Source organism: Ranitomeya imitator, chromosome 4 (assembly GCF_032444005.1).
Source record: "Ranitomeya imitator isolate aRanImi1 chromosome 4, aRanImi1.pri, whole genome shotgun sequence".
NCBI lineage: Eukaryota > Metazoa > Chordata > Amphibia > Anura > Dendrobatidae > Ranitomeya > Ranitomeya imitator.
Window position 1 is genome coordinate 214,688,288 of NC_091285.1, and position 72,089 is coordinate 214,760,376.

The following is a 72,089-nucleotide window of genomic DNA, read 5'->3' on the forward strand; positions in this document are numbered from 1 at the left end:
CAGGAGAAGATCTCTGTGACAAGATGGCCCCAACCCCCACTTCAGACATGTCCACCTCCACAATAAACTGCTCTGAAACCTCAGCAAAATGAGTTCCAGAGCTGATGAAAAACATTTTTTTAGAGAATTAAATGCCTGAGAGGCAGGGTCAGACCTATGACCTTTTTGGTCATGTCCTTGAGTGGTTTGACAATGGATGAGAAGTTCTGAAAAAACTTCCGATAATAATAATTAGCAAACCCTAGAAAGCATTGTATGGCTTTAAGATTTTCCAGAAGGTCCCAATCTCATACTGTGCGAGCCTTCTCACCCTGAGACCCAAAGCCGAAACTAGGTAACCCAGGAATTGTATCTCCTGAATGGTGAACACACATTTCTCAGGGTTAGCATACATTTTATCTCATAATATCTGTAATACCTGTATAACGTGTCCCTGATGTGTCCCAAAATCAGGTGAGAAAATTAAATTGTTATCAAGGTATACCACCACAAATTTGCCCACCAGATGACAAGATAGCATTGATAAAATGTTGGAAAACGTTGAGGGCATTAGTCTGACCAAATAGTATGATGAGGTTTTGCCGTTAACAGTTGCAACACAGCCAATAGACCAGAGGTCTCAAACTGCATTCCTCAAGGGCCGCGAACAAGTCATGTTTTCAAGATTTTCTTATATTGCACAGGTGATAATTTAATCACCTGCACAGAATGATTCCAGCACCTTGTGCAATGTGAAGGAAATCTTGAAAACATGCAGGGTCTGAGGCCCTCAAGGAATGCAGTTTGAGACCCCTGCAATAGACAACGAGGGACTCAAAACCCTTTCCATGCCACAAGAAACCTGTTAACTCATGAATGGCAGTACAGATTTAAAGAGGACCTGTGCTCAGCTAATCACATGAATATTTTAATCTCAAAGGTAACACAGGTCCTAGCAGAATGACGCACAGTCATTACAGTAAAGCCTCAAAGCAGTTGAAAGAAATGACCCATCCATTCTACTGGTGGCTTCTTCTTGGAATGCCTGCAAAGTTAGTGAGAAAAAGATGTTTCAGGAGAAACACTGCCGGTATTTTGTTGAAGTGTTTTTAACAGGAAAACCTGGTAAATCTGGTAAATGATAATGTACCAAAATGCCAATATTTTTCTCATACATAACAAAACGCACTAACAAAAACGGTTGTTTTTGGCCCATATAGTAACCAATACAATTTAATCTTACATTTTTTTCAGAGCAGATACGAAGATGAAATCAGTAATATAATTGGTTTCTATAAGAACATGTTACACACATGGCCAATATTGTTGGTACCCCTCGTTTAATGACAGAAAAACCCAGAATGGTCACAGAAATAACTTGAATCTGACAAAATTAATAATAAATTGAAAATACATGAAAATGAACAAATGAAAGTCAGACATTGCTTTTCAACCATGGTTCCACAGAATTAAAAAAAAGAAAAAACTCATGAAATAGGCCTGTACGGAAATGATGGTACCCCGGAAAATAATGTGACAAAAGGAACGTGTTAAATCACGATGTGTCCACTAACTAGCATCACATGTATCTACAATCTTGGAATCAGTGACTGGGCCTGTATATAGGGCTACAGATACTCACTGTGCTGTTTGGTGACATGGTGTGTCACACTCAACATGGACCAAAGGAAGCAAAGGAAAGAGCTGTCTTTTTGAAAAGAAATGTCTGACTTTCATTTGTTCATTTTAATAGATTTTTACTTTATTACTTTTTTCAGATTCAAGTTATTTTTGTGACCATTTTGGGTTTTTCTGTCATTAAACGAGGGGTATCAACAATTTTGACCACGTGTGTACATAGTGGACCAATTCCCTTGTATTTGATTTGCTAATACTTGAACTCTTAAATGCCCATGGATACAGGAAACTATTGCCATTTGGTGAGATTGGGGCATGTAGAGGGAGGTTCGGATAGTGTACTGCAGTACCAATGTATACCTTTGTTTATGATTTCTAAGAATATTATTAAGATCAGTTTTCATATTTTCTACAATGCTGTGTACACTTTGATACTCCTGGATCAATTTATGGTATAGTGTGGGCAGCTCATGTGTCCTTTATTTTCAATGAGGGCGTATGGTATTACTCAGGTTTTTGTTATTTTGTACTGAATAAATAAATAAATTAACAGGTTTATTGAAGGACCAGCCTCTACTTTCTGTATCTTTTCTTTTTGTTTCCAAAGACAGAGAAGAATGAAATGAACAATCGCAGATGTGAACAGACCTATATATATATAATGCCAAGGTATATATATATATATATATATATATATATATATATATATATATATATATATACCTTGGCATTATTTTTAGACCAATAGAAATGCATTGGAACCATAATGATTGCTAAACAAACACAAATATGCAATAAATGTGGCAATCATTTCTTTACTTAATATGTTATATTGTTTATTTCTTACAGTCATAATGAGATGATACTGTTTCTATTACTATCTCATGACAATTTTTATTAAATAATTTGCTCTACTTTATCAGCTGCTGTAATATCAATCAGTGCAAATTGAGTCATTTCTATTGTGTTTAATTTACACCCAAAACACAGTTTTTCTTCAGTACTATTCCTTACAATACAGGATAGAATCATTGTCGTTTATCTTTATTTTGTGGATGTTAAGCTGGTGCAACTTGATTGCGTTTCGGAGCAGTTTGGCTTTCCACCGGTCCAGCCATAGATATGGTTTCCTCTTCTGGGGTAGAAAGGTCAATATGACCACAGGTCAATAGCTCTACAGCACAACTGCGGAACTGAAAGAAAAGCATTGTTATACAGGTTTTATCACAGTTTGTTTCTGAAAATTAATGTTTTAGGACACTTTAATCAAATTTTGAAATGCTCTTTTATTAGTTGAGTCACTATAGATTGGAACAAAAATGAGGACCATGGGGAACGTGGAGCTTATAAGCAAAATAACTTTTGGATATTGAATACTATGATCTGTATTTAGCCAAAGAAATACAAGCTGGTTAGAAACTTTGTAATGTGAAAAATAACTTCTTTTTTTTTCGTCAATATGGCCATGTGAGAGCTTGGTTTTTGCGGGACGAGTTGTAGGCTTGAACAATACCATTGACTTTACCATATCTTGTACTGGAAAACAGGAAATGAAATTCCAAGTGCAGTGAAATTGCAAAAAAAGTGCAATTCCGCAACTGTTTTTTGAATTATTTATTACCATGTTCACCAAATTCTAAAACTGACCTGCCATTTTTCCTCATTACATCCTAAGCCTTATAGGAATCGTGCCCTAACCCTATTACTTCTCAAGTCTCACATGAACCAGGCTTCACCTTTATCACTTCCCTGGTCCTATAATGTAGGTGCTCGATCCTGTTTAGTCAGCCTTCTAACTTCTCTGCCTACATCTTGGGCTTAAGATGGTGAATCTTTCCACATAATCACCAGGTATTTTATTCTAGAAGCACTCATACCTTGATCATCACATATTTATTTATGGTACCTTGCGCTTTTTGTTCCTCTCAGTCCTGAGCTCTGATTGTTAATGGGGCACGTTATTTCCTAAATGTACTTGGATATAATTGTTGTGCACATTGTAGCCCACAATATATTGTGAGATATATTTGAATTTATAATAATTTTTCACTGCACATGATTATGTTTTCTTTTTATTGATTGCGCTGGCGCCTCTTGTATGTTGTGCTACCTCTTACCACTTTGTTAATAAAGGTATTTTATCTTTATACACTTTCTTGTCCTGTATTCTCTTGAACACATGTTCGGCTTTATTCTTTGGTTTCCACAATTTCTACAAATGGTGTGCCATTCATCCACTCAGCAGATGAATACCACTTACTCTATAGGCTACTGATTTGTATAGTGGGTTATAGATTTATTTCTGCATCCAGTACCTGTTTTACAGAGCCCCTGATGTGCCTAAACAGTGAAAATCTCCCACAAGTGACCTCATTTTGAAAACTAGACCTCACAAGAAATTTATTTAGATATGTGTTGAGCACCGTGAACCTCCAAGTGCCTCACAGAAAATGATAACATTGAGTCGTGAAAATAAAAAAAAACACATTTTTTTTCCATAAGAGTGAACTTTTAGCCCCAATTATTTTATTTTCTCCAGGGTAGCAGGAGAAAATAGATTGAAAAAGTTGTGCAATTTCTCTCGAGTAAGCTGATACCCCATATGTGGGGGAAAACCACTGTTTGGGCGCATGGCAGAGCTCGGAAGGGAAGGAGTGATGCTTTGGATTGCAGATTTTGATGAAGTAGTCTCCGGGCATCATATCGCGTTTACAGAGCCCCTGATGTGCCTAAACAGTGGAAATCAACCACAAGTGACCCCATTTTGAAAACTACACCCCTGAAGGAAGTTATCTAGAGGCATAGTTTTATAGTGATGATTATAATGCTTTGGTTTTACTGATGTATGAATTTATAATGTGGTGTTATGTGTAAGATCACATCAGATTATAAACGTGTGTTGTGTCAACAGGGTATAAATCAATTTTATCAATTTGTGGTTGTGTTGTATGCTTTGAAGCAATCTTTAACCCCTTTGCGACATGTGCCATACTAGTAATGTGCATGTCGATTCTCTCCCTTTGATGTGGGCTCCGGCTGTTTTGAACAGCTGACATGTGCCCAGAATAGCTGTGGGTGGAATCATAATCCACCTGCAGCTATTAACCCGTTAAATGCCGCTGTCAAACTCTGACAGCGGCATTTAACACATGATTTCAGCCGTAGGGCTGGAAATCCGCCTGGTGGGTTGGCATGGCAACCAGAGGTCTCCTGGAGACCTATATGGTTGTCATTGCTTGATTGCTATGAGCACCACCCAGTGGCCGGCGATCATAGCAAGTGAGTAAGGCTGCCATCACACTTTGAGTATTTGGTCAGTATTTTACATCAGTATCTGTAAGCCAAAACCAGGAGTGGGTGATAAATGCAGAAGTGGTGCATATGTTTCTATTATACTTTTCCTCTGATTGTTCCACTTCTGGTTTTGGCTTACAAATACTGATGTAAAATACTGACCAAATACTGCTAGTGTGACGGCAGCCTTATTCTGCTTCATACAAGTGATCTGATCATCGCCTGTATGTAGCAGCGCGATCAGTTTAAGACAGCTTCTAGTCTCCCATGGAGTCTATTGAAGCATGCCAAAAGTGAAAAAAAAGTTTTTAAAAATATTAAAAAATATATATAGATATATAAAAGTTTAAATCACCTACCTTTCACCCCATTGAAAATAAAACAATGAAAAAAATCAAACATACACATATTTGGTATCGCCGCGTTCAGAATTGCCCAATCTATCAATAAAAAAAGGATTAACCTGATCGCTAAACGGCATAGTGAGAAAAAAGGTAAAAACACCAGAATTACGTTTTTTTGGTCACCATGACATTGCATTAAAATGCAATAACGGGCGATCCAAAGATCGTATCAGCACCAAAATAGTATCAATAAAAACATCAGCTCGGCAAGGAAAAAATAAGCTGAGGCACTGCAAGTCTTGGAAAATGGCACAATTTTTATTTTTTTTAACAAACTTTGGATTATAGTTTCACCACTTAAATAAAAAAGAACCGGTGTCCAGCGCCGTTCTTCTGCTCTTCTCAGTGACGTCACCACAATTGCGATTAGCCGGCTCTCTCTACGTGCTATGCATGAACTGGAAGTCTATTTTACAATGAAAACCTACATAGCCTCGTTCTGAAGCTCCATAGTCATTTGTGGGTCACACAAAGCGCAGCATGATCCAGAGAGTCTGCAGAACAGTGATGTCACTGAGAAGAGAAGCAAAATGATGCTGGACACTGGAGAGAGCAGTGGTAGGAGAATAATATATTAATACACTCACACTACATTACATGCACATATTCACACATTTAATGTAAAAACATATGATAATGAGTGCTTCTTTAACCCCTTCCTGACATTTGATATACTGATCCGTGATATATGGTGGGATATATTCATGATACTGTTTCTGTGAAGTGCAGCCTGTGGCTGGCCTTCATAGGAGATTATGATTTTACTAAATAGTGCAATAGTATAATGCTGTAATCTTGCAGAATACAGTACAAGTGATCAGTCGATCCAAGTTTCTAGTCTCCAGGGCAAATTAAAAATAATGAAAAAACAAAAAAAGTTTAAAAAAATATAAAAATGTAAATCGCAGAAAAGAAAAATGAAAGCACCAGATATTTTTTCAGTTGTGGGAAATGCAGCTCCATCGAGGTAAAAATGATAATTTTAAAGGGCTCAGAAAATGGCCACCCAAACACTTCTATTTTTTTTTATATCTATTTTTTTCACCACTTGAACCAAAAAGAAAAAAAATCATACAAGTTTGGTATCTTTGTAATTGTACTTGCCTGGAAAATCATATTGCCAGGTCATTTTTACAATACAATGAAAGGCGTAAAATCAAAACTCAAAAAACAAGTGTAGAATTGTGTATTTATTCTCACAGTTTGACTTCACTGCAATTTCCTTTTTTCCAGTACGTTAAAGAGTAAAATAGTGTCACTCAAAACTACAACTGGTCCTGCAATAATGCAAACCCTTATAAGATTATGCCAATAGAAGAAGTTATAGTTCTTGGAAGGACAAGAAAAAACAAAAACGCAAAAATGGGAAGACGCCGTATTGGAAATGGCATCAAGTGCCTTTTTTTATTAGTCTGAGCATAGAATATATATGATGAAATGCAATTTGGGCAAAGAGACTGGGTTATCCACCATATTTTTTAACCCCTTAGTGACCGCCAATACGCCTTTTAACTGACCTGAGATATAAGAGACTTACAGTGGGGCAAAAAAGTATTTAGTCAGTCAGCAATAGTGCAAGTTCCACCACTTAAAAAGATGAGAGGCGTCTGTAATTTACATCATATGTAGACCTCAATTATGGGAGACAAACTGAGAAAAAAAAATCCAGAAAATCACATTGTCTGTTTTTTTAACAATTTATTTGCATATTATGGTGGCAAATAGGTATTTGGTCAGAAACAAACAATCAAGATTTCTGGCTCTCACAGACCTGTAACTTCTTCTTTAAGAGTCTCCTCTTTCCTCCACTCATTACCTGTAGTAATGGCACCTGTTTAAACTTGTTATCAGTATAAAAAGACACCTGTGCACACCCTCAAACAGTCTGACTCCAAACTCCACTATGGTGAAGACCAAAGAGCTGTCAAAGGACACCAGAAACAAAATTGTAGCCCTGCACGAGGCTGGGAAGACTGAATCTGCAATAGCCAACTGTTGTGAATTCTGTGGCTGAATTCACTCCTGTGGTCACAAGTGGTACTGCAGCCTCTGAGCTTCCTCCCTCAGGTGTTCTGGTGAGCTCGTTAACTGCTTCATTACTTAACTCCGCCTGATGCTGCTATCCTTGCTCCTTGTCAATGTTTCAGTGTTGGATCTGAGCTTCTCCTGATTGTTCCTGTGACCTGCTGCTCTGTATAGCTAAGTGCTTTTTGCTTTTTTGTTGCTTTTTTTCTGTCCAGCTTGTCTTTTGTTTTGCTGGAAGCTCTGAGACGCAAAGGGTGTACCGCCGTGCCGTTAGTTCGGCACGGTGGGTTTTTTTTGCCCCCTTTGCGTGGTTTTGCTTTAGGGTTTTTTGTAGACTGCAAAGTTCGCTTTACTGTCCTCACTCTGTCCTAGAATATCGGGCCCCACTTTGCTGAATCTATTTCATCCCTACGTTTTGTCTTTTCATCTTACTCACATTCATTATATGTGGGGGGCTGCCTTTTCCTTTGGGGAATTTCTCTGGGACAAGTCAGGCCTATTTTTCTATCTTCAGGCTAGCTAGTTTCTTAGGCTGTGCCGAGTTGCCTAGGTAGTTGTTAGGCGCAATCCACAGCCGCTTTTAGTTGTGTTTAGGATAGGATCAGGTGTGCAGTCTACAGAGTTTCCACGTCTCAGAGCTCATTCTTGTATTTTTGGGTATTTGTCAGATCACTGTGTGCGCTCTGATCGCTAAGCACACTGTGTTTCTGGATTGCCTTCATAACACCTGTCATTAGCAAACATAACAGCCAACCAGCTTGGAGTGAAGAAATCAACAGTGGGAGCAATAATTAGAAAATGGAAGACATACAAGACCACTGATAATCTCCCTCGATCTGGGGCTCTATGCAAAATCCCACCCCGTGGGGTCAGAATGATCACAAGAACGGTGAGCAAAAATCCCAGAACCACGCGGGGGGACCTAATGAATGAACTGCAGAGAGCTGGGACCAATGTAACAAGGCTTACCATAAGTAACACACTATGCCACCATGGACTCAGATCCTGCAGTGCCAGACGTGTCCCACTGCTTAAGCCAGTACATGTCCGGGCCCGTCTGAAGTTTGCTAGAGAGCATTTGGATGATCCAGAGGAGTTTTGGGAGAATGTCCTATGGTCTGATGAAACCAAACTGGAACTGTTTGGTAGAAACACAACTTGTCGTGTTTGGAGGAAAAAGAATAATGAGTTGCATCCATCAAACACCATACCTACTGTAAAGCATGGTGGTGGAAACATCATGCTTTGGGGCTGTTTCTCTGCAAAGGGGCCAGGATGACTGATCCAGGTACATGAAAGAATGAATGGGGCCATGTATCGTGAGATTTTGAGTGCAAACCTCCTTCCATCAGCAAGGGCATTGAAGATGAAATGTGGCTGGGTCTTTCAACATGACAATGATACAAAGCACACCGCCAGGGCAATGAAGGAGTGGCTTCGTAAGAAGCATTTCAAGGTCCTGGAGTGGCCTAGCCAGTCTCCAGATCTCAACCCTATAGAAAACCTTTGGAGGGAGTTGAAAGTCCGTGTTGCCAAGCGAAAAGCCAAAAACATCACTGCTCTATAGGAGATCTGCATGGAGGAATGGGCCAACATACCAATAACAGTGTGTGGCAACCTTGTGAAGACTTACAGAAAACGTTTGACCTCTGTCATTGCCAACAAAGGATATATTACAAAGTATTGAGATGAAATTTCGTTTCTGACCAAATACTTATTTTCCACCATAATATGCAAATAAAATGTTAAAAAAACAGACAATGTGATTTTCTGGATTTTTTTTTCTCAGTTTGTCTCCCATAGTTGAAGTCTACCTATGATGTAAATTACAGACGCCTCTCATCTTTTTAAGTGGTGGAACTTGCACTATTGCTGACAGACTAAATACTTTTTTGCCCCACTGTGTATCCTCATACAGGTGACAATCCAGTAGCTGTCAGCTGTCCACTATATCTGACAACTTGCTGCATTAGCCATGATCAGTGTTTGCACCGTCCAAATCTATTTAACCCCTTAGATGCTGCTGTCAATAGTGACTACATCATGATAAACGGTTAACAGACTGTGGGGCTTCCTCTTTATCCCAATTGGTGGTCTCAGATCATGACTGTGTGGTCCTGATGTTTGCCATGGCAATTCATGACCAAATAGTGGCCTTAGAGTCTGTCGGCTGTTGTAACCTGTTCAGACGTTAGTGACATTTAGGTGATAAAAATACACATTTTCATTTTTCTCATGCCACTTTGCATTAATTCCTGAAAATTGTATATCAACTTGGTATATATCAGAATATATACCGGTACGCGCTGGGTGATAGCAAAGAGTCCACTGATAGGATGTGAGACAATTGAATAGGACACGGAACTAAGTGTACAATGGAATATCCTAAAATAGCTGAAAAACACCAAAAATATATATAATCCTCTGCGATAGATGCAGAAAGTCTTTGAAGGTAAAACGGTGTTCCTACCTTGAATAGGAGTAGTCCCGGCTTAAGAGGCGGTAATAGTGCCGTAAATGTGCTGAATATATCCGGGCAATGGAACGTTACCAGAACAGGTGGCTGCCCCGGCCGGTAGCAGCCACCTAAAACTGACCTCCGATATAGAGCGCGGGGTCCTGCGAAGCCGGTGCCGCGTGAGATGTAGGCGGTGAATCCGGATGGTGCGCAGGACCTTCGTGACGCGAAGATCACGTGACCGCTGACGGTGGCCGTGAATAGGTACGGGGTGCAGTAAGGATCAAAGTCCAACGCGTTTCGGAGACGCCTGTCTCCTTCCTCAGGGATGATCCCTGCCCCATGTACATGATCCTTATATAGCTTATAGTACTCCATGCCTTGGTTTATTGAAAGCCGAACAGTTCTATGCCCACATTTAAACCCATAGGTATAATGGTATCTAAAGTAAAGATCCATTTTGTCTCCATTCTTGACATGGCTTTGATAAAATCCCCGCCTCTCCAATGTCGGCATACTATATCGATACCTAATACTTTCATCTGTCTCGTCTGTCCATCATGGCATTCAATAGAATGCTGGGAAAGTGGATGACCTAAAAATTTCCTTTTTATATTATAATATAGATCACTCCTGTGGACGAACATGTAATAAAATCCTTAATTGGAATAATCCTTCCAATTAAGGATTTTATTACATGTTTGTCCACAGGAGTGATCTATATTATAGAGTGCCCCTGCGGTAAATTATACGTAGGGAGAACAAAGCGATCCTTAAAAATCAGGATCAGTGAGCACATCCGTAATCCCGGATACAGTGGGGCAAAAAAGTATTTAGTCAGTCAGCAATAGTGCAAGTTCCACCACTTAAAAAGATGAGAGGCATCTGTAATTTACATCATAGGTAGACCTCAACTATGGGAGACAAACTGAGAAAAAAAATCCAGAAAATCACATTATCTGTTTTTTTAACATTTTATTTGCATATTATGGTGGAAAATAAGTATTTGGTCAGAAACAAAATTTCATCTCAATACTTTGTAATATATCCTTTGTTGGCAATGACAGAGGTAAAACGTTTTCTGTAAGTCTTCACAAGGTTGCCACACACTGTTGTTGGTATGTTGGCCCATTCCTCCATGCAGATCTCCTCTAGAGCAGTGATGTTTTTGGCTTTTCGCTTGGCAACACGGACTTTGAACTCCCTCCAAAGGTTTTCTATAGGGTTGAGATCTGGAGACTGGCTAGGCCACTCCAGGACCTTGAAATGCTTCTTACGAAGCCACTCCTTCGTTGCCCTGGCGGTGTGCTTTGGATCATTGTCATGTTGAAAGACCCAGCCACGTTTCATCTTCAATGCCCTTGCTGATGGAAGGAGGTTTGCACTCAAAATCTCACGATACATGGCCCCATTCATTCTATCATGTACCCGGATCAGTCGTCCTAGCCCCTTTGCAGAGAAACAGCCCCAAAGCATGATGTTTCCACCACCATGCTTTACAGTAGGTATGGTGTTTGATGCATGCAACTCAGTATTCTTTTTCCTCCAAACATGACAAGTTGTGTTTCTACCAAACAGTTACAGTTTGGATTCATCAGACCATAGGACATTCTCCCAAAACTCCTCTGGATCATCCAAATGCTCTCCAGCAAACTTCAGACGGGCCCGGACATGTACTGGCTTAAGCAGTGGGACACGTCTGGCACTGCAGTATCTGAGTCCATGGTGGCGTAGTGTGTTACTTATGGTAGGCCTTGTTACATTGGTCCCAGCTCTCTGCAGTTCATTCACTAGGTCCCCCCGCGTGGTTCTGGGATTTTTGCTCACCGTTCTTGTGATCATTCTGACCCCACGGGGTGGGATTTTGCGTGGAGCCCCAGATCGAGGGAGATTACCAGTGGTCTTGTATGTCTTCCATTTTCTAATTATTGCTCCCACTGTTGATTTCTTCACTCCAAGCTGGTTGGCTATTGCAGATTCAGTCTTCCCAGCCTGGTGCAGGGCTACAATTTTGTTTCTGGTGTCCTTTGACAGCTCTTTGGTCTTCACCATAGTGGAGTTTGGAGTCAGACTGTTTGAGGGTGTGCACAGGTGTCTTTTTATACTGATAACAAGTTTAAACAGGTGCCATTACTACAGGTAATGAGTGGAGGAAAGAGGAGACTCTTAAAGAAGAAGTTACAGGTCTGTGAGAGCCAGAAATCTTGATTGTTTGTTTCTGACCAAATACTTATTTTCCACCATAATATGCAAATAAAATGTTAAAAAAAACAGACAATGTGATTTTCTGGATTTTTTTTTCTCAGTTTGTCTCCCATAGTTGAGGTCTACCTATGATGTAAATTACAGACGCCTCTCATCTTTTTAAGTGGTGGAACTTGCACTATTGCTGACTGACTAAATACTTTTTTGCCCCACTGTATATTCAGCACATTTACGGCACTATTACCGCCTCTTAAGCCGGGACTACTCCTATTCAAGGTAGGAACACCGTTTTACCTTCAAAGACTTTCTGCATCTATCGCAGGGGATTATATATATTTTTGGTGTTTTTCAGCTATTTTAGGATATTCCATTGTACACTTAGTTCCGTGTCCTATTCAATTGTCTCACATCCTATCACTGGACTCTTTGCTATCACCCAGCGCGTACCGGTATATATTCTGATATATACCAAGTTGATATACAATGTTTTTCTTTTTACAAACAGTAGGTGGATGTTTGTTGGTGTCGCAGCAGGGTTATTGAGCTTGATACTTAGCGCCACCATATTTTAGATAAATTCCTGAAAATCACCCGAAGGGTTAACAAACGACCTCCTTACTGCAGTTTTCAATATATCAGGGGGTGCTGTTTTTAAAATGGTATCTCTTGTGGGAGTTTCCCTATATGTAGGACCCCCAAATTCACTTCAAACATGGATAGTTCCCTAAAAAAATACATTTTGTAAATTTCCTTGAAAAAAATTTAAATTGTTGCTACATTTTTAATCCTCCTAAAATGCTAACAAAATAAAATAACATTTTGCAAATGGTGCTGTTGTAAAGCCAACATGTGGGAAATGTTATTTATTAATGTTTTGCTGTGGCATGACTATCGGGATTAAAGGGATAATCATTCAAAGTTTGCAAATTGCTAATTTTTTAACATTTTTTTTCAAATTTCTGATATTTTTTATAAATAAACATAAAGCATATCAACCTAAATTTACCATTATCATAAAGTATAATGTGTCACGAAAAAACAATCTCAAAATCACTGGGATTTGTTGAAGCGTTCCAGAGTTATTACCACATAAAGTGACACTGGTCAGATTTAAAAAATTTGGCTCTGTCACTAAGGGGTTAATCATGAACATGCTGGGCATAAAAGATACATTGGCTCCTATAGACTAACTTGTTATATGTTGCAAAAAGAGATAATATGAATTCACCAGCATTCATCCATCATCATGCTGCAGACCTAACTCTATTACAATGTTCAGAAAGCATTTTCAGACACAGGAATTTCACAATATTCTGCTGCATGTGTCCATACTAGAGTTGAGCGATACCGTCCGATACTTGAAAGTATCGGTATCGGATAGTATCGGCCGATACCCGAAAAATATCGGATATCGCCGATACCGATATCCGATACCAATACAAGTCAATGGGACACCAAGTATCGGAAGGTATTCTGATGGTTCCCAGGGTCTGAAGGAGAGGAAACTCGACCAATCAGAAGCCGCGACGTCATTCGCAGGTCCTTAATTCCTAGAATTAGGAGTTTAGTGAATGAGAATGATGTCGCGGCTTCTGATTGGTCGCGTGGCGGTCACATGAGCGGCACGCGACCAATCAGAACTCGCGACCTCATTCGCAGGTCCTAAAGGCGCTCATTTTAAACAAAGAAGCCGGACGGTTACCAGCGTGATGTCCAGGGGCCGCCGGAGAGGTGAATATATCAATATTTTTTATTTTAATTCTTTATTTTACACATCCCTATGGATCCGATACCGATACCCGATACCACAAAAGTATCGGATCTCGGTATCGGAATTCCGATACCGCAAGTATCGGCCGATACCCGATACTTGCGGTATCGGAATGCTCAACACTAGTCCATACACATCAAAAAACACACTTCATTTCGACAGTTCTGACATCAGTTTAATTATTTTTTTTTTAAACCTAAAGATAATCCTAGTGAGAACTTGAAATCTTGCAGTATGTCAATGTCCTATGTCATCATAGGTTATTTTTTTACCTGTCTGTTTAGAAAGAGGTAGATGATTGGATTGTAGACTGGACTTGTCTTTGCAAAATATGCTGGTAGAGTTGCAGCGAGAGGAGCAATGTAGAGGCTAGGTTTAATGGTGACAATAAGGGCAAAAACTGTATATGGCAGCCAACAAACAAGGAACGCAATCACCATGAAAAGCACCATTACTACTACTCTTCGCTCCTCTTCTGGGTTTGTTTTTCCCCCTTGAACCTCTATTTTTCTGTTCAGCTAAGAGAAAAAGAAGCATTATAAATATTATGGTTACAAATGGCTTTTTGTGGCTCAGTGCTCAGTTCTAAACATGCAAATCACATTTCTTTTTATTCCTGTTGTGTACATGTAAACGTGTATATAATGTCAGAACCTGTCTGGTCTACTATAGATGACTTTCATAGGATATAATTTCCTTCTGTTCTTGACATGCAGTGATATCTTCTTGTATAAAAAAGGTTCTAGGCAGCTTCAGAGTTTGATATTCCAATGGTGCAGCTAGCCTTTCTACAGCTAGTGGCAAAATGTAAAGTGATGCCCTGCTACCCCATGTTGAAGATTTCCATTGGGGAAAATGTTCATGTTGAAATCCCAAGGCAAAAAAAAGTGAATTGGATTGACATAATTCCTATTCACATACGTATGTCGACAAATTTTGATATATATATATATATATATATATATATATATATATATATACAGCTCTGGGAAAAATTAAGGGACCACCACATCAAAACCCTGTCATGGGCAGCCCAATGTCCAGACCTGAACCCCATTGAAAACCTCTGGAATGTAATCAAGAGGATGATGGATAGTCACAAGCCATGCATCAAAACCAGTGTGAAAGACTGGTGGAAAGCATGCCAAGACACATGAAAGCTGTGATTAAAAATCATGGTTATTCCACAACATATTGATTTCTGAAATCTTCCTGAGTTAAAACATTAGTATTGTTGTTTCTAAATGATTATGAACTTGTTTTCTTTGCATTATTTAAGATCGGAAAGCACTGGGTTTTCTTTCATTTTGACGGTTTTTCTTTATCAGAAAAAAATACAAAATGTATTGCTTGGAAATTCAGAGACATGTTGTCAGTAGTTTATAGAATAAATGAACAATTTACATTTTACTCAAAAATATACCTAAAAAGAGAAGAATCAGACAAACTGAACACTTTGCAGTGGTCTCTTAATTTTTGCCAGAGCTGTATATACAGTATGTATAGTACAGACCAAAAGTTTGGACACACCTTCTCATTTAAAGATTTTTCTGTATTTTCATGACAATGAAAATTGTAAATTCACACTGAAGGCATCAAAACTATGAATTAACACATGTGGAATTATATACTTAACAAAAAATTGTGAAACAACTAAAAATGTGTCTTATATTCTAGGTTCTTCAAAGTAGCCACCTTTTGCTTTGATGACTGCTTTTATTATTATTATTTATTTATATAGAACCATTAATTTTATGGTGCTGTACATGAGAACGGGGTTACATACAGGGTTATAGATATCTTTTACAGTAAACAGGTTTACACTGACAGACTGGTACAGAGGAGAGAGGACCCTGTCCTTGCTTACTTACATTCTATGCTGCTTTGCACACTCTTGGCATTCTCTTGATGAGCTTCAGGAGGTATTCACCGGAAATGGTTTTCACTTCACAGGTGTGCCCTGTCAGGTTTAATAAGTGGGATTTCTTGCCTTATAAATGGGAATGGGACCATCAGTTCTGTTGAGCAGAAGTCTGGTGGATACACGGCTGATAGTGCTACTGAATAGACTGTTAGAAATTGTATTATGGCAAGAAAAAAGCAGCTAAGTAAAGAAAAACGAGTGGCCATCATCACTTTAAGAAATGAAGGTCAGTCAGTCTGAAAAATTGGGAAAACGTTGAAAGTGTCCCCAAGTGCAGTTGCAAAAACCATCAAGCGCTAGAAAGAAACTGTCTCACATGAGGACCGCCCCAGGAAAGGAAGACCAAGAGTCACCTCTGCTTCTGAGGATAAGTTAATCCGAGTCACCAGACTCAGAAATCTCAGGTTAACAGCAGCTCCGATTAGAGACCAGGTCAATGCCACACAGAGTTCTAGCAGCAGACACATCTCTACAACAACTGTTAAGAGGAGACTTTGTGCAGCAGGCCTTCATGGTAAAATAGCTGCTAGGAAACCACTGCTAAGGACAGGCAACAAGCAGAATAGACTTGTTTGGGCTAAAGAACACAATGAATGGACATTAGACCAGTGGAAATCTGTGCTTTTGTCTGATGAGTCCAAATTTGAGATCTTTGGTTCCAACCACCATGTCGATGCAGAAAAGGTGAACGGATGGACTCTACATGCCTGGTTCTCACCGTGAAGCATGGAGGAGGAGGTGTGATGGTGTGGGGGTGCTTTGCTGGTGACAATGTTGCGGATTTATTCAAAATTGAAGGCATATTGAACCAGCATGGCTACCACAGCATCTTGCAGTGGCATGGTATTCCATCCGGTTTGCGTTTAGTTGGACCATCATTTATTTTTCAACAGGACAATGACCCCAAACACACCTCCAGGCTGTGTAAGGGATATTTGGCCAAGTAGGAGAGTGATGAGGTGCTACGCCAGATGACCTGGCCTCCACAGTCATCAGACCTGAACCCATTTGAGATGGTTTGGGGTGAGCTGGACCGCAGAGTGAAGGCAAAAGGGCCAACAAGTGCTAAGCATCTCTGGGAACTCCTTCAAGATTGTTGGAAGACCATTTCCGGTGACTACCTCTTGAAGCTCATCAAGAGAATGCCAAGAGTGTGCAAAGCAGTCATCAAAGCAAAAGGTTGCTACTTTGAAGAACTTAGAATATAAGACATATTTTCAGTTGTTTCTAATACCACATAAGAATGATTCTTATGTGGTATTTCCTGATGAAGGAGTTCTTTGAAACTCAGAAATGCGTTGAATAAAGACCACTTTTTAACAATACCTTTGGACTACATGATTCAGCAGCGCAGTATTTGACCACTTTCTCCTACATTGTATTCTCAACGGCCGATCCCTTGTGGATCCGTGGATCAGCAGCAGCGAATCTCTCCAAAGCTTGTCTTAAGCTATGTCTGGTGAGTGCTTTTAACTTGCATTGACTGCTTAGTCTCGGATAAAACCCTATTGCGCTAGTTTCCTCCAACAGTTTTCATAGCAAGACAGAGACATATTCAAAGGACAAGCCGAGGGTTGGGAGCCAAACGGGAGCAAGGTACCGAGGGGCAAAACAGCAGATTAGACAGAGACATGCCAAGGGGTCAGAAAGCCAGGACAGACAGAGAAGAACAAAGCAGAAAACAGGGGCAGTAGTCAGGGTGCAAACCGGGTCATACACCGCAAGGCACACACGCTCAAAGGAACAACGATTACAGACAAATAACCTGGGTCAGCTATCTCAAGCCAGGTATAGTATAACTGACTCAGAACTCAGGAAATACCAGCATTAAATAGCCACCCCAGAACCAAAGAGAGGGGGACTAATTTAACCCAGACCTGACCAGGAAGGAGCCAGAACCAGCCCATCCAGAGTCATGACAGTACCCCCTCTCAATGGGGGGCCACCAGACTCTTGAATTTCAGGTCAAGAGGCTGAACCCAATCTCCAATGGCCTAAACCTTCTTGGGATCCATGCAAAACCCCTCTCTGGAGACAATGAACCCCAAAAAAGACAGTTCCTGGACAAAAAATGAGTATTTTTCCAACTTAGCGAAAAGCAGGTTCTCCCTGAGTCTCAGGAGAACTGCCCGAAGATGACCAACAAGGGCCTGCTTATCCGATGAATAAACCAAAATGTCATCTATGTAGATAGCCACCAACCACCCAATACATCAGAGAACACAAAATTGATGAAGTTTTAGAAGACTGCAAGAGCATTGGACAAACCAAACAGCATAACTAAATTTTTGAAAAAAACCTTCAGAAGTGAGGAACGCAGTCTTCCACTCATCCTCCTCCTGTACCTGAATCAGGTTATATGTCCCTCACAAATCCAACTTAGAAAACTGTTTGGCCCAGACAATTGATTACACAAATTGGGAATGAGTGGAAAGGGGTACATGTTTCTCACGGTAATCTTATGAAGTTCACAAAAGTGAAGGCATGGGTGGAGGTCACCATCTTTTTTTAACAAAAAAGAATCCTGCAGCAACAGGAGATACAGAAGGGCGAATATGTCCCTTGCACAGACTTTCAGATATGTACTCCTTCATGGCAAAGTGCTCAGGACCAGAAAGATTGAACAACCGGGCCTTAGGCGAATTAGCCCCAGGAATGAGATGGATGGCACAATCAAAACGGCGGTGCGGTGGCAACCCCTCAGCCTGACTTTCAGAGAACACATCCTCGAAATACTTCAGGTACTATGGAATAGCCTCCAGACTGACGGACGACACAGATACAGAAATTAGACAGTTATTTTTACATTTAGGCCCCCATTTAACAATCTCCCAGGCCTCCAAGTCAATGACCGGTTTATGACATTGCAATCAGACCTAGGCATTTCCTGAAATCTTGGAATCCGGTGGACAGGAGTGGCAGTCTCTTCTCCAATGGCCTGGAGCTCCACAATAAAAACAGAGATTTTTCTCCCTTCCGCAGCACCCCCCCAGGGCTAGCACATCCTTTAAATGCTCAGACAGTCCTCTTCGGAATAGCCATCTGCGCACCGAATCATTCCAAGACACTTCTGGTGCCCACCGCCTGTACTCAGAACAGTACCACTTGGCAGAGAGCTTCCCCTGAGTGAGACCCATAACCGTGTCCTCAGTTAATCTCACTCGATTGGGTTCATCACATATGAGACCCAAAGCCTCGAAGAACCGATCCACAGACAACCTCTCAGGGAAGGTAGGGGGCAGGGAGAAAGCCCAGGACTGCTGGCCCTCACATAACAAAGATATCACTATCCTCACCCTTTGACTCTCGTTCCTTGAAGACCTAGTACACACGGAAAACAATAGCCTTACTCTTATCCCCAGAAAAGGTGCCCGGTAATTTTATAGAGGGTCCAAGAGAAAAAAGGGAAACAGCCCCATCCATACTGCTAGACGAAGAGGAGGCACCCTGAACTGCACTAACCACATCTGCCACCTCCCTTTGCACCTGTTGGTGAGAAGCAATGAAAGCTCTTTGCTCCACTGACAGATTCTGCATCATTTTGGTCAGGTTAAATACCTGATCTGACAGAGCTTGGAGCTGATCCATATCAGAGGGAAAAAGGAAAGAAAAGTGCAGAATCTCCTTTAATGCTTTGGGTCAGTTATAATATAATGATGCTGTCTGGGGTAGTGAAGAGGCAGCTTAAGGGGGTGCTAGCGGGAGCACAGAGAGAGGGAGGAATGAGGTATGCAGTGCACACAGGACCTGAGCTAAGCAGGTCATGTGATCACTACATGGATGATGAGGGCGGAGCTACCACACGAGAATGGAGGGTCTACAAAAACTGCAGGAAACAATACTAAGACAGAGACATAGTCAAAGGACAAGCCGCGTGTCACGCCGTTCTGTCTGTATTTGGTTTTCGGCGTGACAATGCATATGTTTGCTTTAACTCTTTACTCTCTTCCCCCTAATTTGAGCTGGGATACTGTTGACTGTTACCTGAATGGAGCCTTCTCAGTTCCCTGCTCTGCTGCGCAGTCGTACATGGGTATTTAGGTATTTTCCCTGCTTCATACCTTCCTCATGTGCGGTCCCTGGTTGCTGCTGTGAAGCTGTCTGCGGGTTGTGAGGTCATTTGCAGCTGGTGCATGACTTTCCACGTGGGTCAGTGCATGCAGTTTCAGTCAGGTGCCCTGAGCCTCAGATCCTGCACTGTGTGTGCTGTAATGGTTTCTGTTTGTGCTTAGGGCGTGCGCGGCCACACCTTCCCTGCTTTTATCAGGGTGATGGTGTGTACTCCAAATGCTGTCCCCAGCCAATTGCTGCCTATGGGCAGGGCCTGAGCTACACTCACAAAGCTCCTGAACTTTGCTATGTGTGTTTGTGTTCCTGCACCTCTCCTGTCTATGCTTTGGTACCAAAGTCCTTGCCTTGATTCCTGTTTTGTCCTGTTCTGACGCCGGTCCTGGAGGCGGTATGTCCAGGCCTGAATCGTTGATCTGTACCTAAACCTGTCTGAACTGTGTCTGCTGTGATTATGTTCCTGGAATCCCTCTGCATCTGGAGCCTCACTCCCAGTGACTTTGAGTCTCTTGAAACTGGTGTTTCTGCTGAGCATCTACTACTCTGTGCTCTGACTACCACGTGGTGTTAACCCCGTCTGGCTCATGTCCAGTACGGCGGTGTTTGCACCATCACACTTGAGTTCCTTCCTAGGTCCGATGCCCGGAGCCTGACGACCGCAGTCTGGAACCTGATGACCGCTGTCTGGAGCTTGGAGCCTGATGACTGGTGGTGCCTGTAGGTTGTGTCGGATGTCCGGAACCGAACGACTCCTTTCTGATGTCTGCCGGTGACCCTGGGTCCAGATGTCCTGATGTCCTGTCTGTACCCTGATGTCCTGATGTCCTCCCTGCGTCTGATATCCTGATGTAACTGATGCCCTGGGCTGCCACGCCAGTGTCCCAGCTGACGACCTGGGCTGCCACGTCAGTGTCCCAGATGTCTATTCGGTATCCCTGATGTCCTGATTTACCCTGATTACCTGGCCTGCCACGCCAGTGTCCCAGCTGTTGACATGGGCTGCCACGCCAGTGTCCCAGATGTCTGTCCAGTATTCCTGTGTCCTGATGCCCTGCCTGTGTCCTGATGTCTTGAGGTCTTTCCTGAGTCCAGATGTCCTGATGTCCTGTCTGTATCCTGATGTCTTGCCTGTGCCCTGATGTCCTCGTGTACCCTGATGTCCTGCCTGTGTCCTGATGTCTCGCCCATGTGTGCCTCGGTGATCCGTTGGTGCCTTGGGGGTCCACTGGGTGGTACCCTTCTGAGGTGTGGAATTGGGAGCCTGACATCGTCATGTTTTGTTTATGTACTGTGTGACTTTACTTTAGCAAACTTTACTTTCTCCATACCAGAAGTTGTACGGTGTAATCAAGTCCTATGTGTCTCTTTCCTTGTCCACATGCTCAGCTGCCACAGAAGCCCTGTCAATGCCCTCCCCTAGTTCGGGTTGGCCGGGTCCCCCTCTGCGGTTTAAAGGGTCCGTATTGCGTCCCCGGGGGACGCACACCCCACGCCTTCTGAGGTTGGTCAGCTTGGGGGCGTCTATTGGCTGGGCCGCATCTGCGGCCACAGGTGATAGTGACACCGAGGGTCGGGAGCCTGACGCGAGCGAGGTACCAAGGGGCAAAACAGCAGAATAGTCAGAGACAAGCCAAGGGGTTAGAAAGCCAGGACAGACAGAGAAGTACAAAGAAGAAAACAGGGGCAGTAGTCAGGGGGCAAATCGGGTCATGCGCTGCAAGGCACACATGCACAAAGGAACAACGATTACAGACAAATAACCTGGGTCAGCTATTTCAAACCAGGTAGACAGAAGTATAACTGACTCAGAACCCAGGAAGTATCAGCATTAGATAGCTGCCCCAGGACCAAAGAGAGGCAGACTAATTTAACCCAGACCAGACCATGAAGGAGCCAGAACCAACCCATCCAGAGTCATGACAGTACAGTATGTGAATTATCTGCTTCTTCTTCAGAGGCTTTTGTTGGGACACACACTATCATCCCTCCCAAATGCTGTCTGGGAGAGAAAGGTGAAAGTGCAAAAACCCCTAGAGAAGTCTGAAGAAATGCCCAGTTGGACTGCAAGCAGAGATTTCACATATTGTGGTCCAAAATCAACCAATGTGAATATCTCTGAAATCAAGTGATGCAGCGCAAAATGGAAAATAAGGGCTGAATCAGGGAGCTCAGGGATTTTGACAGGGTATCTAACTCAATATTTTTGATCAAGTGACAGATACTCTTCAAAAAGATATTACTACCTGAAATATATTCTTTTAATGTATTCTTTTAATGCAAGATATTACTACCTGAAATATATTCTTTTAATGTATTCTTTTAATGCATTACATTATGTGTTCATATCTATGTGTAATGACATCAGTATTTGCATCTAAGTAACAAAAACAGGAAGTTGTTTTTAGACAAATGCATGTCTTTAATATTCCGCAACAAATTTGAAACGTATAAAAATGGGCTATTGAAACAGTGTTGGCATATATTCAAATATACCTTATGCAACGAGAGCAGTATGCTTCCATATGAAAATCCAATGATCGCTACAGGAATAATGAAGCATGTCAGAAAGTAGCTAATCAGGTAAGTGTAGTTGCTCCAAGACCTTTCTTCCCAGCCAATTGAGCAAGAAGTCTGAACTCCTTCAGGTCCATATGAACTCCAACCAAATAACGGGGCAATAGCCCAAACAAGGCAGAAGAGCCAAATAAATGCCAGGCCTTGGTAACCCCTCCGATTGCTGAGTTTCAGTGCTCCCACCGGCTCACAGACCACATTGTACCTTTCATATGCTAGCATCGTCAGGGACCAGAGGGACACAATTCCTGTAACATAATGATGTCAGTGTTTAAAGACAACAGTTTTGATCTTGTTAACAGTGTGCTTAAAGTACAGATTAATCACCACTAGAGGGAGCATTTGCACAACAGAATTTTAAAATGCTTAATACTTAAGTATTTTTCTAGGATAAGCTATTATCTTACTGTGAGATTAGAGTGACACCAAGCAAGGCTGGGAAAGGCAACAGTGCTAGTTTTACCAGTGACTGTTTTTTTCCATGCAATTACATGCTCTGCATTTCCCTATAGAGCTCATGATTGGGCACGTGTATGATGTGAAAAACAGTGAAGGGGACATAGCACTGCACTAGGGATGTGGAGTCTTCATTTCCATGATCAATGGGGATGGTATGAAGTTGTACTTTCACTGATCAGAGAGTGTTTGCATATACTAGCAATATTTCATGATTTTGAAAATGGAAATTTCCCATTAAATTAAAAGGTCTTGAAATTATTTGTCTTTACTTGCAAAAGGATTTTAACCCGTTTTCGACATTGTGTGCAATAGTACACCCAAGTCAGAATCCCTTCCATTGATGTGGGCTCTAGCACTGAGACCACATCTTTCCTGGCACATGTCAGCTGTTTTGAGCAGCTGACATGTGCCTCTAACAGCCACGGGTGGAATCGTGAGCCACCCGTGGCTGTAACCTGTTAAATGCCACTGCCAATCTCTGACAGCGGAATGTAAGGGTATGTTTCAACAGTCAGTAAGCCCAGCGGGTTGGACACTGCGCACAGCCACAGCATCCAACCCGCAATGGCCAGATGTTACAGCATAGGGGAGGGGATTTCATGAAATCCCATCTCCACTATGCTTGCAGGGATGCCTCTGGCTTCCCTGTGTTACCGGACATGCGGCGCGTCTTTCCAGAGCGCAGCATGTCTATTCATCTTGCGGAGACGCTCTGTCTCCGCAAAATAAAGTCACCCTTACAATGTATAGGATGCGGTAATTCCACATGGTTCAATGAACACATCCGGAATCACCGTGCGTACAAAAGCCAGCAGCGCTTTGGACAGAGTGGACATGTGCTGCGTCCAAAGCGCTGCCAATACTGACCATGGAAACATGCCCTAACTCGTGCTTCCGGGAAGCGTGCTGGAAATCCCACCCATCGATGATCCCGTCACGTGACCATGGGTCACCAATGGGTTGGCATAGCAACCAGAGGTCACCAGCAGACCTCTATGGTTGTCATAGCCGGATTGCTATGAGAGCCGCCCGGTGGTCAGCGCTCATAGCAAGTGACCATTTCTGCTACAAACAGGCGATCTGATCATTGCCTGTATGCAGCAGAGCCGATCAGACAACTGCAGCTTCCAGTTTCCCATGGAGACTATTAAAGCATGCAAAAAATAAAAAATTTCTTTCAAAAAATAAAAAAATATAAAAATTCAATTCATCCCCCTTTAACTCTATTCAAAATATATATTTTTTTTTAAATCAAATCATCCGATCTAGCAATATAAAAAAGAATGAACTCGATCGGTAAAGGGCGTAACGAGAAAAAAATACAAAACAACAGAATTACGGATTTTTGGTCACCGCTACATTGCAATGTAATGCAATAATGGACGATCAAAAGATCATATATATGCCATAATAGTATCAATAAAAATGTCAACTCGGTGTGCAAAAAATAGGCCCTCTTCCAGCCCCAAATCAGAAAAATTGAGACGCTATGAGTCTCAGAAAATAGTGCCATTTTGAATTTTTTTCACCACTTAACCCCTTAACCCTCAAGGGTGGTTTGCACGTTAATGACCGTGCCAATTTTTACAATTCTGACCACTTTCCATTTATGAGGTTATAACTCTGGAACGTTTCAACAGATCCCAGCGATTCTGACATTGTTTTCTCGACACATATTGTTCCTGCGTTTATTTGTGAAAAAAATTTAAATTTGGCCAAAAGTTTGCAAATTTTTCAATTTTCCAACTTTGAATTTTTATGCCCTTAAGTCAGAGATATGTCACACAAAATACTTAATAAGTAAAATTTCTCACATGTCTACTGCACATCAGCACAATTTTGGAACCAACATTTTTTTTTGTTAGGGAGTTATAAGGGTTAAAAGTTGACCAGTAATTTCTGATTTTTGCAACACCATTTTTTTTTTAGGGACCACATCACATTTGAAGTCACTTTGAGGGGTCTATATGGTAAAAAATACCCAAGTGTGACACCATTCTAAAAACTGCACCCCTCAAGGTGCTCAAAACCACATTCAAGAAGATTATTAACCCTTCAGGTGTTTCACAGGAATTTTTGGAATGTTTAAAGAAAATGAACATTTAACTTTTTTCACAAAAAAAATTATTTCAGCTCCAATTTATTTTATTTTACCAAGGGTAACGGGAAAATGAACCTCAAAAGTTATTGTACAATTTGGCCTGAGTAAGCTACCCCATATGTGGGGGTAAACCACTGTTTGGGTGCATGGCAGAGCTCAGAAGGGAGGGAGCGCATTTGACTTTTCAATGCAAAATTGACTGGAATTGAGATAGGACTCCATGTCGCGTTTGGAGAGCCCCTGATGTGCCTAAACAGTGAAACAAGTGACACTATTTTGGAAAGCAGACCCCATAAGGAACTTATCTAGATGTGTCGTGAGCACTTTGACCAACCAATTGCTTCACAGAAGTTTATAATGTAGAGCCGTAAAAATAAAAAATCATATTTTTTCACAAAAATGATGTTTCGCCCCCAATTTTTTATTTTCTCAAGAGTAACAGAAAAAAGTGGACTCGAAAAGTTGTTGGGCAATTTGTCATGAGTACGCTGATACCCCATATGTGGGGGTAAACCACTGTTTGGGCGCATGACAGAGCTCGGAAGGGATAGAGTACCATTTGATTTTTCAATGCAAAATTGACTGGAGTTGAGATAGGATGCCATGTCGCATTTGGAAAGCCCCTGATGTGCCTAAACAGTGGAAACCCCCCAAGTGACATCATTTTGGAAAGTAGACCCCCTAAGGAACTTATCTAGATGTGTTGTGAGAACTTTGAACCCCCAAGTGTTTCACTATAGTTTATAACGCAGAGCCATGAAAATAAAAAATCTTTTTTTCCACATAAATTATTTTTTAGCTCCCAGATTTGTATTTTCCAAAGGGTAACAGGAGAAATTGGACCCCAAAAGTCATTGTCCAATTTGTCCTGAGTACGCTGCTACCCCATATGTGGGGGTAACCACCGTTTGGGCACATGGCAGAGCTCGGAAGGGAAGGAGCGCTGTTTGGAATGCAGACTTAGATGGATTGGTCTGCAGGCGTCACTTTGCATTTGCAGAGCCCCTGCGGTACCTAAACAGTAGAAACCCCCCACAAGTGACCCCATATTGGAAACTAGACCCACCCAAGAAAATTATCTAGATGTGTTGTGAGAACTTTGAACCCCCAAATGTTTCACTACAGTTTAAAACACAGAGGCGTTAAAATAAAAAAAACATTTTTTTCCCACAAAAATGATTTAACCCCAAAATGTTTATTTTCCCGAGAGTAACAAGAGAAACTGGATGCCAAAAGTTGTTGTCCAATTTGTCCTGAGTACGCTGATACCCCATATGTTGGGGTAAACCCCTGTTTGGGCGCACGGGAGAGCTCGGAAGGGAAGGAGCACTGTTTTAATTTTTCAACGCAGAATTAGCTGGAATTGAGAATAGATGCCATGTCGCGTTTGGAGAGCCCCTGATGTGCCTAAACAGTGGAAACCCCCCAATTATAACTGAAACCCTAACCGAAACACACCCCTAACCCCATCACACCCCTAACCCTAATCCCAACCCTTACCACACCCTTAACTCCAACACATCCCTAACCATAATCCCAACCATAGCCCCAACAATACCTCTAACCCTGACACACCCCTAACCCTAATCCCAACCCTAATCCCAACCGTAAATGTAATCCAAACTCTAAAGGCCCCTTCACATTAAGCGACGCTGCAGCGATACCGACAACGATCCGGATCGCTGCAGCGTCGCTGTTTGGTCGCTGGAGAGCTGTCACACAGACAGCTCTCCAGCGACCAACGATCCCGAAGTCCCCGGTAACCAGGGTAAACATCGGGTAACTAAGCGCAGGGCCGCGCTTAGTAACCCGATGTTTACCCTGGTTACCAGCGTAAAAGTAAAAAAAAACAAACACTACATACTTACCTACCGCTGTCTGTCCCCGGCGCTCTGCTTCTCTGCACTCCTCCTGTACTGGCTGTGAGCACAGCGGCCGGAAAGCAGAGCGGTGACGTCACCGCTCTGCTTTCCGGCTGACCGACGCTCACAGCCAGTGCAGGAGGAGTGCAGAGCACAGCGCCGGGGACAGACAGCGGTAGGTAAGTATGTAGTGTTTGTTTTTTTTTTACTTTTACGCTGGTAACCAGGGTAAACATCGGGTTACTAAGCGCGGCCCTGCGCTTAGTTACCCGATGTTTACCCTGGTTACCAGTGAAGACATCGCTGGATTGGTGTCACACACGCCAATCCAGCAATATCCACGGGAGATCCAGCGACGAAATAAAGTTCTGGACTTTGTTCAGCGACCAACGATCTCCCAGCAGGGGCCTGATCGTTGGTCGCTGTCAAACATAACGATTTCCTTAACGATATCGTTGCTACGTCACAAAAAGCAACGATATCGTCAACGATATCGTTATGTGTGAAGGTACCTTAACCCTAACTTTAGCTCCAACCCTAACCCTAACTTTAGCCCCAACTCTAACTGTTGCCCTAACCCTAACTTTAGCACCAACCCTAACCCTAACTGAAAAATGGAAATATTTTTTTTTTTTTTTTATTATTTTTCCCTAAGCTAAGGGGGTGATGAAGGGGGTTTGATTTACTATTTATAGCGGGGGTTTTTAGCGGATTTTTATGATTGGCAGCTGTCACACAATAAAAGATGCTTTTTATTGCAAAAAATAGTTTTTGCGTCTCCATATTTTGAGAGCTATAATTTTTCCATATTTTGGTCCACAGAGTCATGTGAGGTCTTGTTTTTTCGGGGATGAGTTAATGTTTTTATTGGTACCATTTTCGAGCACGTGACATTTTTTGATTACTTTTTATTCTGATTTTTGTGAGGCAGAACGACCAAAAAACAGCTATTCTTGAATTTCTTTTGGGGGGCGTTTATACCGTTCCACGTTTGGAAAAATTGATAAAGTAGTTTTATTCTTCAGTATGATTACAGCGATACCTCATTTATATCATTTTTTTATGCATTGCGCTTTTATATGATAAAAACTATTTTATATAAAAAATAATTATTAATTATTTTCGCATCGCTTTTTTCTGAGGACTATATCTTTTTTATTTTTTCACTGATGATGCTGTATGCTCGTTTTTTGCGGGACAAGATTACTTTTCAGCGGTACCATGTTTATTTATATCTGTATTTTTGATCACGTGTTATTCCACTTTTTGTTCAGTGGTATGATAATAAAGCGTTGTTTTTTGCCTCTTTTTTTTACGGTGTTCACTGAAGGGGTTAACTAATGGGGCAGTTTTATAGGTCGGGTCGTTATGGACCTGGCAATACTAAATATGTGTGCTTTTATTGTTTTTGTTTTATTTAGATAAAGAAATGTATTTATTGGTGCAATATATTTTTTCTTCTTTATTTAGGATTTTTTTTTTTCTTTTCACTGATCTGACACTTCGCGCGTGCGATCGCCTTACGGGTGTCAGCTGATTATTACAGCTGACATCCAGCACTATGTGCCAGGAGCGCGCTCCTCCAGTGAGCGCGGCTGATCGCCCATGACGTACTATCCCATGCCTGGGAATTAAGTCCAAGGTCACCTCGACGGGATAGTACGTCATATGGCAGAAAGGGGATGAATAAACAGAACCTAGACATGTTTGGTGTCTATGAACTCGTAATGACCTGGAGAATCATAATGGCAGGTCAGGTCAATTTTAGCTTTTAGTAAACATGGTAAAAAAAAAACCCCATCAACTATGGAATTGCACTATTTTTGCAATTTCACCGCATTTGGATTTTTTGCCCCCATTTTTCAGTACACAATATGTTAAAACTCATGGTGTCATTAAAAAGTACAACTTGTACAAGAAAGTATCAGCTGCAGGCTGTTTCATACTTGCCAAAACTAGGGTTGAGCGAAACGGATCGGTCATTTTCATAAATCGGCGACTTTTAGGCAAAGTCGGGTTTCATGAAACCCGAACCGATCCTACAGTGGGATCGGCCATGCGGTACACGATCAGAGTGCCAAAGTCGCGTTTGATATGACGCTGTCACCGCCGTTTTTCATCCAATGAAGGAGGACGCAGAGTGTGGGCAGCGTGATGACATAGGTCTCGGTACCCACCATCTTTGAGAAGGGCATGGCAGTGATTGGCTTGCTGTCTGTGGCGTCACAGGGGGTATACAGGGGCATGCACGCCGACCGCCATCTTACTTCTGCCGATCTGAGCATAGGGAGAGGTGTTGCTGCAGTTAGTCAGAAGCAGGGACAGAGTTAGGGAGGAAATAAAAAACCCCAAACCGCTTGTACTGGAGCGATTTTCACTGTCCCACACCACCTTTTTGTGCAGGGACAGTGGAGGTCGTATTTTAGTGCAGCAGCTGCATAGCTGTGTGCACGGTGCTGTGCAAACCAACTGCTTTTTTAAAAGCAAAATTCCTGTTGCTCCTTTCTGCACAGTTACCTATCTTGTTTATTTGTCCACATTTTTGTGTTAAGCAGTCCTTTTTATTGCTCCCATACTTGTCCTGAGCTCATTGTAGGGAGCTTGTTATTTACTTATTTTTTTTTAAATAATAATTCCAGCCACTTTCTGGCACGTTCATAGTGTTGTGTTATACCACTGGGCCAGAGTTGTGGTTCTGTGTCTCCCCCCCCATAAAAAGGGAGATTAAAATTTGCACACAGTGTATATTCTGCTGTACTGCTAGTGTGTCGTATATATCAGGCAGCCACTTTCTGCCACGTTCATAGTCTACTGTTATACCACTGGGCCAGAGTTGTGCTTCTGTGTCTCCCCCCCAAAAAAGGGAGATTAAAATTCGCACACAGTGTATATTCTGCTGTACTGCTAGTGTGTCATATATATCAGGCAGCCACTTTCTGCCACGTTCATAGTTTACTGTTATACCACTGGGCCAGAGTTGTGGTTCTGTGTCTCCCCCCAAAAAAAGGGAGATTAAAATTCGCACACAGTGTATATTCTGCTGTACTGCTAGTGTGTCATATATATCAGGCAGCCACTTTCTGCCACGTTCATAGTTTACTGTTATACCACTGGGCCAGAGTTGTGGTTCTGTGTCTCCCCCCCAAAAAAAGGGAGATTAAAATTCGCACACAGTGTATATTCTGCTGTACTGCTAGTGTGTCGTAGATATCAGGCAGCCACTTTCTGGCACGTTCATAGTTTACTGTTATACCACTGGGCCAGAGTTGTGCTTCTGTGTCTCCCCCCAAAAAAAAGGGAGATTAAAATTCGCACACAGTGTATATTCTGCTGTACTGCTAGTGTGTCGTATATATCAGGCAGCCACTTTCTGCCACGTTCATAGTTTACTGTTATACCACTGGGCCAGAGTTGTGGTTCTGTGTCTCCCCCCAAAAAAAAGGGAGATTAAAATTCGCACACAGTGTATATTCTGCTGTACTGCTAGTGTGTCATATATATAAGGCAGCCACTTTCTGGCACGTTCATAGTTTACTGTTATACCACTGGGCCAGAGTTGTGGTTCTGTGTCTCCCCCAAAAAAATGAGGAAGTCTGGTGGAAGAGGCCGTGGGCGGGGGTTGTCAGCTGGTACTGATGGTGGTGCTGCATCTGGTGGTACTGGCAAAAGCACAGTAGCACCTAAGGCTGGAGGTGTTGAGCCTGCGTCATCTTCTGGCTACACAAGGCCTCGAAGGCTCCCTTACCTGGGAGTAGGAAAACAGCTTTTAAAGCCGGAGCAGCAGGAAAACGTTTTGGCTTTCCTTGCTGACTCAGCGTCTAGCTCTTTGGCCTCCTGTTCCCAAAGTTCAAAATGTCACAGCAGCCAGTCGTCAGTGGATGCTCCCGGTCAGGAACAAGACGTTTCCTTGTGTCCTTCTCCCAAACCAAAAGTGAAGGATGCATCAGGCGACACAACAGGTTACTCCATGGAGCTCTTTACACATACCGTGCCTGGGTTAGAAAGGGAAATTATACCCTGCCCATTACAAGAAGAATCGGACATGGAGTGCACTGATGCACAGCCACAGCTAGATTATGATGCTGTTTCATTGAGTCAGATCACTACATTGCCCTCGCAGTTTGCTGAGCCAGAATCTGACCCTGATGAGACTATGGTGCCCTGTCCCAAACGCTATAGCACCTTACACGGTGACACTGAGGAAGGTGCACATGACAATGAGGAGGAGGAGGTGATAGATGACCCAGTTGTTGACCCAGATTGGCAGCCATTGGGGGAAGAGGGTGGCGCTGCCACTAGCTCAGAAGCGGAGGAGGGTTATCCACAGCAGCACCAATCTACATCACAACAGCTGTCATCTGGCAGGCGCGTATCAGGCAAAAAACATTTGACAAAACCAGTTTTAGGACAGCGTGGCCATCCTGTGAAAGTTGCACAGCGTGCAATGCCTGAAAAGGAATTCCATAGTAGGAAGAGTGCAGTGTGGCATTTTTTGACCAAGATCCCAATGATCAGTCAAAAGTGATCTGTAAAAAATGCTCAAAGACCTTTAGCAGAGGGAAGATTCTTAACAATTTAAATACAACGTGCATGTGGAGACATTTAAACAGCATGCACTTGCAAGCCTGGACTAACTACCTAACGTCCCGTACCATTGGTGCACCAGGTCTGAATGAAGGTAGTCAGCACTGCAAAATTGCTTCCCTCACTGTAAGCCCACCGGTTAGGACACCAGCAGCAAATGTGGAGGGATCTTGTAATTGTACCAATGGAGGGCACCACCTTAAATATACAACACGAGTCAGAAAATCCTGAATCCCCCTCAACAAGTAAACAAGCACCAAAAGATTAGTAGAAAAAAGACATGTTGTAAAGGAGATCAACAGGACAAATAGTAACTAGTTATCAAAAATAGTTTATTATTAATGAACAGTCTAATAAGCAAACAACACAATTAAAAACAATTAAAAACACAAGGAGTGCCCGTAATAACGGGAACCGCAAGACATAGCCCACAGACAAAAATACTTAAATATATTGGCACCTGAGAGAGCTAGAATACATAGCAGGGCATAACCAGGAAAAGGAATGATCATAAAGGTATATGTATCATAACCCAATTATTTAAATAGATATTACAATGAAGTAACACTGGAAAGCACCTATTACTGCTAAAGAACAGACTGTGACCATGTAGACAGTATACAAATCCAATCACCTAGCTAAAGACCTATAGTGGTCCAAATACCATAATCACCGCAGGAATAATATGGTAGCCCAACCTAGGAACTAGTCTAGTAGTGAGGATATATTGTGTGGACATATCAATAAAATACGGAAAATACAACATGCATACAACATGCAACATAGCCCCATGGACTACCCTGCGACACTCTGACTGGCATCCTGACTGATAGGACGGACTGGACCGGTGACTTGGACTTGTGATCCACCTGCTATTGCCCCGCATGGGTCTTGTATTTTCCGTATTTTATTGGTATGTCCACACAATATATCCTCACTACTAGACTTAGCTAGGTGATTGGATTTGTATACTGTCTACATGGTCACAGTCTGTTCTTTAGCAGTAATAGGTGCTTTCCAGTGTTACTTCATTGTAATATCTATTTAAATAATTGGGTTATGATACATATACCTTTATGATCATTCCTTTTCCTGGTTATGCCCTGCTATGTATTCTAGCTCTCTCAGGTGCCAATATATTTAAGTATTTTTGTCTGTGGGCTATGTCTTGCGGTTCCCGTTATTACGGGCACTCCTTGTGTTTTTAATTGTTTTTAATTGTGTTGTTTGCTTATTAGACTGTTCATTAATAATAAACTATTTTTGATAACTAGTTACTATTTGTCCTGTTGATCTCCTTTACAACATGTCTTTTTTCTACTAATCTAAATGTGGAGGGATCGTCGCTAGGCCAAAGCAGTCAGGGAGTCAGAAGGTTATTGGTAGGAAGCACTGTATGTAGGCCAACATCACAACTAACTCTCAATCTGCCATGTCCACAACCACCACCACCGCTAGTTCCACCATAGGTAGCTCTCCAGTCCAGCTCACCCTAGAAGAGACTCTTGTTAGGAAACGAAAGTACTCATCCTGTCATCTGCGTACAAAGGGTTTGAACGCCCACATTGCCAGACTTATCTCGTTAGAGATGATGCCCTACCGGTTGGTTGAAAGCGAAGCTTTCAAAGCCCTGATGGCCTACGCAGTACCACGCTATGACCTACCCAGTCGCCACTTCTTTGCGAGAAAAGCCATCCCAGCCCTCCACCAGCATGTCAAAGACCGCATTGTCCATGCACTGAGGCAGTCTGTCAGTGGGAAGGTGCACCTCACAACAGATGCATGGACCAGTAGGCATGGCCAGGGATGTTACGTGTCCATCACGGGGTTAATGTCATGGATGCAGGGTCCACAGGGGACAGCAATAGTGGGACAGTTCTGCCTAGCCCACGATCTAGGAAACAGTTGGCTGTAGACGTTCACCACCCCACCTCCTCCTCCTCCTCCTCCAGAAGCGAAAGCTCATCCACAGAGCGCTGTCGCACGACCACTCCATCCGCAGCTGCCAGTGAAGCACACGAGGTGTCCCATTACGGAACAGCTAGTGGGAAGCATCAGCAGGCCGTGTTTGAAATGAAGTGTTTGGGCGACAACAGACACACCGCGGAAGTTCTGGCCGAGTTCTTGCAGCAAGAAACTCAGTCATAGCTGGGCAGTGTACATCTTGAGGCAGGCAAGGTAGTCAGTGATAATGGAAGGAATTTTATGGCTGCCATAGCCCTTTCACAACTCAAACACATACCTTGCCTGGCTCACACTTTGAACCTGGTGGTGCAGTGCTTTCTTAAAAATTTTCCAGAGTTACCAGCCCTGCTCCTGAAGGTGCGAAGACTTTGCTCGCACATCCGCCGGTCGCCCGTACACTCCAGCCGTATGCTGAACCATCAGCGATCGCTCAATCTTCCACAGCACCGCCTAATTATCGACGTTGCAACAAGGTGGAACTCCACATTGCACATGGTTCAGAGGCTGTGTGAACAGAGGCGTGCTGTCATGTATTTGTGGGAGGATACGCATACACGGGCAGGCAGTTGGATGGCAGACATGGAGTTGTCTGGTGTGCAGTGGTCCAAGCTACAAGACCTCTGTCAAGTCCTTCAGTGTTTCAAGGAATGCACACGGCTGGCAAGTGCAGACGATGCCATCATAAGCATGAGCATCCCACTTATGCGTCTGCTGATGCAAAGTTTGACGCACATCAAGGAGCTGGCATCTGCAGCCGAGGAGGAGGGAATCCTTGATGACAGTCAGCCATTGTCTGGTCAGGGAACTGTCCAGGACGAGGTGGCGGTCGAAGAGGATGAGGATGATGGGGATGACTATGTATGGGAGGAGGATGCTTCTCAGGGGCCATTTGAAACTGGTGGCATTGCAAGGCCAGGTACAGGTTTCTTGCAGGACCCTTGTGATGTGGATTTCCAAGAAAATGCTCCTCAACCCAGCAGGACCAGTGAATTGACACCAGGAACATTGGCCCACATGGCTGAGTATGCCTTGCGTATTCTAAAAAGGGACCCCCGCATTGTCAAAATGATGACCAATGACGATTACTGGTTGGCCTTCCTCCTGGATCCATGCTATAAAGGGGAAATGCAAAACATCATGCTACATGAGAACCTTGAGCAAATATTGGCTACCAAACAAGCAACTCTTGTAGACCGTTTGGTTCAGGCATTCCCAGCACACAGAGGTTGTGATGGTCCTCACACTTGCCGTAGGGGGCAACATGGCAGAGTTGCTAGAGGTGCAGAAATCCGAAGTGGCGTTGGGCAGAGGGGTTTTCTGACAAGGTTGTGGAGTGATTTTTCAATGACCGCTGACACAACAGGGACTGCTGCATCTATTCAAAGTGACAGGAGACAGCATTTGTCCATTATGGTTACAAACTATTTTTCATCCCTTATCGATGTTCTCCCTCACAGGTCATTCCCCTTTGATTACTAGGCATCTAAACTAGACACCTGGCCTGAATTGGCAGAATATGCATTACAGGAGCTCGCTTGCCCTGCTGCCAGTGTGCTTTCAGAAAGAGTCTTCAGTGCTGCTGGTTCAATACTGACCGAAAAAAGGACATGTCTGGCTACCCAAAATGTAGATGATCTAACCTTCATTAAAATGAACCAATCATGGATTGCCAATTCTTTTGCCCCACCTTCCCCTGCTGACACCTAGCTTGGGTGATAAATGACTCGCTTTTGCCCTCCTCTTACTGACTTTGCCAATTCCTCCATTTGCAGCTGCTGAATGTCCACCATAGGCCATTTTTATACCTCCCTAAATGGGCTGACTCCCCCCACAGGACCGTGGTCACCACTTGGCGCAAGCACCCGTGCAAGTGCTGTTTGCCTGGACAGGTGGGTGCGCCCACTCTACCTCTATTAAACAAAGCTGAGTTTCAATCTACAGGCTTTCGGCCTCTATCAACAATATGAAACTGCATTTGGCCTGGTTCTTGGTTTGGGCCTAGTGACGTCTGCTGCTGCCTCTTGGTTTCCTCAAAGAAACAAAGCTGAGTTTGAATCTACAGGCTTTCAGCCTCTATCAACAATATGAAACTGCATTTGGCCTGGTTCTTGGTTTGGGCCTAGTGACGTCTGCTGCTGCCTCTTGGTTTCCTCAAAGAAACAAAGCTGAGTTTGAATCTACAGGCTTTCGGCCTCTATCAACAATATGAAACTGCATTTGGCCTGGTTCTTGGTTTGGGCCTAGTGACATCTGCTGCTGCCTCTTGGTTTCCTCAAAGAAACAAAGCTGAGTTTGAATCTACAGGCTTTCGGCCTCTATCAACAATATGAAACTGCATTTGGCCTGGTTCTTGGTTTGGGCCTAGTGACGTCTGCTGGTGCCTCTTGGTTTCCGCAAAGAAACAAAGCTGAGTTTGAATCTACAGGCTTTCGGCCTCTATCAACAATATGAAACTGCATTTGGTCTGGTTCTTGGTTTGGGCCTAGTGACGTCTGCTGCTGCCTCTTGGTTTCCTCAAAGAAACAAAGCTGAGTTTGAATCTACAGGCTTTCGGCCTGTATTTAGAATTTGAAACTGTATTTGCCCTACTAGTTTGGTTGGGCCCTACTAACAGTGTCTGCTGCTGCTGCTGCTGCTTGTTGTTGTCCTCCACTGAACAAAGCAATGCTGCCTGTTTACTCCTGTTACCAGTTTTTTTCTGCTTTTAGCCTCCTTTTTTATTTTGGGCCTATATCTGTGTTTCCTCCTCATCCTGCCTATTACCCAGCCACTGCTTGATGGGTCTGCTGGTACATTGACCCAGACCACTACATTCCCCTTGCACTCTACACAGCCAGAATCTGACCCTGCTGAAAGTCAGGTCCCCCTTCCCGCATACTATACCACCTTAGACGGGGACAAAGAGGAAGGTGCATATGAAAGTGCAGGTTCCTTCATCAGGTGGGGGGGGCATACTCGTTGGCGACGTCACTGTCACAGGGCCCGTCATAGAACGCAAAAGTGTCACTGCCGGTGGGAGGCGCCCCCACCGTCAAACACAACGCCGTACTTTGAGGGGCCCTGTGTCAGTGCCAATGCGAATGAGTGGGCCCCCCTGCTTGCTCTGGATCACAGCACTTGCAAAGTTGAAATACTTACCTCTCCCTGCTCCACCGCCGTGACGTATTCCACATTTCCTGGGCCCAAGAAAAAATTGAGCCTGCCCTCCCCCCCCCACAACTTTAACCAAATGACCCCCAATTTTCAATACCTAACTACTATTATAAGGTCAATTAAGATTGACAAGCTTAAGTAACAAGAATGGATGTTTTTGACATTAAAATGGGCTCTGTAGGTGTTTTTCTGTCCTCCACTCACTGCCGACTTTTATTCCCCATTGACTTGCATTGGGTTTCGTGTTTCAGTCGGCCCCCCGACTTTTCGCAATGATCGGCCGATTTCACCCGACCCGACTTTTGACAAAGTCGGGTTTCGTGAAACCCGACTGGATCCTGAAAAAGTAAAAGTCAAATACTGCAGCATTGCTTCATTGAACAGTATATAAAAAATGGGTCGCAGGTATGAACCAATCTGCAAGGTGTTCTAAACATTGGTGAGGCTATGGTCCTTTTATGAGTACCACAGTCACTTCCCATGGATGATCAGAGAGTCCACTGATATTCAGACCCTACTAATCTAACATTGATGACTTTCTCATCAATTTCAAAAGGCTGGAATACCCTTTAATAAGTTTAATATTAGGTCTGTGAATAGATTTGAGCCTTCCAATGTAAAACAATAATGTTCTAATTCAATGACAGTTAACAGAGATCTTATAGAGTGATACACAAAGAACATATTATACAAAAAACAACTGGTGCACCGCCATAAAGCTGGTATATATATATAGGGGGTGCAAAGTAGTGGAAAAAACCTAAATACAAAAACAAAGAAAAAAGACTCCACTATAAAATGCACACCACCCAACACAATATAACAAAATACAAATTTTATTGGCACAAAATTTAAAACACAATTAAAAGCACTATAGTGCTTGCAATCCTACATGGTACAAAATAGCTACAAAACATCCATATTACAGCCTGGGGCACAGATACAAACTTAATAATCTGTATACCATATATAATTTAGAAGTGCCCTGCCTAATGGCTCATGGGGAGTCCAAATACATGTAGACACTGATAGTCAGAACCATCCAAGACTAAACAAAATGCCATAAGCAGATACAAACCAGCGTTTTGAAGCAAGCAGGCTGAGGGATGTCCGAGGATAAAACAAGCACTTGGCCCCACGCGTATCGCCTCCCAAATGAGGCTTCGTCAGGGGAAGTACAAAGCACTGCCAATAGCAAATTATATATACATATGCAATCAGTATTGAATAGCCTACCGGTGTGGAGCCACACATCATCAGGGAAACTGGACTGATGCACCAGCTCACACCAGACTTGGAGAGCGAGGCTATGACTCACCACTGTCCAGGATTCTCTGCGGCAGAATACTAAGCAGCCAATAGGCTGCAGGAGCAGACACTGTAATGTCATGATATCCATATAGGACGATAAGGGAAATACCCAAGGTGAAGATATTACTGCCATAAAGACATGAACCAGCCAACTTAAAATAAATAGAATCCCAAAAAGGGAGGGAGGAAAGGAGGAAGGAGGGGGGAGGGGGGAAAGGAGGGGAAGGAAAAAAAAAAAAAGGGAGAGGGAGGGAAGAAGCATGCACATAGATGTACAAAAGATGACAAATGGATGGAATAGCAAAAACTCAATAGGTAGGAAAATAGGCCATATATGCATGCAGTGAGAATATAATATGACATTATTATTGGGATTTATTGTAAGGACTCTCTTTCTATGCGTATTATATGTGTAATATTGATATGGTATCTGTGTTGGGGTTTTAATAGGAGAACAAATAAATGACTTAATATGTATTAAACTTTATATAATAAAAGGATTGTCTAATATGGTTTGTTCTACTTCCTATTGCTTTTGTGGGGAATGGATATGATTGGTGGGACTGCTTGATCCCCGGTGACCATATATGTGTGTATTGGATGGTTTGAAATTGTGTGTGTTGTGAATGTATACACTGGACGGTATTTCTATCTCCACAGGCTTGGATACATGGCCTCTTATGGGTTTGAGCCCTGGATATTATGCATAGAAGGGGCAAACTAGTTTGCTCTTTTTTATGCATACTTTCTCACTGCATGCATATATGGCCTATTTTCCTACCTATTGAGTTTTTGCTATTCCATCCATTTGTCATCTTTTGTACATCTATGTGCATGCTTCTTCCCTCCCTCTCCCTTTTTTTTTTTTTTTTTTCCTTCCCCTCCTTTCCCCCCTCCCCCCTCCTTCCTCCTTTCCTCCCTCCCTTTTTGGGATTCTATTTATTTTAAGTTGGCTGGTTCATGTCTTTATGGCAGTAATATCTTCACCTTGGGTATTTCCCTTATCGTCCTATATGGATATCATGACATTACAGTGTCTGCTCCTGCAGCCTATTGGCTGCTTAGTATTCTGCCGCAGAGAATCCTGGACAGTGGTGAGTCATAGCCTCGCTCTCCAAGTCTGGTGTGAGCTGGTGCATCAGTCCAGTTTCCCTGATGATGTGTGGCTCCACACCGGTAGGCTATTCAATACTGATTGCATATGTATATATAATTTGCTATTGGCAGTGCTTTGTACTTCCCCTGACGAAGCCTCATTTGGGAGGCGATACGCGTGGGGCCAAGTGCTTGTTTTATCCTCGGACATCCCTCAGCCTGCTCGCTTCAAAACGCTGGTTTGTCTCTGCTTATGGCATTTTGTTTAGTCTTGGATGGTTCTGACTATCAGTGTCTACATGTATTTGGACTCCCCATGAGCCATTAGGCAGGGCACTTCTAAATCATATATGGTATACAGATTATTAAGTTTGTATCTGTGCCCCAGGCTGTAATATGGATGTTTTGTAGCTATTTTGTACCATGTAGGATTGCAAGCACTATAGTGCTTTTAATTGTGTTTTAAATTTTGTGCCAATAAAATTTGTATTTTGTTATATTGTGTTGGGTGGTGTGCATTTTATAGTGGAGTCTTTTTTCTTTGTTTTTGTACACAAAGAACATATGACTTTGTTATTAATAGATATTCATAAATCTAAAATCAGTGAAGAAAGTTAAATTACTACACTCACTAGTGATCAGAGTTTGTTTTAAAATTTAATCTCAGTGACTAAACATACCTACTATTCAATATATGCTAAAACATACAGTATGTATATAATATATGCACACAATTATCTGTCTAGCATTATCTATCTTTATCTATCTATCTATCTATCTATCTATCTATCTATCTATCTATCTATCTATTATGTATCATATTTATATCCCATATCTATCTATAATTATTTATCTAATATATAGAGACAAAAATTAAGAGTCCACCACATCAAAACCCTGTCATGGGCAGCCCAATCTCCAGACCTGAACCCCATTGAAAACATCTAGAATGTAACCAAGAGGATGATGGATAGTCACAAGCCATCAAACAAAGAAGAACGGCTTAAATTATTGCACCAGAAGCAGTGTGAGAGACTGGTGGAAAGCATGCCAAGCTGCATGAAAGCTGTGCTTAAAAATCATGGTTATTCCACAAAATATTGATTTCTGAACTCTTCCTGAGTTAAAACATAGTATTGTTGTTTCTATATGATTATGAACTTGTTTTCTTTGCGTTATTTGTGGTCTGAAAGAATTGTTTTTTTTATTTTGACCATTTCTTCTTTTCAAAAAAAAAAATACAAAATTCATTGCTTGTAAATTCAGAGACATGTTGTCAGAGGTTTGTAGAAGAAAAGAACAATTTGCATTTTACTCAAACATACAACTATAAAGAGAAAAATCAGACAAACTGAACATTTTGCAGCGGTCTCTTAATTTTTGCCAGAGCTGTATATCCCATATTTATCTATCATTATCTATGTATTATATATATATATATATATATATATATATATATATATATATATATATATATATATATATCATTTGTGCATATAATATATTCTGTGTGCATATAGTAAACAGACATTTTTGGAAACTTACCAAAATAGTTGACAGCGAATCCCTGGAAAACACAGAATTTTTCGCCCAGGTAAAAGTAGCCGTGGTAATTGGTGCTGACTACTATGGTGGTGCCACATAGTGTCATTAATAAGTCTGAAAAAGATACATTTAGTATGAATATATTGATTGGTTTGCGGAGTTGTGGATATTTCATAGTTACTAAAATCACCAACATATTGTTAAAAATGGAAAATACAGCATTTAAAAACATGAGAAATGACAAAATGTCATATCCAGATCTGGGGAATACAGTGGGCTTTGCTGTGAAGTTTTCCGGTAGGTCAGCTAGAGTTATGTTGGGATACATATTGTCCAATAGATTTTCTTCCAGACTACTACGATCTTCAGATGTTCCAGCTTTTGGTCTCCCGGCTTCTTAGCTGTCCTGATAAGACTGCTTTTAGGTTTATTGTTTCATAAAGGATAAAGCATTACAGTGGCATCTGTCCCTTTCAGCTCTTCTGTATATGGACACGTGTATTAGGAAATTGCCTAATCAGATTACATACTTGCTTCAGGATTGATTCATTTCATAACCATACAGTATATTATTTTTCAAGTTCTCTGAATCTATCACATGCAATGGTCCAGATTCATTAAGATGGGCGTTTTGTACAGCAGACTTAACGATGGGCGTCCAGAAGTAAGATGCGCCTAATACATTAAAAGGAACCTGTCATGCCCCCAAACTGTATAAACCTGCAGATATGGCGCCTGCTACTGCAACCCTAATCAAGAGAAAGGGACTAAACTGCAATACTAGATTAACCCCAATGCCTGCACATGAGGAAAGAGACATAGTGAATCAGAAGAACTATCCTACATTTCTAATTGGCGGTATTGGCTAATATTATTATTTTTATACCTACTACATTTTGGGATAAGATCTTGATGGCGGGAATAACCCTTTAAAGATACACTAGAAAATAAAACTGCACATTGCTGGCAGATGGGCATAAGGGTACGGAGATAACTGTGTGCTGTCCTGCCCCCTCAGGCAACACATTGCATACATTTTTAAATAGAAACTCTTGGTTGCCAGGCATTTGTGTAAGATTTTTGCACTTTTAAATATCACATAATTAATTTTTCGAAATAAATGGTTGTATGGTTGTTTTAACATTTCCACTCCTTCATTATTCTTCCTGTGTCAGATTTGGCAGTTTTTAATCTATACTTGCTTTAGGATGTATGTAATTAAAAATTAATCTTCAATCACATTTCTAAATGATTGCTTTGCTATACAGTTATATTAATCTTTCTTTCAACAAGTAAAGTCAGCCTCGGGGTACATTTATTTATGATAATGTCAAAATTATTTCCAGCCTTGCATGCATTATAATGTTCTGTAATAACACATTATACAACTTACTCAGCTTGTTCAATTTAGATACCTGTTAAGCATCACTTACAAACCAAACCATTCATAAAATATCATATGCAATATATGAACATTCGTAAAATATGTGGAAGCCATAAAGTACATATCAGTCTACATAATGCCCTGGGCTAGTGTTTGTGCATGCTAATTTAGTGATGTTTAGAGCAATCTACTTGAAAACCTCTTTGCTACTATTGTGACTAGGGATGAGAGAACACGAACCGGACATTTTACTGTATGTCTGGTTTCCTGTTCGGGTTCACCAGTCTACTAAAGCTTGTTGAAAGGCAGCAGCGCAGCCAATCAACAAGCTTTTAGACTGTGACCACTTCCAGAGCCATCACAGCTATGCCAAGTATTGGCATGGCTGATATTGGCCGGCGCAGCACGTGACTGGGTCTTTATACAGGCTGGGTCACGTGTTGCGGCGGCCAATCGTCGTCATTATGCTCTCATCAGTGAAGAGATAGAACGCATATAGAGTGAGGGACAGATTCTGCACTCTACAAACACAACACTGTGTGTACTCTGCAACCCCTATATGTGAGAGTACTGTGGAAAAAGCCGCTGTGTGTACTCTGCAGCCTTCCACCTCTGGGAGTACAGTCCTTTAACCCTGCTGTTCTGTTCGGTCTGGGGAGACCTATTTTGAACTTTGGTATTTTTTGGGGTGTTCAAGATGCGGTTCTGAAACTTGTGGTTGATTGACTTAAATGAGGATGGGTCGGTCGGCCACGGGTTTCAGAGCCGCATCTTGAATATTTTAAAGAATATTGAAGTTCAAAGTCGGTCATTTTTGACCAACAGAACAGCAGGGTTAAGCTGTTGTGTGCACTCTGCACCTCTCCACCTGTGTGAGTACTATCCTTGAAGCTGCTGTGTGTACTCTGCACCTCCGCCTATGGGAGTCCTGTCCTTGAAACAGCTATGTGTACTCTGCACCTCCCGCCTCTGGGAGTACTATCCTTGGAGCTGCTGTGTATAGTCTGCACCTCCCACCTCTGGGAGTACCATCCTTGAAGCCGCTGTGTGTATTCTGCACCCCCTACCTCTGGGAGTACTGTCCTTGAAGCCGCTGTGTGTTCTCTGCCCCCCCTCCTGTAGGAGTACTGTCCTTTAAACAGCTATGTGTATTCTGCACCTCCCACCTGTGGGAGCACTATCCTTGGAGCCGCTGTGTATAGTCTGCACCTCCCACCTCTGGGAGTACTATCCTTGAAGCCGCTGTGTGTATTCTGCACCCCTTACCTCTGGGAGGACTGTCCTTGAAGCCGCTGTGTGTACTCTGCCCCCCCTCCTGTGGGAGTGCTGTCCTTGAAGCCACTGTGTGTTTTCTATTAGGCTACTTTCACACTTCAGTCTTATGGACTACGTCGCAATGCGTCGTTTTGGAGAAAAAACGCATCCTGCAAAGTTGTCCGCAGGATGCGTTTTTTCTCCATAGACTTGCATTAGCGACGCATTGCGACGTATGGCCACACGTTGCATCCGTCGTGCAACGGATGCGTCGTGTTTTGGCGGCCGCAATGCACAAAAAAAGTTCAATGTAACATTTTTTGTGCGACGGGTTTGCCATTTTTGACCGCGCATGCGCGGCTGAAACTCCGCCCCCTCTCCCCGGAACTCACAATGGGCAGCGGATGCGTAGTAAAACTGCATCCGCTGCCCACGTTGTGCTAAATTTAGCACAACGTCCGTCGGTACGTCGGGCCGACGGTTTGCGACCGCCCCATACCGATGGAAGTATAAAAGTAGCCTTAGTCTCAGAAATATATAAGTGGCATCAGTCATATCATTGCTAGTAGGCCCCAAAAATAATATTTCAGTCCTGGTGTGTGTATTTTAGTAGTTTCCAATTTAATATATCACATCTACCATCTCATTGGTAGATGTGATATATTAATGCCCATACCATTTCTGGGCAGCCCCCAAAATTTTAAGATCTGGTGTGTGTTTTAATAATAATCTTTATTTTTATATAACGCTAACATATTCCACAGCACTTTACAGTTTTGCACACATTATCATCACTGTCCCCAATGGGGCTCACAATCTAAATTCCCTATCGGTATGTCTTTGAAATGTGGGAGGAAACCGGAGTGCCCAGAGGAAACCCACGCAAACACGGAGAGAACATACAAACTCTATGCAGATGTTGTCCTGGATGGGATTAGAACCCAGGACCCCAGCGCTGCAAGGCTGCAGTGCTATCCACTGCACCACCGTGCTGCCCATTCTTATACTTTTGAAGATCAATATATCACATCAGCCTTGTCACCATTTCAATGCTCCAAAACTGATTTTTCAGGGCTTGTGTATGGTTTTTATTAGTCTAGGATAAATGGCATCAACCAACTATTTAACATTTTTAGGCCAAAGACATAGGTTTTCAGGACCGCTGTGTTGTTTCTAGTACTGTTGAAAATAAATAAATCTACTCTTCCGCCATCTCTATGCAAGTAGTGTTTACAAAACCAACTTCCAAAAATGAGGAGAGCATCAAATAAGTGATGTGGATGTGGCTGTGGTAGCTGGTGATGGTTGTAGTAGTGTAGCTGATGCACTGAGAAGACATGGTGGTTCTGTACCTGCTACGTACAGAATTCCATCACCTTCCTCTGGTGCATGCAGGTAACAGGATGTTATGCATTCTTTCATAGTTCCGAATACCGCTATGCGAATGGTGAGGCCATAAAATTTTGAAAAAGTGTTAGATTGGATGGCTGAAAGTGGCTCCAGTTCATTTGCATTATCTTCCACATGGTCCATTGCAGAAAGTGCACAATTGGCACCTGAGGACCATAGTCATCAGCTTTGCATCCCCTAAATCCTCAAGAGAAAGAGGAGATACCAACCTAACCAGCCTTAAGCCATTGTCCTGAATGACAGCATTTCACAATTACTTTCCTGTGAAATGTTGCTGTTCCGGCTGGTGGAGTCGTACAGTTTAAAAAAAATTATGTTGGTGGCAATACCTGCCCTACAGAAACATGTTGGGGACCAAATAATGTGTGCACTGCGCAAAGCCATCAGTGGCAAGGTCCCCATAACCACTGGTATACAGACCAGTAAACACATCCAGGGATGTTAAATCTCCATAACTGCCCACTGGGTAAATGTAGTGGTGGCTGGGGCAGAGGTGGAAGGCGTTCTACCTCATGTTCTAGTGAAACGCCCGCCAGGCCCGAGGAGTACTCGGTATCGGGTCCAGTACTTAATGGGATGTGTTACGGTGGCGGTGACCTGGTCTGTGGCCCTGGGAGCACATGTTAAGAGGAAAGTCTTCAAAGGGGTTTGTGAAATAAAGTTTACTCATGACGCCACCTGTGGTATTCGGTCAGGGGTTACTGACGCTGCTTAAAGGGGTCCTCTGGGGTGATGTTATGGCAGCAGGGATGGTATGGATTCCCACAGGTGAAGGTGGGTCTCCAGGGCTACCAGTGTAGTAGAGACAATTACTTGCCTCTGAAATGTTGCTGTTCCGGCGGGTGGAGTCGTACAGTTTAAAAAAAATTATGTTGGTGGCAATCCCTGCCCTACAGAAACGTATTGGGGACCAAATAAGATGTGCACTGCGCAAAGCCATCAGTGGCAAGGTCCCCATAACCACTGATATATAGACCAGTAAACACATCCAGGGATGTTAAATCTCCATAACTGCCCACTGGGTAAATGTAGTGGCGGCTGGGGCAGAGGTAGAAGGCGTTCTACCTCATGTCCTAGGAAAACGCCCGCCGGGGCCGTGGAGTACTCGGTATCGGGTCCAGTACTTAAAGGGATGTGTTACGGTGGCAGTGACCTGGTCCATGGCCCTGGGTGCCCATGTTAAGAGAAAAGTCTTTAAAGGGGTTTGTGAAATAAAGTTTGCTCGTGACGCCACCTGTGGTATTCAGTCAGGGGTGACTGACGCTGCTTAAATGGGTCCTCTGGAGTGATGTTATGACAGCAGAGATGGTATGGATTCCCACAGGTGAAGCTGGGTCCCCAGGGCTCCCACTGTAGTAGAGACAGGTGGTAGGTGGTGTAGAAAGAAGCGGAGGACACAGGGTTGCAGTCTCTTTACTTGGCTCAAGGCAGCCACAGTTCAGGGTACTGGATCACGGATGCTGGTGTGGTCCAGCCGGCTTATAAGAGAATTGGGAATTCCTCTAACCAGGTGGGGTTGAAAGCCTTCCTTCTAGCACTGTGGTGTTGTAGTCCCTTGCTGCCTTAGGCCTCACACAAGGTCCTCACGTTTTCTCTCTGTCCCCCTTTAGGTAGGACACTACCCATATGACAGGTAGCTCGAGCCTTTTTATAGGATTTCTGTCACGACCCGGGCTCTATTTGCTACTGGGTCCTTGGGTGTTAATGGTGGACCGGCAACTTGCAATCAGCTGTCCGCCGATTTCTGCCATGGGGCATGAAGTTAACTACACAACCTCGGTCTTCTGGCTACCGGTTTCATGCACTCAGCATGAAGGAAGCCCAGTCACAGCTTCTCTCTCCAGCTCTTCACTCTCCTGTGCTTCTTCTTCCTCTCAGTTTCCTACAGACTGCTCTGCTTTCTTTTTCCTTCCCAGGAGCCGCAGAATTGTAACACTCCAGGTAACCGGTTGTTACAGTGATATTGCCTTCCTTTCGGGGAGGGTAATATCATGCTTGGAGGCAAGAAGGATTCTCTTTACCAGGTAAGCACCTACGCAAAACACATTCTGAATCGAGGCCTGAAGAGGGAGCTCAGGACCTGGATTCAGGGGAGCTTCCAGAGCTTTACGTGTTCTGGTCTGGAAGAGGAGTTAGTTCAGTTGGAGAGAGACACTGAGGAGAAAGGAAGTTTGGAGCTGAGAGCAGACTACTGAGCCATGCAGCCAGGTCTGAACTGCGGCTCCTGGGAAGGAAGAGAACCCGAGGGTTTGTTGTATGCAGTGGAGCCATTGAGGGAAGGAGCACAGGAGTGGAAAAGGGCTCAGAGGGGAACTGTGACCGGGCACCCCCAGAACCGAAGCACAGAAACTGGGCACTGGGAGCCAGAGGTTGGGGATAACTGCAAGGTCCACAGCAGAACCGGAGAGCTTAGAACTGTATGTGATTTGCCCACACTACACCTGGAGGTGAAGCAGCACCTGAAGAGCCTAGATAGTGATAGAGACTCTGTAAAATGGCTCAAGCTGCCCATCATACGGGTACCTGTTCTAGGACAGGAGGAAGAATACTTTGCCAGCAAGCTACAGGCAGCAGGGACCTCGCATATTAGTGTGAGTAAGAAGGCTTACAGACCTCACCTGGGAGAGGGATCATCTTTGCCTCTAAGCTGACCAGACCACATCACCACCTGTGCTTGTATCCTTGACTGTGGACTGCTTCTACCAGTAAACCAGGTAAAGACTTAACAACTCTGTGTCCTCTACTTATTCGTTGGCATACACCATCCTTGCCAACACACCTTGAGAGCCATAGGGACCCCGCTTCACCTGTGGGAAGCGTCACCATCTTGCTACAACAACATCACCCTAGAGGACCCCTTTAAGCAGCGTCGGTCACACTGACTGAGAACCTCAGGTGGCGTCACGAATAGACTTTATTACCAATTTCCCTTTAAAGACCTTTCCCCTTTTGGTTGAGTCATCGGGCCCCGGACCGGGTCGCAGCCACCGTGACATCCCCTTTAAGAGCGATCGGACCCGGTACCAAGTATCCCCATTGCCCTGCTAGGGCAACACAGAATCACTCGTCTCCATGACCCTAACCTTTCTCTCTCCTCACTCTCCTCTCACCAACCGTCTAACTCCAACTGCCTATCAACTGCCTAGCAACTGACTCCTCCTCCTGACCAGAGAGCAGCTCCCTTGAAGTCAGGTGTAGAGCTCCCCCTTCTGGCCTGGAGTCAGAACAGTGCTGTATATGTGCTGAATACCTGTCAAAGGGATCCTTGCTTGCTTCCAAGCGTGACAGCACTCTCCCCGTGAGGAAAGCAATGCCACTGTAACAACCAACTTGAGCACAGCCAGGGGGAAACAACACCAAGCTATTCTTAAAATCCTCTTTTTCGGATACAAATTCCACAACAAGCAGAATTTGTGGACTGTGATTAAACAGCAGATAGATGAGTGGATTTTGCCGGTGAACATTTTTCCCAGCCTGGTGGTGTACGATAAAGGGCAAAATATCATAGCAGCACTGAGCCTATCCAGTTTGACACACATCACTTGCCTGGCACATGTGCTAAACTTGGTGGTGTAGAGCTTCCTGGAAAACTACCCACACATGTAAGAGCTGCTGCTGAAAGTACGGGCAGTGTGTGCACTGCTCACTTTCGGAGTTCTCACCCTGCTACTGCTTGCCTGTCTGCATTGCAGCTTCTCTTCGGCCTTTCCGCTCACTGGCTCAAATGCGTTGTGCCAACAATGTGGAACTCCACCTTGCATATGCTTGAGTGACTGTGCAAGCAGCAGGTAATATTGGAGATTCAACTGCAGCATGCATAGATGAGTTGCCCTGCAGAAGAACACCACTTTATCTCCAATAAGGGTTGTGCTGCTCTGAATATTCCACCAATATGGCCAGCGCTGATGACACCGTCATTACTATACTACTTATACGCCTGCTGGAAAAAGCTATTTGGGCTATGATGGATGAGGTGGTGGCACAGGAGGAAGAGGCGCAGGAGGAGGAGCAGAGCCAATTCACACCATTATCAGGCCTGTTGTCCACACATGGCTCAGAGGGAGGAATACTGTCAAAAATATTGGCCAGGTACCCCAATACAAGCAGGGGACAGTTTGAGAGGATGAGGAGGAGGAGGAGACGGGGAGGAGAAACTAATGTTTTCACAGAAAGGAGGCACTCAAACCAGCTCATAGGCATCTCTGACTGGAGCGTTGCTGGGAGAATACAGAGTACCCAGACAATATATCTCCCACCAAGGCCAGCTTGTCATTGACTCTGGGCAGCCTGACACACATAAGCCAATACACATTGCGGTGTCTGTGGATGAGTAGCCCGTATAGTTAACAATGCAGATTACTTGGTGACCTCCCTGATTTATCCCTGCTTCAAGGACAATGTGCAATCATTAATTATGTCACTAGAGTGTGATCTCAAAATGCATGAATACAAGCACACTCTGGTAGAAAAACTACTAATGGCTTTCTTAACTGAGAGCGGGGGCTCAATGGCACAACAAGGCGGAGGAGGTAGTCGAAAACACAGCTGGGGGCACTGCCAGCACCTCGGAATGCAGGGAGTACTCTGCCCCATGGTATGTGGGTGAAATTTGTAAGCTGATAAATATATAAAATAATCACTGCGCTAAACTGAAGTAAAACAAAGTGCAGTATACATAAATATATGGTGGACACAATTGTCGCCAACCAAGGCAAAATTGTACTTACTTGTACTATTATTGGTGGTGCATTATCCTTGCAGGACCAAAGGGTTAATAATTATGTAGGTCAGCTGGCGAGTGGTGTTACTAGAAATAATATATATATATATATAGCAATCATTGTGTAAAAGACCCTGTTTTCACATAGCACAGTGATTGATATACAGTTAGGTTCATATATATTTGGACAGAGACAACATTTTTCTAATTTTGGTTATAAACATTACCATAATGAATTTTAAACAACACAATTCAGATGCAGTTGAAGTTCAGACTTTAAGCTTTCATTTGAGGGTATCCACATTAAAATTGGATGAAGGGTTTAGGAGTTTCAGCTCCTTAACATGTGCCACCCTGTTTTTAAAGGTACCAAAAGTAATTGGACAATTGACTCCAAGGCTATTTCATGGACAGGTGTGGGCAATCCCTTCATTATGTCATTATCATTTAAGAAGATGAAAGGCCTGGAGTTGATTTGAGGTGTGGTGCCTGCATTTGCAAGGTTTTGCTGTGAAGTAAACATGCAGTTAAAGGAGCTCTCCATGCAGGTGAAACAAGCCATCCTTAAGCTGCGAAAACAGAAAAATCCTGTCCGAGAAATTGCTACAATATTAGGAGTTGGCAAAATCTACAGTTTGGTACATCCTGAGAAAGAAAGAACCCACTGGTGAACTCATCAATGCAAAAAGACCTGGGCGCCCACGAAAGACAACAGTGGTGGATGATCGCAGAATAATATCCATGGTGAAGAGAAATACCTTCACAACAGCCAACCAAGTGAACAACACTCTTCAGGAGGTCGCCGTATCAATATCCAAATCTACCATAAAGAGAAGACTGCATGAAAGTAAATGCAGAGGGTTCAATGCACGGTGCAAGCCACTCATAAGCATCAAGAATAAAAAGGCTAGACTGGACTTTGCTAAAAAACATCTAAAAAAGCCAGCACAGTTCTGGAAGAACATTCCTTGGACAGATAAAATCAAGATCAACCTCTACCAGAATGATGGAAAGAGAAAAGTATTGGGAAGGCAAGGTACAGCTCATGATCCAAAGCATACCACATCATCGGTAGAACATGGTGGAGGCAGTGTGATGGTTTCGGCATGCATGGCTGCCAGTGGCACTGGGTCACTAGTGTTTATTGATGATGTGACACAGGACAGAAGCAGCCGAAGGAATTCTGAGGTATTCAGAGACATACTGTGTGCTCAGATCCAGTCAAATGCAGCCAAACTGATTGGTCGTTGTTTCATACTACAGATGGACAATGACCCAAAACATAAAGCCAAAGCAACCCAGAAGTTTATTAAAGCAAAGAAGTGGAATATTATTGAATGGTCAAGTCAGTCACCTGATCTCAACCCAATTGACCATGCATTTCACTTGTTAAAGACTAAACTTCAGACAGAAAGGCCAACAAACAAACAGCAACTGAAAATCACCGCAGTGAAGGCCTGGCAGAGCATTGAAAAGGAGGAAATACAGCGTCTGGTGATGTCCATGAGTTCAAGACTTCAGGCAGTCATTGCCAACAAAAAGTTTTCAACCAAGTACTAAAAATGAACATTTTATTTAAAATTATTGAATCTGTCCAATTACTTTTGGTCCCTTTAAAAACAGGGTGGCACATGTTAAGGAACTGAAACTCCTAGACCCTTTATACAATTTTAATGTGGATACCCTCAAATGAAAGCTGAAAGTCTGAACTTCAACTGCATCTGAATTGTTTTGTTTAACATTGATTGTAGTTATGTCTCTAACCAAAATTAGAATAATGTTGTCTCTGTCCAAATATATATGGACCTAACTGTATATATATATATATATATTTATTATTATTATTATTATTATACATTTTTATAGCGCCATTTATTCCATGGCGCTTTACATGTGAATACGGGGCAAATATAGACAAATACATTAAACATGAGCAGATAACAAGGCACACGAGTACATAAGGAGGGAGGACCCTGCCCGCGAGGGCTCACAGTCTGCAGGGGGTGGGTGAGGATACACTAGGAGAGGGAAGAGCTGGCTGTGCGGCTGTTCAGTAGGTTGAGGATCACTGCAGGCTGTAGGCTTGTCGGAAGAGATGAGTCTTCAGGTTCTTTTTGAAGGTTTCTATGGTAGGCGCAAGTCTGATGTGTTGGGGTAGAGAGTTCCAGAGTATGGGGGAAGCACGGGAGAAGTCTTGGATGCGGTTATGGGAAGAAGAGATGAGAGGGGAGTAGAGAAGGAGGTCTTGGGAGGATCGGAGGTCGCGTGTAGGTAGGTACCGGGAGACCATGTCACAGATGTATGGAGGAGACAGGTTGTGGATGGCTTTGTATGTCAGTGTGAGGGTTTTGAACTGGAGTCTCTGGGCGATAGGAAGCCAGTGAAGGGCTTGACATATATAGAATTATATACACATATATAGAATTGGTGGACGACACGGGCATGGGAACAGGGACATGCGGATACTGGCCATAGTTAAAAAGGAATGGAGTCTAACAAGTGGAGTCGGCTACAGCGTTGCTCAGTGCAAACTCTGCCCACGGTAGCAAGGATGCCCAGTCATCCTGCCTGGCCCAAACAAAATGTCGCAGGTATGTGACCAGAGTCTGGTTGGCCCTCTCTACCAACCCATTCGTCTCGGGATGATACGCTGAATAAAGATTCAGCTCAATGCTGAGTAGACGACAGAGCTCTTTCCAGAACTGAGATACAAATTGGGGACCCCGGTCACTGACAATTTTGTCTGGCATACCATGTAGGCGGAAAACATGCTTAATAAACAATGCCGCCAAGGCCTGTGCAGAAGGTAGCCATGGAAGAGTCACCAAGTGCACCATTTTGGAAAAATGGTCGGTGACTACCCAGATAACGGTGCAGCTACGAGGCTTGGGTAAGCCCACCACGAAGTCCATCCCGACCATCTCCAAGGGGTAAAGTAGCCCAGCAGGCTGCTGTCGAGGAGACTGATTCTTGGTGCAGGAGACACACGCCCAAATATAGTCTCCGACGTCACGGGCCATATGCAGCCACCAGTACGTCCTCGCCAGGAGCTCAGATGTCCTCTTGGTCCCAAAATGTCCACCCATTTTGGAGTAGTGGGCCCAAGAGAGAACTTCCGGTCGCTAATTAGGTGGAACAAAAGTCTTGCCTGGAGGCACAGACTCTAGCGAAATCAGGGCCACAGTTCTCAGGCTCTCTGAAGGGACAATAAGTCGAGGCTCCTCTTCCTCTGATGACACTTAGGAGTGGGAGAGAGTATCGGCATGAGTGTTCTTTACCTTGGAGAGAAAATAGAGGGTGAAGTGGAACCAGGAGAAGAACAGGGACCAGAGTTTAGCCGCTGGGCGGTTTGTAAATATACTCTTTGCCACATGGTTTTTTTTTGTCTTCCTCTGGATCAACATGTTAGGGCAAGTTAGGTTAGGCTATGGGTTGAACTAGATGGACTTAAAGTCTCCCTCCAACCTTAATAACTATGTAACTATGTAACTATGTAAAAAATTTTGTGGTCGGTGAATACTTGGAAGGAATAGCGAGCAGGAGGTGTCTTCACTCTGAAAAGGCCTACTTCATGGCTAGAAACTCCCTGTCCCCGATGGAATAATTCCTCTCCACCGGTGAGAAGGTCTTGGAGAAGAAGAAGCAAGGATGCTTCCGACCTTGAGCATCCTTCTGGAAGAGAACTGCTCCAGCACCTACAGAAGAGGCATCCACCTCCATGATAAATGATTTATCAACATCGGGGAGAAGTAAAATGGGAGCGCTAGCGAAGTATGACTTGATAGAGAGGAAGCCCTTGGAGACCTCCTCCACTCACAATTTGGGATTAGTTCCCTTCTTGGTGAGGGCAACCAGGGGAGCTACCAAGGTTGAGAAATTGGGAATAAACTGGCGATAATAGTTGATGAACCCCATAAGTGCTGCACTACTTTGAGAGAATGGGGTTCCTGCCAGTCCATCACAGCCTGTAGCTTGGCAGGATCCATGACCAACCCCTGGGCGGAGATGATATAACCCAGGAGAGGCAAGGACTCCTGCTCAAACACACACTTCTCCAACTTGGCATAGAGGGAGTTTCCCTTTAAGAGGTCAAAGACTTTGCAAACATTTCTCCAGTGGGAGTCTATATCTGGAGAGTAGATGAGAATATCATCCAGATAGTCTACAACCAAGGTGGTGAGCATTTCCCGGAAGATATTGTTCACAAAGTCTTGGAAAATGGCAGGAGCATTACAGAGCCCAAAGGACATCAACAGGTATCCATAGTGCCCGTCCCTGGTGTTAAATGCCGTCTTCCATTCGTCCCCTTCACAGATGCGAATCACGTTGTAAGCACCCCACAGATCAAGCTTAGTAAATATCCTCGTTCCCCGCAACCTATCAAGGAGCTCAGATATAAGTGGAAGAGGGTACTTATTCTTAACGGTGTTAAGACCGCTGTAGTCTATGCAGGGATGTAATTCTCTGTTCTTCTTCTGCACAAAGAAGAACCTAGCCCCAGCTGGTGACACTGACTTCCTAATGAATCCTCTTTCCAAATTCTCCTGGATGTACTGAGACATTGCCTCCATCTCCAGGAGAGATAATGAGTAGACTCGACCCCGGGGAGGCTCAGCACCAGGCAAAAGGTCAATAGGACAGTCATAGGGGTAGTGAGGAGGAAGGGTCTATGCCGCCCTGTTTTAGAACACGTCTGCATAGGGCCAATAGTGCTTGGGGAGAGAGGAAAGATCTACAGGTACTTCAGTAGTAGCAACCTGAACACACTCCCTCAGACATCTACCCTCACAAGATTCACTCCACCCCAAAATTCTCCCTGTGGACCTCACAATATGAGGGGAGTGGTACCGTAGCCTAGGTATCCTTAACAGCACCTCATCAATTCCCTTGGGAATGACAAGTAAAGAGATAATCTCCTGATGGGATGGCAACATAGAAAGAGTAAATGGGATGGTCTGGTGTGTTATCTGTGAGTACAGTATCAACCCATTCACCACTTGTACGGTCACTAGTTTGACGAGCATCACCAGGGGTATTACGTGCCGTTGGACCAAGGTAAAAGACTTTAAGTTGCCCTCCGCCCCAGGATCCATGCAAAGCTCTACCATATGAGTGGATGGGCCTATGGTAATTGTCCCCTTGAAGGACAATTTGGAGGAAAACGTCGCAGTGTTTAGTGTACCTCCTCCTACAACCTCTAGACGCTAATGTTTTCCTGACCACTGGGGACATTTTCTGGCATAATGTCCTGACTGCTGGCAGACAGGACAGACCTGGAGTGCACGAGCTGTCTGGGACTTACACCCCACTCGTTTCATCTCCATGGTCTCATGTGGCTCAGAAACCTGGACCAGAGATTCCAGAGGTCTGGTGAAGGTGGGACCCAGCCAAAACCTCTGCCTACACTGGGCTCGCTCCAACCTTCGCTTGTTAAAGCGAAGGTCGATGCGGGTAGATATTGCGATTACAGTAGCTCCTCCAGTGTGGCAGGAATCTCCCTAGTGGCCAAGGCGTCCTTCACATGGTCAGCTAGTCCCCTCCAGAATACAGGGATGAGGACTATATCCGGCCACTCCAGCTCAGATGCCAAAGTCTGTAAGTGGATAGCAAAATGGCTGACCATGGATGAACCCCGTGTCAATGCCAGCAGTTGGAGCACTTTATCATGGGTGACACAAGGTCCCAAAAAGACCTGTTTCAGAGTGCTCAGGAACCGCAGAGCGCTCTCCACCACATGATCGTCGAGCTCCCACAGCGGCATAGCCCACTCCAATGCCCTGTTCAACAGGAGGGATATAATAAATCCCATCTTTACCCGCTCGGTGGGAAAACGTGCAGCCAGGAGCTCAAGATGTATAGCACACTGGCTCACGAATCCCGGACACAGCTTACTGTCACCAGCAAACTTGTCTGGCAACTGGAGACAGGATAATGTCGGAGCAGGGGTGGCAGTGGACAAACTAGCTGCAGCCACGCTAGCAGCCAGAACAGCAACTGCGGTAACATCCATGGCCGAGGTTGTGTGCTTGAGAGCCGCCAACCTGCTCTCCAGCTGCTGGATGTATGGCTAAAGTCACAGTTCATCCGCCATTACTAGGCAGACCCTGGCGCTAGTATGTTAGGACTAGCGGAAAGCACCAAATAATATAAAGGGAAATTGTTATGACCTGGTGGTTAGGAGCACCCGGAATGACCTGATAATTAAACCTCATACAGGACGAGCTCTGGGATGTGGGAGCTCTGCTGACCGCAAGCCCTAATCCTATCACACACACTAAAAATAGCCGTGGAGCGCTCCTGACCAGACCTAGGCGCCTCGTCACAGCCTAAGAACTATCTAGCCCTAGAGATAGAAAATAAAGCCTACCTTGCCTCAGACAAATTCCCCAAAGGTAAAGGAAGCCCCCCACATATATTGACTGTGAGTAAAGATGAAAGTCACAAACGCAGAAATGAAACAGGTTTCAGCAAAGGGAGGCCAGACTTACTAAATAGACAGAGGATAGGAAAGGTAACTTTGCGATCAGCACAAAAACCTACAAAAGACCACGCAGAGTGTGCAAAAAAGACCTCCGCACCGACTCACGGAGCTTCCAGCTAGCAAGACAAAATCATGAAAACCAGCTGGACAAGAAAACAGAGAACGAAATAAGACAATAAGGAACTTAGCTTCTGCAGGAGAAGGCAGGTCACCAGAGAAATCCAGGAGCGAACTGAACGAATGCAAAAACATTGACAGCTGGCATGGAGTAACTATCTGAGAGGAGTTAAATAGAGCAGCCAACCAAAGGATAAGCCACGTCACCTGTGTAAGGAACCTCAGAAGCCGCAGCTTCACTCATAGCCACCAGAGGGAGCCCATAGACAGAACTCGCCGAAGTACCAGTCACGACCACAGGAGGGAGCTCGACAACAGAATTCACAACAGTACCCCCCCTTGAGGAGGGGTCACCGAACCCTCACCAGAGCCCCCAGGCCGATCAGGATGAGCCAAATGAAAGGCACGAACCAGATCGGCAGCATGAACATCAGAGGCAAAAACCCAGGAATTATCTTCCTGACCATAACCCTTCCACTTGACCAGGTACTGGAGTTTCCGTCTCGAAACACGAGAATCCAAAATCTTCTCCACCACATACTCCAACTCCCCCTCGACCAACACCGGGGCAGGAGGATCAACGGAGGGAAGCATAGGCGCCACGTATCTCCGCAACAATGACCTACGGAACACATTACGGATGGCAAAAGAAGCTGGAAGGTCCAAACGAAATGACACAGGATTAAGAACTTCGGAAATCTTGTATGGCCCAATGAAACGAGGCTTAAACTTAGGAGAGGTAACCTTCATAGGAACGTGACGAGATGACAACCAAACCAAATCCCCAACACGAAGTCGGGGACCAACACAACGCCGGCGGTTAGCGAAACGTTGAGCCTTCTCCTCGGACAATGTCAAATTGTCCACCACATGAGTCCAAATCTGCTGCAACCTGTCCACCACCGCATCCACACCAGGACAGTCCGAAGGCTCAACCTGCCCTGAAGAGAAATGAGGATGGAAACCAGAATTACAGAAAAAAGGAGAAACTAAAGTAGCCGAGCTGGCCCGATTATTAAGAGTGAACTGAGCCAAAGGCAAAAAGGACACCCAATCATCCTGATCAGCAGAAACAAAGCATCTCAGATATATCTCCAAAGTCTGATTAGTTCGTTCGGTTTGGCCATTAGTCTGAGGATGGAAAGCTGAAGAAAAAGACAAATCAATGCCCATCTTAGCGCAAAAGGACCGCCAAAACCTCGAAACAAACTGGGAACCTCTGTCCGAGACGATGTTCTCTGGAATGCCATGCAAACGAACCACATGCTGGAAAAACATTGGCACCAAATCAGAGGAGGAAGGCAATTTAGACAAGGGTACCAAATGGACCATCTTAGAGAAGCGATCACAAACCACCCAAATGACCGACATCTTTTGAGAAACAGGGAGATCAGAAATAAAATCCATGGAAATATGCGTCCAGGGCCTCTTCGGGATCGGCAAGGGCAAAAGCAACCCACTGGCACGAGAACAGCAGGGTTTAGCCCGAGCACAAGTCCCACAGGACTGCACAAAAGAACGCACATCCCGTGACAAAGAAGGCCACCAAAAGGATCTAGCCACCAAATCTCTGGTACCAAAGATTCCAGGATGACCAGCCAACACTGAACAATGAATCTCAGAGATAACTCTACCAATCCATCTATCAGGGACAAACAGTTTCTCCGTAGGACAACGGTCAGGTCTATCTGCCTGAAACTTTTGCAGCACACGCCGCAAATCAGGGGAAATGGCAGACAAAATTACCCCTTCTTTAACCCCTTCATGACCCAGCCTATTTTGACCTTAAAGACCTTGCCGTTTTTTGCAATTCTGACCAGTGTCCCTTTATGAGGTAATAACTCAGGAATGCTTCAACGGATCCTAGCGGTTCTGAGATTGTTTTTTCATGACATATTGGGCTTCATAATAGTGGTAAATTTAGGTCAATAAATTCTGCGTTTATTTGTGATAAAAATGGAAATTTGGCGAAAATTTTGAAAATTTCGCAATTTTCACATTTTGAATTTTTATTCTGTTAAACCAGAGAGATATGTGACACAAAATAGTTAATAAATAAAATTTCCCACATGTTTACTTTACATCAGCACAATTTTGGAAACAAAATTTTTTTTTGTTAGGAAGTTATAAGGGTTAAAATTTGACCAGCGATTTGTCATTTTTACAACGAAATTTACAAAACCATTTTTTTTAGGGACCACCTCACATTTGAAGTCAGTTTGAGGGGTCTAAATGGCTGAAAATACCCAAAAATTACACCATTCTAAAAACTGCACCCCTCAAGGTACTCAAAACCACATTCAAGAAGTTTATTAACCCTTCAGGTGCTTCACAGCAGCAGAAGCAACATGGAAGGAAAAAATGAACATTTAACTTTTTAGTAACAAAAATTATCTTTTAGCAACAATTTTTTTATTTTCCCAATGGTAAAAGGAGAAACTGAACCATGAAAGTTGTTGTCCAATTTGTCCTGAGTACGCTGATACCTCATATGTGGGGGTAAACCACTGTTTGGGTGCACGGCAGGGCTTGGAAGGGAAGGAGCGCCATTTGACTTTTTGAATCAAAAATTGGCTCCACTCTTTAGAGGACACCATGTCACGTTTGGAGAGCCCCCGTGTGCCTAAAAATTGGAGCTCCCCCACAAGTGACCCCATATTGGAAACTAGACGCCCCAAGGAACTTATCTAGATGCATAGTGAGCACTTTAAACCCCCAGGTGCTTCACAAATTGATCCGTAAAAATGAAAAAGTACTTTTTTTTCACAAAAAAATTCTTTTAGCCTCAATTTTTTCATTTTCACATGGGCAACAGGATAAAATGGATCCTAAAATGTGTTGGGCAATTTCTCCTGAGTATGCCGATACCTAATATGTGGGGGTAAACCACTGTTTGGGCACATGGTAAGGCTCGGAAGGGAAGGAGCGCCATTTGACTTTTTGAATGAAAAATTATTTCCATCGTTAGCGGACACCATGTCGCGTTTGGAGAGCTCCTGTGTGCCTAAACATTGGCGCTCCCCCACAAGTGACCCCATTTTGGAAACTAGACCCCCCAAGGAACTTATTTAGATGCCTAGTGAGCACTTTAAACCCTCAGGTGCTTCACAAATTGATCTGTAAAAATGAAAAAGTACTTTTTTTTTCACAAAAAAATTCTTTTCGCCTCAATTTTTTCATTTTCACATGGGCTGTAGGATAAAATGGATCATAAAATTTGTTGGGCAATTTCTCCCGAGTACACCAATACCTCATATGTGGGGGTAAACCACTGTTTGGGCACACGGCAGGGCTCGGAAGGGAAGGCGCGCCATTTGACTTTTTGAATGGAAAATTAGCTCCAATTGTTAGCGGACACCATGTCGCGTTTGGAGAGCCCCTGTGTGCCTATGCATTGGAGCTCCCCCACAAGTGACCCCATTTTGGAAACTAGACCCCCCAAGGAACTTATCTAGATGCATATTGAGCACTTTAAACCCCCAGGTGCTTCACAGAAGTTTATAACGCAGAGCCATGAAAATAAAAAATAATTTTCTTTCCTCAAAAATGATTTTTAGCCTGGGATTTCCTATTTTGCCAAGGATAATAGGATAAATTGGACCCCAAATATTGTTGTCCAGTTTGTCCTGAGTACGCTGATACCCCATATGTGGGGGTAAACCACTGTTTGGGCGCACGGCAGGGCTCGGAAGGGATGGCACGCCATTTGGCTTTTTAAATGGAAAATTAGCTCCAATCATTAGCGGACACCATGTCACGTTTGGAGAGCCCCTGTGCGCCTAAACATTGGAGATCCCCCAGAAATGACCCCATTTTGGAAACTAGACCCCCAAAGGAACTAATCAAGATGTGTGGTGAGGACTTTGAACCCCCAAGTGCTTCACAGAAGTTTATAACGCAGAGCCATGAAAATAAAAAATAAAAATTATTTTCTCAAAAATAATCATTTAGCCTGCAATTTTTTATTTTCCAAAGGGTAACAGGAGAAATTTGACCCCAAAAGTTGTTGTCCAGTTACTCCTGAGTACGCTGATACCCCATATGTGGGGGTAAACCACTGTTTGGGCACATGCCGGGGCTCGGAAGTGAAGTAGTGACGTTTTGAAATGCAGACTTTGATGGAATGCTCTGTGGGCGTCATGTTGCGTTTGCAGAGCCGCTGATGTGGCTTAACAGTAGAAACCCCCCACAAGTGACCCCATTTTGGAAACTAGACCCCGAAAGGAACTTATCTAGATGTGTGGTGAGCACTTTGAACCCCCAAGTGCTTCATAGAAGTGTATAATGCAGAGCCGTGAAAATAATAAATACGTTTTCTTTCCTCAAAAATAATTATTTAGCCCAGAATTTTTTATTTTCCCAAGAGTTACAGGAGAAATTGGATCCCAAAAGTTGTTGTCCAGTTTCTCCTGAGTACGCTGATACCCCATGTGTTGGGGGTAAACCACTGTTTGGGCACACGTCGGGGCTCAGAAGGGAAGTAGTGACTTTTGAAATGCAGACTTTGATGGAATGGTCTGCGGGCGTCACATTGCGTTTGCAGAGCCCCTGGTGTGCCTAAACAGTAGAAACCCCCCACAAGTGACCCCATTTTAGAAACTAGACCCCCCAAGGAACTTATCTAGATATGAGGTGAGCACTTTGAACCCCCAAGTGCTTCACAGACGTTTACAACGCAGAGCCGTGAAAATAAAAAATCATTTTTCTTTCCTCAAAAATGATGTTTTAGCAAGCATTTCTTTATTTTCACAAGGGTAACAGGAGAAAATGGACCCCAGTAATTGTTGCGCAGTTTATCCTGGGTATGCTGGTACCCCATATTTGGGGGTAAACCACTGTTTGGGCACACGTCGGGGCTCGGAAGTGAGCGAGCACCATTTGACTTTTTGAATATGAGATTGGCTGGAATCAATGGTGGCGCCATGTTGCGTTTGGAGACCCCCTGATGTGCCTAAACAGTGGAAACCCCTCAATTCTAACTCCAACACTAACCCCCCCACACCCCTAACCCTAATCCCAACTGTAGCCATAACCCTAATCACAACCCTAACCCCAACACACCCCTAACCCTAATCCCAACTGTAGCCATAACCCTAATCACAACCCTAACCACAACCCTAATTCCAACCCTAACCCTAAGGCTATGTGCCCACGTTGCGGATTCGTGTGAGATTTTTCAGCATCATTTTTGAAAAATCCGCGGGTAAAAGGCACTGCGTTTTACCTGCGGATTTTCCGCGGATTTCCAGTTTTTTTTGGGCGGATTTCACCTGCGGATTCCTATTGAGGAACAGGTGTAAAACGCTGCGGAATCCGTACAAAGAATTGACATGCTGCGGAAAATACAACGCAGCGTTTCCGCGCGGTATTTTCCGCACCATGGGCACAGCGAATTTGGTTTTTCATATGTTTACATGGTACTGTAAACCTGATGGAACACTGCTGCGGATCCGCAGCCAAATCCACACCGTGTGCACATAGCCTAATTCTAAAGGTATGTGCACACGCTGCGGAAAACGCTGCGGATCCGCAGCAGTTTCCCATGAGTTTACAGTTCAATGCAAACCTACGGGAAACAAAAATCGCTGTACACATGCTGCAGAAAAACTGCACGGAAACGCAGCGGTTTACATTCCGCAGCATGTCACTTCTTTGTGCGGATTCCGCAGCGGTTTTACAACTGCTCCAATAGAAAATCGCAATTGTAAAACCGCAGTGAAATGCGCAGAAAAAAACACGGTATATCCGCCATAAATCCGCAGCGGTTTAGCACTGCGGATTTATCAAATCCGCAGCGGAAAAATCCGCAGAGGACCAGAATACGTGTGCACATACCGAAACCCTAACCCTAGCCCTAACCCTACCCCTACCCCTAACTCTACCCCTACCCCTAACCCTAGCCCTAACCCTACCCCTAGCCCTAACCCTAGCCCTAACCCTACCCCTAACCCTAGCCCTAACCCTAACCCTACCCCTAACCCTAACCCTAGCCCTAACCCTAGCCCTAACCCTACCCCTAACCCTACCCCTACCCCTATTCTAACATTAGTGGAAAAAAAAAAAATCTTTATTTTTTTATTGTCCCTACCTATGGGGGTGACAAAGGGGGGGGGGGTCATTTATTATTTTTTTTATTTTGATCACTGAGATATAATCTATCTCAGTGATCAAAATGCACTTTGGAACGAATCTGCCGGCCGGCAGATTCGGCGGGCGCACTGCGCATGCGCCCGCCATTTTGGAAGATGGCGGCGCCCAGGGAGAAGACGGACGGAGCCTGGCAGGATCGGTAAGTATGATGGGGTGGGGGGGGAGCACGGGGGGGGGGGATCGGAGCATGGGGGGGAATCGGAGCGCGGCAGGCGTGGAACGGAGCACGGGGAGCGTGGAACGGAGCACGGGGGGGCTGGAACGGAGCACGGGGGGAGGAACGGAGCACGGGGGGGTGGATCGGAGTGCAGGGGGGTGATTGGAGCACGGGGGGGTGATTGGAGCACGGGGGGAGCGGACAAGAGCACAGGGGGGAGCGGAGCACTGGACGGAGGGGAGCCGGAGCAGTGTATCGGCCAGATCGGGGGGCTGGGGGGGCGATCGGTGGGGTGGGGGCACATTAGTATTTCTAGCCATGGCCGATGATATTTCAGCATCGGCCATGGCTGGATTGTAATATTTCACCCGTTATAATAGGTGAAATATTACAAATCGCTCTGAATGGCAGTTTCACTTTCAACAGCCAATCAGAGCGATCGTAGCCACGAGGGGGTGAAGCCACCCCCCCTGGGTTAAACTACCACTCCCCCTGTCCCTGCAGATCGGGTGAAATGGGAGTTAACCCTTTCACCGGATCTGCAGGGACGCGATCTTTCCATGACGCCACATAGGCGTCATGGGTCGGATTGGCACCGACTTTCATGACGCCTACGTGGCGTCATGGGTCGGGAAGGGGTTAAGAATACCCGCCGGCTCCGGAACACCCGGAGAGTCAGGCACAAAACTTCTTGACAGGGCGTCAGCCTTCACATTCTTAGATCCCGGAAGGTATGAAACCACAAAATCAAAACGGGAGAAAAAGAGCGACCATCGAGCCTGTCAAGGATTCAACCGTTTGGCAGACTCGAGATAAGTCAAATTCTTGTGATCCGTCAAGACCACCACACGATGTTTAGGTCCTTCAAGCCAATGTCGCCACTCCTCGAATGCCCACTTCATGGCCAACAACTCCCGATTGCCCACATCATAATTGCGCTCAGCAGGCGAGAATTTTCTAGAAAAGAAGGCACAGGGTTTCATCACCGAGCCATCAGAACTTATTTGCGGCAAAACAGCCCCTGCTCCAATTTCAGAAGCATCAACCTCAACCTGAAAAGGGAGCGAAACATCTGGCTGGCACAACACAGGGGCAGAAGCAAAACGACGCTTCAACTCCTGAAAAGCCTCTACAGCCGCAGAGGACCAATTGACCACATCAGCACCTTTCTTGGTCAAATCAGTCAACGGTTTAGCAATACTGGAAAAATTAGCAATGAAGCGACGATAAAAATTAGCAAAGCCCAGGAACTTCTGTAAGCTCTTCACAGATGTCGGCTGAGTCCAATCGTAAATGGCCTGAACTTTAACAGGGTCCATCTCAATAGTAGAAGGGGAAAAAATGAAACCCAAAAATGAAACCTTCTGAACTCCAAAGAGACACTTTGACCCCTTCACAAACAAGAAATTCGCACGAAGGACCTGGAACACCATTCTGACCTGCTTCACATGAGATTCCCAATCATCCGAAAAGACCAAAATGTCATCCAAATATACAATCATGAATCTATCCAGGTACTCTCAGAAGATGTCATGCATAAAGGACTGAAACACGGATGGAGCATTAGAAAGCCCGAATGGCATAACCAGGTACTCAAAATGGCCCTCGGGCGTATTAAATGCCGTTTTCCATTCATCACCCTGTTTAATTCGCACAAGATTATACGCACCACGAAGATCTATCTTGGTGAACCAACTAGCCCCCTTAATCCGAGCAAATAAATCAGACAGCAGCAGTAAAGGATACTGAAATTTGACTGTGATTTTATTAAGAAGGCGGTAATCAATACAAGGTTTCAAAGAACCATCCTTCTTGGCCACAAAAAAGAACCCTGCTCCCAATGGTGACGACGACGGACGAATATGACCCTTCTCCAAGGATTCCTTTATATAACTCTGCATAGCGGCGTGCTCTGGCACAGATAAATTAAACATACGGCCCTTAGGAAACTTACTACCAGGAATCAAATTAATAGCACAGTCGCAATCCCTATGAGGAGGTAGGGCACCAGATTTGGGCTCTTCAAATACATCCCGGTAATCTGATAAAAGCTCAGGGACTTCAGAAGGAGTGGATGGCGAAATTGACAGCAATGGAACATCACCATGTACCCCCTGACAACCCCAGCTGGACACAGACATAGATTTCCAATCCAACACTGGATTATGGACCTGTAGCCATGGCAAACCCAAAACGACCACATCATGCAGATTATGCAACACCAAAAAGCGAATATCCTCCTGATGTGCAGGAGCAATGCACATGGTCAACTGAATCCAGTACTGAGGCTTATTCTTGGCCAAAGGCGTAGCATCAATTGCTCTCAATGGAATAGGATACTGCAAGGGCTCCAAGAAAAAACCACAGCACCTGGCAAACTCCAAGTCCATCAAATTCAGGGCAGCGCCTGAATCCACAAATGCCATTACAGAATAGGACGACAGAGAGCAAATCAGAGTAACGGACAAAAGAAATTTAGACTGTACCGTACCAATGGTGGCAGACCTAGCGAACCGCTTAGTGCGCTTAGGACAATCGGAGATAGCATGAGTAAAAACACAGCCCATTCCGACGTCTGTGTTCTTGCCTTTCAGCTCTGGTCAAAGTCCTATCACACTGCATAGGCTCAGGCCTATGCCCAGAGAATACCGCCATATGGTTCACAGCTTTGCGCTCACGCATGCGCCGATCGATCTGAATGGCCAAAGACATAGACTCATTCAGACCAGCAGGCGTGGGAAATCCCACCATGACATCCTTAAGGGCTTCAGAAAGACCCTTTCTGAAAATTGCCGCCAGGGCACATTCATTCCACTGAGTAAGCACAGAGCACTTTCTAAACTTCTGACAGTACACCTCCGCTTCATCCTGACCCTGACACAAAGCCAGCAAGATTATCTCTGCCTGATCCACTGAATTTGGTTCATCATAAAGCAATCCAAGCGCCAGAAAAAACGCATCAACGTCACGCAATGCAGGATCTCCTGGCGCAAGGGAAAATGCCCAGTCTTGAGGGTCACCACGTAACAAAGAAATAATGATTTTGACCTGTTGAACGGGGTCACCAGAGGAGCGGGGTTTCAAAGCTAGAAACAGTTTACAATTATTTTTGAAATTCAAAAACCTAGATCTATCCCCAGAAAATAAGTCAGGAATAGGAATTCTAGGCTCTAACATAGGATTCTGAACCACAAAATCTTGAATGTTTTGTACCCTTGCAGTGAGATGATCCACACAAGAGGACAAACCTTGAATGTCCATATCAACACCTGTGTCCTGAACCACCCAAAGGTCTAGGGGAAAAGAAAGACAAAACACAGTGCAAAGAAAAAAAAATAGTCTCAGAAATTCTCTTATCCCTCTATTGAGATGCATTAATACTTTGGGCCAGCTGTACTGTTATGACCTGGTGGTTAGGAGCACCCGGAATGACCTGATAATTAAACCTCATACAGGACGAGCTGTGGGATGTGGGAGCTCTGCTGACCGCAAGCCCTAATCCTATCACACACACTAAAAATAGCCGTGGAGCGCTCCTGACCAGACCTAGGCGCCTCGTCACAGCCTAAGAACTATCTAGCCCTAGAGATAGAAAATAAAGCCTACCTTGCCTCAGAGAAATTCCCCAAAGGTAAAGGAAGCCCCCCACATATATTGACTGTGAGTAAAGATGAAAGTCACAAACGCAGAAATGAAACAGGTTTCAGCAAAGGGAGGCCAGACTTACTAAATAGACAGAGGATAGGAAAGGTAACTTTGCGATCAGCACAAAAACCTACAAAAGACCACGCAGAGTGTGCAAAAAAGACCTCCGCACCGACTCATGGTGCGGAGGGGCTACTCTGCATCCCAGAGCTTCCAGCTAGCAAGACAAAATCATGAAAACCAGCTGGACAAGAAAACAGAGAACAAAATAAGACAATAAGGAACTTAGCTTCTGCAGGAGAAGGCAGGTCACCAGAGAAATCCAGGAGCGAACTGAACGAATGCAAAAACATTGACAGCTGGCATGGAGTAACGATCTGAGAGGAGTTAAATAGAGCAGCCAACCAAAGGATAAGCCACGTCACCTGTGTAAGGAACCTCAGAAGCCGCAGCTTCACTCATAGCCACCAGAGGGAGCCCATAGACAGAACTCGCCGAAGTACCATTCACGACCACAGGAGGGAGTTCGACAACAGAATTCACAACAGGAAATATGAGGTGCGTTCGCAGCCCAGGGTCCACCGTGCAGAGATGCAACCTGCTGCTGAGTAATTGTGGATGAACACTTGCTTACACGTGAGTTAGACCTCACCCAGTGTGAATGGAAGCAAACTTTGTTGCTTCACAGAATCGCTTAAATGAACGCTGTGCCCTGTTAATAGTCACAGGGTGCAGCTGGTGGATGCTGGTGCGATCCCTTTGATTCACCCCCTCTATGCTGGTGATTAGACTCGCTCTGACCCTCGGTGGCTTTTGAGCCTGCTCCTGAGGATGCCCTGAGTCAGATACTGAGTCCAAGCAGGAGTTCCCATCCCACACTGGCCAGTTGTGAGGACTTATTAAAGATTTACCGCACAGAGTGCGTACAGCACTGCTCTGGCGAGGCCATTAACCTCCCTAACTAGGGCTAGGAAAGCGCACTGGTTGCGCACGGCGCCGCTCTGGCGGTGCTGCTAATTGACACAGTAATTCGTGTCTAATTCTGGCACTAGATAGCTCAATCACCCAATTACTTTCAACAACACTAGGGATGGGAATGATTAAGGAACTTTCACCAGTTTCAGTCATACATCCACACACACATGATTTCAGTTCTATACTAGCGCATGGCCGATGTAGCCTTCCGGGACCTTCCTAGTGGTCCAATCAGAGCCGCTACAGGACCTGAGCATGTGACCTCTGACCACCAATGAGAGGTCATCCCACGAGCATGCTCAGTAGATGAAAAGCAGGACCCTGGAACATGTGCTCGCCACTGATCAATGCTGGTTACAAAGGCTGAACCTGGGGCAGCAGCCATAACCAGCCGCAGAGCATCACCTTGAGCCAGACACTGGGACTGACGTCTCTGCTGAGCAGGCTACACTGCGGCTGGGGAAGAATGGGAGACCGCAGAGGACATGGTTTGAGATTCCCACTGTGCAGCAGCGGGAACTCTGTACCTAACATATACTGAATATTCCTCTGGTCCTGCAATCACACTGCACTATCGATAACAGTGCAAGTGAGTACAGCCTAACCTAGGTTGTTGTCAAATGTATATAATTTTAACATAGCACAGTGATTGCTATATGCATATATCATTTCTAGTAACACCACTCGCCAGATGACCTAGATACCAATTTAGCCTTGGATGAGCCTTGACAATTGAGTGCACCATTTATACAGTGGGGCAAAAAAGTATTTAGTCAGTCAGCAATAGTGCAAGTTCCACCACTTAAAAAGATGAGAGGCGTCTGTAATTTACATAATAGGTAGACCTCAACTATGGGAGACAAACTGAGAAAAAAAAATCCAGAAAATCACATTGTCTGTTTTTTTTAACAATTTATTTGCATATTATGGTGGAAAATAAGTATTTGGTCAGAAACAAACAATCAAGATTTCTGGCTCTCACAGACCTGTAACTTCTTCTTTAAGAGTCTCCTCTTTCCTCCACTCATTACCTGTAGTAATGGCACCTGTTTAAACTTGTTATCAGTATAAAAAGACACCTGTGCACACCCTCAAACAGTCTGACTCCAAACTCCACTATGGTGAAGACCAAAGAGCTGTCAAAGGACACCAGAAACAAAATTGTAGCCCTGCACCAGGCTGGGAAGACTGAATCTGCAATAGCCAACCAGCTTGGAGTGAAGAAATCAACAGTGGGAGCAAGAATTAGAAAATGGAAGACATACAAGACCACTGATAATCTCCCTCGATCTGGGGCTCCACGCAAAATCCCACCCCGTGGGGTCAGAATGATCACAAGAACGGTGAGCAAAAATCCCAGAACCACGCGGGAGGACCTAGTGAATGAACTGCAGAGAGCTGGGACCAATGTAACAAGGCCTACCATAAGTAACACACTACGCCACCATGGACTCAGATCCTGCAGTGCCAGACGTGTCCCACTGCTTAACCCCTTTATCCCATATGACGTACTATCCCGTCCAGGTGACCTGGGACTTAATTCCCAGTGACGGGATAGTACGTCATAGTGTTTAATGCGACATCGCGACTTAAGTCGCGGTGATCGCATTAAATTTCCGGCGCCATCTTATCTGGAGGAAGATGGCGCCGACATCCCCGGGCATGGCTTCGCCCCCCAGGCCTCTGGATCGCTGTGATTGGCTGTTCAATTCTGAACAGCCAATCACAGCGTTCCTCATTGTTTCAGCCAATCGGAGCGGCTGAAACAATGAGGTCGCAGGCTAGGATCGAGTACCGATGTACTCGATCCTAGGGCCGGTGCCTGGCAACGCCAGGCACCGGCAAAAACCCCCCGGATTGGCGCGATCGCCTATCGTATCGATCGCGCCAATCGCAGGGCACAGCGGCGGTATCACCGCCGCTGTGCCCTGCTGTACTGGCCTGGATCGTTGCTGCAATAGCACCGATCGTAGGCCAGAGCCTAGTGCAGGCCCAGAAAGGCCTGCAGAGGCTGATTGGCGCGATCGATGCTAACGACGATCGCGCCAATCACCGGGCACAGCGGCGGTGTTACCGCGCTGTGCCCAGCTGTTCCCTGCCCCGTGCCTGGCTTTTCCCTGCCCCGTGCCGGCTGTCCCCTGCTCCCATACCCCCTGCCCCCTGCTGTAGCGGCCTGGATCGGTGCTGCCATGGCACCGATCACAGGCCAGTGACTAGTGCAGGCCCAGCAGGGCCTGCAGGAGCTGATTGGCGCGATCAACGATCGCGCCAATCACAGGGCACAGCGGCGGTCACGTTGTGACCGCTGTGTGCCCTGCTGGTGACCTGGCAATGACCTGCCTAGGATCGGAGGGATCCTAGGCAGTTGCCATGGTCACCAAGCCCTGCAGGGATTGGTGGGATCGATGTTATCATTCGATCCCACCAATGACAGCTCACAGCAGCGGTGTGACCGCTCTGTGACCTGTCTGTCACCTGCAGGTGACCTGTGTGACCGCTCTGCAGTGGTCCTCACTCTAGCTGAGGGACTCCTGCTGAGCGGTCACACAGCCAGATCTTGTCTTGCTGGGCCTTGTGGTGCTACAGAAGCCTGTAACACCACAATCCCCTGCGATACAAAAAAGCGGAAGAAAGAAAACCAAAGAAAGAAAACCAAAGAAAGAAGAGAGACTACAAAAGGTAAGTGCTAACAGCCCCTACCCTGTCTCATTTCACCCCCCCATCCCCCCCTTCCACCCATCCCCCCCTTCCCCCCCTTCTTTACCCCCTCCGTCCCTCTTTGCTCCGCCTCCGTGCGCACGTTTAGCAGCCACCGAGCGTTGATTGGTGACGCAGTTCACCGATCAACACTCGTGCTCGCTTTTTTTTCAGCAGCCCCCTTTGCCCAATTCCGTACACCCATCCCGCAGCCGCCAAACTTTGATAAGTGACGCAGTTCACTTATCAGAGCTTGTGCCTGCCGTTTTCCTTTTTTTTTTTCTCCCACATCTCCGTGCGTTCACCCCGCGCGCATCTAACCCGTGCTTTCCTTTTTTTTCCCCCACATCTCCGTGCGCTCACCCCGCCGCGTCTAACCCGTGCTTTCCTTTTTTTTTTTCTTTTTCCCACATCTCCGTGCGCTCACCCCGCGCGCATCTAACCCGTGCTTTCCTTTTTTTTTCCCACATCTCCGTGCGCTCACCCCGCCGCGTCTAACCCGTGCTTTCCTTCTTTTTTTTTTTTTTTTCCCACATCTCCGTGCGCTCACCCCGCGCGCATCTAACCCGTGCTTTCCATTTTTTTTCCCCCACATCTCCGTGCGCTCACCCCACCGCGTCTAACCCGTGCTTTCCTTTTTTTTTTTCTCCCACATCTCCGTGCGCTCATCCCGCGCGCATCTAACCCGTGCTTTCCTTTTTTTTCCCCCACATCTCCGTGCGCTCACCCCGCCGCGTCTAACCCGTGCTTTCCTTTTTTTTTTTTTCCCACATCTCCGTGCGCTCACCCCGCGCGCATCTAACCCGTGCTTTCCTTTTTCTTCCCCCCACATCTCCGTGCGCTCAGCCCACGGCATCTAACCCGTGCTTTCCTTTTTTTTTTTTTTCTCACATCCCTGTGCACGCACCCGGCAGCCGCTGAACTTTGGTAAGTGACGCGGTTCATTTATCAGAGCTCTCGTGCCTGCGGGTTTTTTTTCACATCCCCGTTCACACACCCAGCAGCCGCCAAACTTTGGTAAGTGACGCGGTTCACTTATCAGAGCTAGGGCCTGCTGTTTTATACTTTTCTTTCACAGGTATTTTTTTTTCCTTTAGCTTTTTCTTTTCAGAGTAATTTGCACCAAGCACTATCCCCCAACACTTACACATAGTTACCAATAAAGTACACTCAAGCACCACACTTACAAAAAAAAGTCCCGCTCGTCCCGTTCGTCCCAACAGCGCTATTCAGTGGAGGAAGCATATGCTTTCCTTGCCTCCGACACTGATAGCGAGGGAGAGGATCCCACTTTTCTTTATTTTTCTGATTCTTCCTCATCCTCTTCCCACTCCTCATCTTCCTCCTCCGGCCCTGCGGAACCGCCACGCAGACGCCACAGGACAGAAGATGAGGCTAGGCCCACCATTGCAGAAGACGAACCAGCACACCCCACTGCGGATCCCATATGGACCAGACCCCCCGAAAATTACGAGCCACTGATTCCTGATTTTGTGGCAGAATCAGGAATCAAGTTTGACACCACCGGCCTCACAGAACTAGACTTTTTCAAAGTCTTTTTCTCTGAGGCTTTCGTCAACCTCATGGTGGAGCAAACTAATCTGTATGCTCGGCAATTTTTGGACCAAAACTCGGGTTCATCATATTCTAACTGGTCTCCTGTAGACGCAGTTGAAATGATGCAGTTTTGGGGCCTGGTCCTCCATATGGGGATTCTGAAAAAGCCTGAACTTCGGCAATATTGGAGTGTGGATATCTATATATATAATTGTCTAAGGGTTTTTCCGTCTGTCTGTCTTTCTGTCTGTCTGTCTGTCTGTCTGTCTGTCCTGGAAATCCCGGCTCTCTGATTGGTCGAGGCCGCCAGGCCTCGACCAATCAACAACGGGCACAGCGACGATGATGTCATAAAGGACGTAGAAATCCCGCGTCTGATTGGTCGAGGCCGCCAGGCCTCGACCAATCAGCAACGGGCACAGCGACGATGATGTCATAAAGGACGTAGACATCTCACGTTTCTGATTCAGCGACGGGCACAGTATCGACGTAGATGTCATAATGGTTGCCATGGCGATGATGATGTCATAAAGGTTGCCTCGGCCAATCAGCGACGGACACAGTCTGCCGCGAATTCTGGAATCATCATTGTCCATATACTACGGGGACATGCATATTCTAGAATACCCGATGCGTTAGAATCGGGCCACAATCTAGTTTTATATAACACTCCAGTATTCAGAATGGTCATGACCCGGACGCGTTTTGAGGCCATCCATAAATTCCTGCATTATTCCGATAATGCACGGTGTCCCGCACGAGATGACCCCAACTTTGACCGTCTGTTCAAAGTTCGGCCGGTCATCGAACACTTCAACAAAAAGTTTGCAGAAGTGTACGTGCCTCAAAGGGACATCTGCGTGGATGAGTCCTTAATTCATTTTAAGGGGCGGCTCGGATTCCGTCAATACCTGCCCAGCAAGAGGGCCAGGTACGGAATCAAACTCTACAAGCTGTGTGAGAGTACCTCAGGGTACACCCACAGCTTTAGAGTCTACGAGGGGAAGGACAGCAGGATTGAACCGCCTGAGTGTCCCCCTGTCCTGGGAGTGAGTGGGAAAATAGTGTGAGATTTGGTGCACCCACTGCTGGATAAAGGTTATCACCTCTATACCGATAACTTTTAT

At 44.5% G+C, this 72,089-nt stretch overlaps 1 protein-coding gene across 1 annotated transcript; it reads right to left on the reverse strand.

The window, feature by feature from the left end:
* Positions 1 to 2,458: 2,458 nt before the first annotated feature.
* Positions 2,459 to 40,743, reverse strand: LOC138674480 (pinopsin-like). The gene is made up of 4 exons (XM_069762317.1): positions 40,416 to 40,743; positions 22,260 to 22,588; positions 14,047 to 14,292; positions 2,459 to 2,810 (listed from the first exon to the last, which is right to left on the reverse strand). Exons 1-4 carry the CDS (start codon positions 40,741 to 40,743, stop codon positions 2,676 to 2,678), a joined length of 1,038 nt encoding a protein of 345 aa, XP_069618418.1. The 3' UTR covers positions 2,459 to 2,675.
* Positions 40,744 to 72,089: the final 31,346 nt, after the last annotated feature.

Coding starts and splice junctions, on each gene's coding strand:
- LOC138674480 (XM_069762317.1), bottom strand. CDS start 40,743: ATGTATCCCAACATAACTCTAGCTGACCTACCGGAAAACTTCACAGCA. Junction 22,589..40,415: donor ATTCGCTGTCAACTATTTTG/GTAAGTTTCCAA, acceptor ATTATGTTACAG/GAATTGTGTCCCTCTGGTCC. Junction 2,811..14,046: donor ACCTCTTTCTAAACAGACAG/GTAAAAAAATAA, acceptor CTTTTCTTTCAG/TTCCGCAGTTGTGCTGTAGA.